We start from the raw sequence: 72,089 nt of genomic DNA on the forward strand, positions 1-72,089 counted from the left end.
TCAGATAATATTGGAAGAAAACGCATTCTTTTATGGTAAGAAACGATATCACTCTCCGCTTACATCGTATCTCACATATAAATCATATACAACTTGTATATATCATACAATCTAAAGAAAGACGATATCTGTCCTCTGTAGCTCAGTGGCAGAGCACTTGCCCGGACAGTGAGAGGTTGGTCGGTATGATTTCCCTCACAGAAGAATGACAATTTTCTTTCCGAACTTCACCTTCAGCTCCGCTTGGTTATACAGGCTTACGTACTTCGCATTCTCTTTGTACACATTTGTGCAATCTTCCAGGAAGTGTCTTCTTTTGATTTGGAAAAGAGAGGGAAGTATTTTTGTGTTGAGACTCCGACTGTGTGCTAAACACTCATTTTATTCCCAAAGGTTTTTCAGTAATTTTATGCTGATCGATGTTTGAAGCGCTGATTCCGAATCTCAAACTGGCTGTGTCTGATCGGCTGTAGTTTTTGAAATGAAGTGATTGTTAAATTTTGATGGTTACACACGAGCAGCATACAAATCGCATTCGAAGTGTACGAAATGTAAAATAATAATAATATATAGGACGATGATGAAGTACGAGTTGATATCAATGAATTAATTCCACTGATCTCATCATGATATGTATATATATATACAGTCGAATCCCGTTATAACGAACTCTAAGAGACTAGAGAAATCACTTCTTTATAACGAAATTTCGTTTTAAAGGAATTTCTGATTTTTACATTGTTTCTGTTTAAAATTATTGGGGTATTAATAGTTTTCGTTAAAACGAGATTTTCCCTATAATGGTATTCGTTAAAGCGGGATTCAACTGTATATTACTGTATGTAATAATATATTTGAATAAAATAGGAAAATAAATAAAAAAAGGAAAAATTCAACGCAAAAAAATAGTGGCTGCAGATTATGTTGAAATGTTGAGAGTATGAATTATCTCAAAGAAAGCAGAGCAAATTCAGCAAAACTAACACATATAGAGTTAATCATTTTTATAAATTATTTATATTGAAAAAAAAAAGAAATTAAAACAAGATTCACATCAGGGGCTCCGGGTCTGGATCCCTGACAACTTTCTTCCAGTGTAAGTCAGTCTCTCCGGAGCCTTTTTTTTTCTTTCTTCTTTATAAACCGAGTGCAACTTTGATCTATCGTCATGGGCAATTTATTACCGAAACCGCCATTATACCCGGCGTTGTCCTTTCTGAACTTGGTGCCTTAAATGTGTATGTTGCTTTTTCTCAATAAAGAAATTTATTTTTTAATCTCAGGGACTTAAACTCTGACAGAGGATTGTGTAAGTTTCGAGTTAGAAATATGCTAAATGTGAACTTAAAGAGATTTCATCAGAGGGCAGCTTTTAAAGTTGAACTTTCAGGACGCTTTCAAAAATGGCTTCCAGGAGAAAATGACTACGGGAAAAGTGTGATTTGACTTGGCAATAAAATTCTGAAAAAACTATAGGTGAAGATGAATGTACCCTACATCCTCTTGGCTGAAAACATTTAAACAAAGTGAATTACTCTTTCAATGATTCGAAAGAAAAGGAAAAAAAAAGATTTCCTAAAATTTATATTTTTAATGCATTTTTTCAGTACCAAAAATACAAACAACATTTTGAAAATCCCAAAAAAAGAATGCTCGGGTCTAAAAGAGGTGAAGATTTGAAATTTTAACGGGAAAAACAATCTGAAATTGTAAGTTCCCAGAGCTTCTATAGCGATGCCGTGGAACGAAATATCAAAATTGTATCGAAAAGATAATATTGGAAACTCCTACTTTTTGAAGGAAAAGCAAGAAAATGATGCATATATTTTACACCGAAATACATCTCAAAAATCTCTTCTTCATGCAAATACCTTGAGAGTTTCGTATTCGTGCAACGGATAATCGATTTATGAATCAATTATCTTCAGCGTGAGACATCACGGAAGGGATCATCGCAACCATTATATCGTCGTTCCCAACGATATAAAGGTCGACATCATGACCGGGACAGACAAGTAATCGTACACGGAAGGTCGTACATGTCCGCGAATTCATTAACACTCGGTAATACTGGCTTTATAAATGGCGCAGGATTATTGTGCAGACTTCGGGGAAAAGGACGTCAACCGAACATAAGAATTATGGCCGTTTTGCAGGATAATAGGATCGTAACTTATCGAGGTAGTGGCAGGAACCGGAAGAACCAGAGAGAGAGGGCGAAGATGTAGTCCCCCGAAATCGTAATTGGAATTCCTGAGAGATCCTATCTCCTACAAGAGAGAGAGATGCCCAAGATCTTTGCCCAGATGATCGTTAGCCAAAAACTCTCCCTTTTATCGCCCGATAGTTGTTTTTTTTACTATTATTATTTTTTTGCTCTCGTTATCTATCATTGCTTGATAAACAGCCAAGTTTTCCGGAAACCCCGATACCACCTTGGACAAATAATTAAATAACACAATTAAATAACAACAGCGAAAGGGCTCTGCTTTTGTTGCTAGTAAACGTTATTTTAGCTCGAGTTCATTATTCATGAAATTCGTCAGATTTCATTATATTCTAGGTCGAAAAAGAGACATAATGAATTTTTATTCATTTTGTTGTTGTTGTTGCTGGTATGGGGATATCCATTGAGAGAAGTGGCAGTTTTATGCGAGGGATACGCTGAATGTTTTTAGATGCTCTTTATTAAATCTGAGTGCATAAAAAACAACTGAAATATCATATTTTTATGAGAATCTAGCGCTTTCGCCTTTGGATAAGAATATTTATGTGAGTAAAGAAAACAATGAAGAAGGAAATAACACATTTTTAGTTGAACCTACTAGAGAATCATGATTTTCTATGATTGCAAGTGGGACTCGGAATCACTGGTGAGTTACAGAACTTTGGTGAACGTTATTGTAGACAATCAGTGTTTCAGATCAAAAATTAGAAATTTCACTGTACGTTTCAATGTAGGTGTTAGAATCTGGAGGATGAGGCATGGGCTAAAATGACACGCTGTAATCCCTACAAATATGCAAGTTTTGAAAAAGACCGCATGAAAATGATTCACGAATTGACTGCTTAAGAGGTGGCTATATGCTTATGTTAAGCGTCGACTGTATTCCAATTAATATGTTTAGATATGGAAATTGAAACACAGCCGACGTTCGTTATAACAACCTTGTAATAATAACGACCGTTCAGTAATAACGACTGTTACGACATGTCTAATTTTTTTATTACCGCCAAGATATTCAATATAACGACCAGTAAATATCATTTTATCAATTACAACGACCGAACTCAACTCAAACCCCGTATTTTTTTTTTTTTTTGGGGGGGGGGGGGTTGCGAAGAAATGAGCGCAAAATTGTCGTTCAGTGTCTTCGACCGAGACATTTGATGCTTGGAGAAGAAAAGACCGAGCGTTGTTATTTCTACTGAAAACCTCGTGGTTGAGTAGCGCCCTCGCTGGAAACAGAGTGAACCATAACAAGGCTCACTGCGCTAGTTCTAGTAGTCTGGATGATGCCCCCTCTGCTTTATTTTTGTATATGATGGCTCACTCTAACTTTGGATGTGGTTCACTTTTTTTTGCAATTTAATTCAATTTCTCAATGAGAGAATATACAGGCAAGTGAACTAATGTTCTCATTCTAAAAATTGTTCGTTCGACATGGTTGTCTACAACGGAGTGCTATACTTTCAGATCTTGGTGGAAATTGAGAAGAAATTGATATCGGAAACAAAAATTGCAGAATGCAATATTCCATAGCACTTTGACTTTTTCGGCAATCCAAGTATTTTACTTTTTTCACCATAATTAAATTTTAAAACAAATTTGAGAAACAATTTGCGGACCGGGAAAAAATTTCGCGTATTGAGAAAATTGAATAAATGAGAAAAATAGTTGATGGAACGACAAAAGAGAGGAGGGAAGAGAGAATTCAATGACTGGCAAAAAATAAATTAAACGAAAAAAATTGTCCCCGAACTGAGACAAAAAACGTAAATGGGAGAATTAATTCGTGGGCCTGTAGGTAATGAATATTTTGTAGAAATTATTCGTCAAGCGACCAAAATGGGGACAGATAATTTGCGGACCACCAAAGAATTAAATAACGTAAGAAATGATCCGCGAACAAGCAAAAAATGTATGTAAGCGAGAGAAAATATAGCTTACCAATAAAGTCAATAAATCAGAAATGCAACGAGAACCGGTAAAAACTTAGTATGAGAAATATTTTGCAACTCATTAAGAAAATGTAAAGGAAAAAAATTATTCGGGCCCGGCGAAAACTAAATCAGTTTGAGAAATAATTTGTGGGCCCTCAAAAGAAGGGGGGGGGGAAGGGGAGATAATTTGCGGACAGCATAAAAAAATTAAATGGGAGGAATAGTTCTCGGACTGAAATACTCAAAAAATATGAGAGATGTAATTTGAGGACCTGTAAAAACTAAATATTGGAGATAATTTCCGAAACAGCAAAAAAAAAAGGAAACGAAAGAAATGATTGCACCTTCCATCAAATTGAAATGTAAATATTGTAATATGTAAATATTGACTGAATGCTCTTCAACTTGGACATGAAATCGTAGAGGTGGATGTAAACAAATAATGAATGAGCAACTCGATGAAATGCAATGAACAAGAAATCCTTATAAAGCCGCGCAAATTAAAAACTGGTCAGAAATCGCTAGAAATTTTAAGTCCTGTGAAACTCTCCGATTTCTACGTATTAGGATACACACACACACACGTGCATCTTTTTCCTTTCCCCACTTTAACGTAATGAATTTCAAGCAAAGAGAGTTCACGGTAATTCATCGACGAGATTGAGAGAGATTTCATCTATCAGTGAATTCTCAGAATGAATCGAAGTAGATTAGCTTTGCCTTTCGGATTCTCAACGATATTTTGGCTATAATCAAATAGTTTCGGAGCTTTATCAGAGTTCGAAATAATTCACTTTATTATCGAGTAAGATATTTCATTCAATGTTTCTCATTAGTTGAATTAAAAGACAGCGGACGAAGTGAATCGTAAGTCAGCAGAAGCCCAATTTCGATGTGTATTCGCAAATAATCGTCATGAAAACGTATCGGAACTCGTTTATCTTCGGTGTATAGATCCATTAAGTCTCAGCCAATCAACAAGCAGCATCCAGCGGTAGATACAAATTACTTTCCTCTGTGAAAGTATTCTAACCTTGGAAGCAATTATTAATGTATTTCAACAGGGTGTAATCACTCAGTTCTCGGGAGATGGACTCATTCTATAATTTTTATTGTATAATTTTAAGAATCACACAATTTACTTTGAGTAAAATTGTAAAAAGAAATAGAAGCTCACGTAATACGATTTTAAAGCACAAAAAAAAAAACTTACATATTAAATTTCGTAGAATATTTTTTAAAAACATTGACGACACATGGACCTGTGAAAGAGTGGGATTTGATCCTTCTATCATTTGTAATAGTTGCTATACACAACGGGGCGTACATTCAAACAATTTGAAATGGACCGATGGTACGGGCTTAATATCAGCTGCGATGAACCATTCCAATTGGAATGTCTATACGTGTGGACATATTGCCCTGATAACCCTCGTCCGCATGGACTCGAATCACAAAGGGTTCAAGTTGGAATCTTATAGGTGGTGATCGGCTAAGTTAGTTTTCTGTAGTTCCCAATTCCGAGGCGCGATTGCGAGCTGATCTGTCCTTTAAAAAGTCTCACTGCAGAGAGCAGAAGGCCTACAACGGTACAAATATTCAATCATCACACTTCAATCACAATTTTAAATATAGATGCGAGCGCGAAAAATTCTCATACGGATCTAGGAATACACTGAGACTGTTAAAAATGCATACTCCAGCACAACTCAAGTAATTGTTTCATCACGACGTGCCTCCGTTTCTTATCTGATTTTGCAGATAAACAAAACATTGAACGTGAAACACTGACGTAGATATTATTTTACACTTGTCCCGACATCTACGTATATAAAATTGATTTTCTGTGTGTGTTCTCTATACAAATCTACACTACTTCTATCGACTTGAACGATAGGCTACCTTAAAATTTCATCATAGCGGAGCAAATGCCCCAAATGGGCAAAAAACTGTCGGGCAACAATGGTTTCTGGGCCTCAACAATCACTTTCCGAACGTTTACTTTGGTTACCGTGTTTCCCTAGCAATGCGTTTCAGACGTATATGTCTTTGCATAGGTTTGTCACTTCTTTAACACTGCCATTATATATGTTAATAGTTTACTCCCAGTAATGAGGCTTTTTGAATAGATGTCATAATCATCATCAGCATCGCTTTGAGGGTCAGGCAAAGAGTGATCCCCCATACAAATCAGTGTTAAAATTGCCTATTTTACTGTAGAAATGCGGAAATTTAGTGAGATTTTCCGCCACATCAATAATTTAAAAAATTGCATTGAATTCTCGATTTTCGAGATATTGAATTCGCTTAGAGATATAGGAAGCCCAGAAATATATATATTTATTCAAATATGATGTAATTAGCCGGACCTACTTTTGAGTTCGATATTCATAACATTGATTTCAACTTTTTATTTATATCTTCTCAAGCATGAAAACTAGTGTCTCCGTATTGTCTTTTGATATTCAACTGCATAAATTCATGTAGTTTTGGATGCTTTTTAAAATTAATTATGGGCCCGTAAAAAGTACATCGAAAACATTCCACAGCTTTAATCAAGCATTTTTGGAAGCTGAAACAGGCAGATGAATAACTTGAAGTTCGGGGGGGGGGGATAATTAGCGCCCCTTAAAAAAGGAAAAAAAAATATTAATTTCTACGTTTCTTTAAATCTAAATTTGTTTCTTTTAAGAGTCGCGCAGGAAGTCGCCATATTGGTTAAGTTAGACACGGTTTGTATGTCCCTCAAAGAAAGAAGGGGAAAATCACGCGATCCAAAAAGCCTCATTGAAGAAAACCCTGGCAGCGCCAGATATTATAGCTAGTTAGCTGAGATTGCCGTGAAAAACACGCGTTTACATAACACATGAGCGGTTTCAATGTTCTGACTCAACAGTGTGTACTGTAATTCAGATATTTCAGTATATTGAATGACTTTTCTGGAAGAAAAAAATATTTCCATTCTTTTCAAACACAAATGACTGAAAATTAATTCGTTCTCATCAATGCATTGATTACAGAACAGAAACATTTTGCATAGAATTATACCAGCATACACCGAAAAAGCTTCGGTGTATTCAATGTACGTTCGAAGACTATTATCGTTTCTGGTAAGGGAAATCATCCATCATCCCGTAATCTAATATTCGCAGCCGATGCTAAAATATATACGGTATGTATATTTATTTATCAAAGAACATGCGGGGCTGAAAGAGTAAGAAGAACGTAAAGATCTTTTTCTCAAAGAAAAAAAAAACATTCTCTCCTTATTCTGAGAAAATCTCTGGAAATGAATAAGAAAAAAAGTAGAAGAGTTGGATTTCGAAACTTGTCCCGTTTCGTATGAGCCTACACACAGAGAGTTGGAACGCGAGAGAGAGCAGCGCAGAGTGGGCGCACAACTAATCCCTTCCAATTCATCAAGGGCCAAACTCCGCTAAGGGAAATCCTCAAGTCCTGTAATTAGCTCCGACTATTTGAGGATAAAGAAGTCTTTTTCGGTAGGGTAGGGCGGCTACTCTAATTTGCTGCTTGTAGGGAAATGCATTAGTGTTCTCCCTTGTAAATGTGTTCAAAGCGTTTCAAGGGGATTCGTGACTGATGAGGTGAAGCCGGGAGCATTTTTCCTTTTTTCTCACAAAAAAAAAGTTACGTCTTTCTCTAACCGAGCTACATGTTGCTCTCGGCCAGTCGTTGAATTGAAATCCCTCCACGTTACACGAAAAGAAGAAGCTTAAAATAAGAAAGTAAAATTCTACTTCGAAGTTGAGCCTGATTATTTCGCCATGACGGCAGAGATTAAACATTCCGTTCATGAACCATACTTGGGAAAAAGTTTGGATGGAGATTATTTTGGAAATTTCTTCGACCATTTTGATTGAAAGTAATCATGCTGAATCTTTATGTTATTAACATATCCCATGCGCGGGAATGAAATATCAGTCCGACCACGCCTGACTGGGATTTAAAACTCGTTCTTCAGCTGCAGAAAGTTGCCGAATAGGAATAAAAAAATTTTGTCACATTTTAAAAAGGGGTTAAAGAAATGTTCAAAAAACAAATGGGATTTGATGTTTTTTCTTCTATTCCCTTTGTATGCTGATAAGAAGGAAAAATATCAAGGAATGCAACAGGGTTGCAATATTGTGTCAATGCTGTGCCTAATAGAATCGATAAACAAATTTTACCGTTACAGCTGAAAATTACCCGCATATAACAATCTTTACAGTCCCTGCACAGTGTTAATATGGATTTTTTTTTCTTCTATGAACATTGTAGTGTTCATGCGCGTCTCTCAGTTAAAACCTTGACGTAACAATATGGTATAAGGCTCCAGAGCACAAGAAGAAGAAAAGCATCAGGAGACCGGAGATTTCAATCACAAAATTGGACATTCGAAAATAAACAGAGAAGGAGAAGAGGGTGTGAAAGTGATCGAGTAGGATCATCGTCTCATGTTTACGTTCTTACTCAGATCTAATCTAAGATCTTAAAAGCACTATCCAGAAAAAAGGAGACTTCATTCATTCCTTATCATTCTAAAATTAGTCATATTCATTCGCATATATCCCGGTTGAATTTTTTTTTTTACTTTCGAATTCCAACGGGTGGTATTTTTTGTACAAATGCCGTCTTCATTTTGAATATAAGAAAAGTTAAATAATGTAGTTATGTCGAGATACTACATTTTTATTTTCTCATGTTATCTTTGACTGGTGTGAGGTGATCAGAGAATAGACGTTGTTTTCATCGAAATTAATAAATAAGTGTAGAGTAAATAATCATTCAGTGTGTTTTTTAATAAATTGAAAAATACAAATATGACTCGTTATAAAATAAAAATATTTAAAAGATTAAAATAGTAATAAAAGTAAAATCAAACCATCATATAATTTGTACTATACAACATGCACTCTCCATTGAAGTTACCTATATACAACCAATAAATACCGTAACATCAATGTGAAAAAAAACAAAAAAAAATTTACACAATATTTAACAATGCATTCACGTGAACTAGAAATAAAATGAATTTTAAAAAAAACATAATGAGTAAAGTCGGAGTGTTTACTCATTGATGATGAAATAATCTACAATAACTTTTTAATCATTGTACGAGTATGAACATCTTTTAAGAAGTATGGATGATATTGAAAGTCATTTTGATAAATATTTTAGAAATTGAGACTGTTATTATTATTTATGCGAGACTTTACGCAGCAAGGTCATCTGCTCAGAATGCACAGAATAAAAACACGACAAAAACAGGCTGGGGCACAAGCTAGGACGAGATGAAATCAGCAAACAGCTTGAAATAATAGCCAAAATAGCATGCAACAAATAACATTCAATATTCATACGGACAGGACATACCGCGCTTCACATCTCAGGAAAGAAATGACAGAATGACATGTAATAATAGACAGAACAGCACGCAACCTTAACAAAACAGCTTGAAATCATTGACAAAACATCATGCCACAAATAACAAAATACCATGAAACAAATGACAAAGCAGTACAAACAGAAGATTTCTATAACATTAAACTTAATTTACTTGCTATAAGTTCCAAATTTTTTCAGTGCATGGTGTTGTTTTTTTTTTAATGCATTTTTCAATAAACAGCAAAAAAAAACTCTCTAGCTCAGTGTAGATTAAATATCTTATTAACACGATAAAATTTCTTCTATAATGATACTGTTATCACCAGTAAATCTTCCTGTTGGAGACCGCAGCAATATATTAATATATCTCGCGTGATTTAAAATACGACTTTTCGAAAGAGGAAGCCCTTTGTCAATCAGAAAAAGATCCATTTTTCGATACCGTCTTCCAAGTTGAAGTCGATTGTAAGGAAGCAACTTCGTTAACATGGGCGAAATCACTATTTGTTTGCTTTGGATCATCAATATTTTTTTAATGTGGATTTCGCTAAGCCAACATTTTAGACCAGGGAATCTCCACCTTTTGCATTCAACGTGCATTTTATCCGTATAAGTTTTGTGTAGTTACGGTACGCGTATACGGCAACAGCACGCGAATATTTCACAAACTGTCCGGTTTCGGACATGCTGTGTAGTTTGGCTGATATGCTGAAAATCATCCCTTTTTCACCGATATAGAAATACAAATACAAGCACAAAGGTCACAACAAGCAAATTCCCTAAGCTGGTGGCTGAAACAATATGCCCATAAAAATATGTGGATGTCAAATATTACTAAATCTAATTGTGCGTAATGGCTCATAAATTTCCACATTCACTTTATATTAGAACCAAGCCCGCTCGGAATATAAAATTCACTAATGGAAATTGGAATTTTACATGTCATAAAGATTTTGGGAGATGCGAAGAAGAAAGAAAATTTTTTGTGCGACAAAAACGCATGTAAAATCGAAGTTCGTGTTCCGAAATATTTTTGCAAAATAACAAGATTTGAATTTCATGAAATATACAGGGTGAAAAAATATTACTTAACTTTCTATCTCTTTCGAAAAATAATGTGCATGAGAATCTTGAGAAAATTCCACCCTATATACAAAACTATTTTCCCTTATGTATCCAAAAAATTGAAAATCTCTTCATGGATCAGAGAAGATAGTATCCGCGCTTGTTTAATGTCCATAATGGAATTCAACTTCGCGCGTAATGTTTCATGCCTAACTGAATATTTTGGAGTCTATTTATGTAATAAAACAGAACTTTTTCTTAATCATGGCGTATGGGAAATCATTTTCTGCGGATTTCGCTTCAAAAAGAAAATTACAAATAAAATAATCTGAATTTTAATAATGAAAAAGGGGAAAAAGAAAGATGCAAAGGAAAATGAGAAAAATTCGGGAATGTAAAGTGAATGTTTTATTCATAGACTTTTGATCGGGCCAATATTTAGCGGAACATCCGAGTAGAAATTGTTGATGCGCATTTCCGAATATTGACTACATCTTTGAACGTATGGGTTTTTTTCTTTCGCCTCCATACATCTACCCATTGAAAGAAAAAAAAAACCATCGATATTTCTTTTAATAAAATATTTTTCATTCAATAAGATATAAAATGCTTCTGTTATTATTTTTCTTTTCGTATAACGTCGAATCCCTGTGCATTGTTTGTCTCTGTGAAACGAAAATAAATATTGATTCCATTTTTTTCTCTCTCAGAATAATGAAAATTTCACGGTTGATCTCATGCATTGTATTATTCATACGATTTGTCTTGTACTGGAATATTTTCAGAATTATTTGATAAATCAACAGCTTCGAATCTCTGTGTAACTTTGTCGGTTATTCTATTTAATCTTCAATAAATAAATAAGTTTTGTTTTAACCAGAAATGCGCTGGTTTCTATGCTTTTTTGCTGTATAAAATTGATTTGTTATCTGTCTGCCAATGATTTTGTTCTTGGAAAAATCCACACTTTTCAACCAATTTCCAAAAAAAAAACTGCATTCGGAGTGAAGAGCCTTTGAAACGAATAAAACCTCTATACTATTGAATTCTATAATTAGAAAGAAATATTAGAAAAATACATCAGTGTATATATCGGCATTAGGTAATTAAGCTGCGATAATGGATCCTACGAATAAATAGTACTCGGACAAGTACAGGAATATACAGTCTCATAAATTCTCAAATAGCGAAACATACAGTAGAGGAATTAGAGGAATATAGAGTGTCTCATAAATTCTTAAATTCTCAAATAGAGTTTAAAAGTTCATGAATATTGAAGGAATAAATAAATTTGAATGTGGTTTGCAAAAATTTATTCTCGTGCAGGAGGATGATTTTTCGGTATAGAAAAAAATAGTTCAAATTTTTGTTGATAGAAGCCATAGGATACCAGTCTGGCAGAAGCGATTAGACATGACCATTTCTTCGATCTCTTCTGTGTACGAAACGTTTGTAAAACTTCATTCAGGTATTCATGGTTGAGGTGAAACAACTATCACCAATAATGAAAACTATGTAACCGCCAGTGACTCGAAAATACAGAAATGGGCTGATAATCGCACACCCTGAATTTTATGACTTTGATTTGTATATTTCCAGCGATTTGCTTTTTTTGCACAGCCATCTATCGAAAAAATTTAAACTACGTTTTTCTGTTCCAAATGAAATATCCTTCATGAAATAAATTTTTTTTGGATTCAAACTTAGTTTTTCCTCTAAATTTTATAAATGTTTGAACTATTTGTAAATTTATGGGTCGCCATATAATATTAAATTAGAAATATAGATATAGGCCTAGCTCTTTCAAACTTTTTTTTCCTCCTTCAAATATTAGCATTTTATGTCATATTTTATACCAACGTAACATTGCGTTATTTTATGATAATGGATAATTTGATTATTGATCATTTTTGTCATCACTGTCAATTTTCTGCACGTGACGGCTAATTATACCGGGACCTACCATTCAATGCCGATTCCGAACGGCTGATTTTTTTTTATACTCATCGAGAGGATCGTACGCTAACCCCTCGAAGGGGGAACTCCCTTCGGTAGCAATTTTTTCTGCGGTCATGTCGCCGTTTCTGTTGAACCCCTGTATCAGGAAAGTTATCCGACAAGGACGAATTGGGTATCGAACGCGTATTGCCAATTGTATTCTAGCACAATTGGCACATTCAAAAAAGAGTACGATAAACATATTGGGATAAATCGAGATGCTATCACTACTTGATAAAAAAACCATTTCTTTTAGGGCAGTATATTATATTTTATCATAATTATTGTTTTTTTTATTGCATTAATCAGGTTGCTGTATTTTTGATATAGTTTAGATAAATATCCAACATCTATACTTTCTTTTATGGGCATCTTTTTCCAACCACCTCGTTGGGTAATTTTGTCCGTGGTAGCCTTTGTATTCGTATTTTGATGCTACACTAATTCCAATAAATATGAACAATCACTCGATTGCTTTTCAGAAGAACACATATGAAAAAAGGGAATTTACAGAGCTGTTAGATCGCCGGGTTGGATATGCCAACATGAAGAAATAGTTTGCCCCAGGTGGATTCATATCCAGACGTGGTTTGGCTCATTGGTTCCAATGATGTGGCTTGCGGCTCACCCAGTGTGAAGATGATTACTTTCAGCTTATCTAGAAGAGAAGAGGAAATGAAAAAAGTAAGGAAAATTTAACTTTTTTCCGTCGAAATTTTTTTTTGCTATTTTACCACCCTGCCGAATTTTTAAATTTTACTATCTTAATTACAAATTGCAATATAGATTTAATATTTCAAAGAAATATGCTTGATATTAAAAGAACTTATGTATGTAATAATATAAATAAATATACCTCTTCTTTCCTCCTTGTGTATGCACACACGAACGATAATAAGCAAATTCCTATGGTGGTGGATTGCGGATCCACGATTTCTATTTTACCCAAAAAGATTGCTTCGAAACTTAATCATGAAGAAGTAAACCGCGTACAGTTGAATGTCAATCAAACCAATGCTACGATTCCATTGAGTGAAAAAAAACTATTGCATATAATTATCACACAAGTGTCATTAACAAACCTGCGAATTTTTTACATTGATAATGATTTGCCTTATGGAATACAACAACAGAAAGAATTTCAAATTATTATTGATTGTCCAACCATGAAATTATACCAGAATGAAAATGAACTTTTCACACAAAAACCTGAGCGCAATCCAATGTCTTTACACCTTACCGAAGTGGCATGTCATTCTCCTAATGTTGTAAATTTATTACATAATTACACACACATATTTTTTCAAAGGGTAAATGTGATGTTGGTTGTGTGATGATGGAACCCCAGCGAGTGTTTCTTACCTTTGAACTTCCGATCTTACTCAGACCTTACAGAGAATCTAGTGTTGATGAGCAAGAGATTAATTCACAAATTGAGGAACTGCTTAAACACAGTATCATAAAGGAATGCTGTAGTCCATACGCAATACGCAGTCCCAGTTTGCTCAGCACATAAACGTGGTGAGGGCAAGACACGCCGCTGTGATAAAAAGCATATGGAAGCGTTTCTCCATATATCGTAACATGTATCAATATATCTCGCAACGCACACGCACTTGATCAAATCTTATACAAATGAATCCTTAACCGTAACAGCCATTAATAGCCGTCGTCTTATATATATATATATATATATATATTATATTGTATATGTAAGTAATGTAAGTAAATTATGTTTTTCTTTTCTTCTCAATAAACGATTATTATATTGTTAATATGAATAAGATTATTTGTGAATCATTTGTTTATAGCCTCAACCACAAGATTGATTATGCAGAGACAGAAACTCTGCTTGCGGTGAGAACAGCCCATAGAAACCAGGAGGTCATTGATCTGAAGCGAAGACGCAGTGAACCAGTTAAAACCTCAGATGTGAGTGAAGTTTTAAATTATGAATTTCTCTGTTACCGTGAAACATACAATTTTTAAAAAAAATCCTTAACCGGTAACATGCCATTGAATTCAGAGCTAGTTTTTTTGTTCTGAGTTTTTTCAACATTTAGTTGAGATACACCTTTCGTTAAACTGTCCAATATATATGTTTTTGTTCTCCCTCGTTCTTTCATTGAAATGTATTTTTCCCTCCCTAATGAAAGTATCCTCCAAAAGTGGTAGCCTGTGATTTTTGAGGAAATAGGAAAGAATAGATTACATTCCAGTTAGATTACTTGCATAAAAAAGTTCAAGCGATTCGATAACAAAGGTATTGTAGTGATGTATATAAAGATTGGGGATGTCGATGATTGAATGTCCATTATTAAAGAAAATAGAATCAGACTAATCATATTTAGAATCAGACACATGATACATGTGAAGCTTGGTCTCAATATTGCACGGGACATTTCCGCAAAATTCCAAAGAATTGAACAAAAGATAGACTGGTGCTTACTCGTAATCGTATTCGTATTCCCTCCAATGTTCGTATTCACTTTGGAATTCTGCCATAAGTTTACTAAAGAAAAATGAAGTATTTTTCAGACCAAATGGCATACGTAGTGGCCTGTTCGTACCGAAACTGGTAACAAATGTGGCAGCTCTTTGAGCCTTTGAACTGATTGTAATCTGCCAGGTGTAATCTGTTTCCATTGCTTCAATGATTTTCAAATTGGGCATTCGTTGATTTTCGATTTTTAAAAAACAACTTCTTGTCGTTGAGAAATCTCATACTGTCTAGCTCTGACGGCCTTACCATTTATCAATGTGATATCACATTTGACCAGATGAGTCATCCCTGACTTGTAAGAAAATATCTTGTGTCGTGTGGGCACGTATTTAATTCATACATGCATAATAAAGAACACGACAGCGTCCAGTCCTTCATCCGGGAAATGACTTGGATTGATTCGTCACAGAGAGCAACATGTCTACAACGTACATTAAATCATAACACTTTACTGATAGTTAGAGAAATTGATATGGCAGCACTATACATGAAAGCTTGACACATAAATTTCACGTTACGTTCACAACACGTACATGCACATTCAGGCATGCACTGATTAATTAGAAATTCCGTGGAGGAAAGTGCACATGCACGGTTAAGTATTAGTAGTAATAGGATCCCGAGGCTATGATCTTTGGTGGGTCTCCTCTATTATGCATTTATAGTGTGAAAAACAAAAAAAATATGAGACTCGTCTTGGGCCCTTCGGTTGGAGCTATGTCAGTCTCAAACCCATATGTGGGAGGTCATGTGGGACCTCAGTTGCATAGGGGATTCCACAATAAGATCTGGCTCTGTGATTTATGACAACAAATATGCATATTCCTCTTTCATTTGCCCTCGATGAATGACGCTTTTGAGGCGGCAGTGGGGACCCTTTTTTGGATAAATGTTCAAAAATGCGTTTGAGTTACGTAGAACAGTCTCATTATGATCAAGGGTTCAGCGAGAAATTTTACTTTGGAAATCCTTGCACTGGACGTATATGTAATATCTTTCAACATTTATCAAAATTACGAATTACACTAGGGTATCATGCATAATCACAAATAAAAGCGATACATTTCAAATATGTATCGAATTTTCCAACGATTCTTGGGTATCTATGCATATTCGCCGGTGAGAGTGATAAATTGATCAAACTTACCAAGACGCTTGTTAATTATACATAGTAATGTGTGAAGCCTAACTTGAAGTATGTTTCTGTGTATCGCCTGTTATTTGTAGTGCCATCTGCCGTCAGTGTTTTTAGAGCCGTTGAAGTATTACGTAGGCAAATTTTTAGCCATTTTTGACCCCCTCCCCCCCCCCTTGTCAGCAAAATTTCGTCATCAGCTCTGTCCGTTTTCATAAAGGGTGGTTGATGACGTAAGCATTATTCAACCCCCCCCCTTGTCATCAAAAGTCAGCAAATCGGAAACCACCCGCCCCCCATCGATGATGACGTAATACTTGAACGACCTCTTACTTGTGAGAGAAGGGTAATGATTGAATAATTGTATCGTTGTAGGCCTGTTGATCTCTGCCCCCCCCCCTCACTCCCTCAACTGGAAGATTGGCTTGCATTCGCGACTCAAGTTAGAAGCCTCAGAGTCACGGTCATTACGGAACAAAATTCAAAAATAAATCATTTTAAAACTACATTAAAAAAGTATTTATATTCATTTGAACGCATAACTGCTGCAGTTTTTTTTTTTTCTTTTTTGATTTTTCAATCGCATCTATGAATTTTTTTTTGTTTTTTAAAATTCATTTTGATTTTGAAAATAAAAGACAATAAATAATGTTTTTGAATCTGAATACATTTTTATCCGCCCATAGTTTATGTCATCTTAGAATTCCATGACAAATCCCGGAACAACGGTTAACGTCGAGCGAAATAAATTCATGAAAAGATAAAGTCCATTCAAAAATGCCTGATTTTACTTTAAACTCTTCTTGAAAGACCTGTCAGAAAAATTCTTTTAACCATTGCGCGTAAAAAAAGAGAAAATAGTGGAGAGAGCAAGTGGAAATTTACGGCTCTGGATCTGACTTCTTTTCAGAAGAAAAGATAAGTGCCGCAATTTTTCTGGTAGAAAACGAACAATAGCAACGGGTGAAGGGAAAGAATCTGAGATTTTAGCTCAAGGATCACGAGTTTTGGTCTCTCTTCTTATTTCAATTTTTTTTTTGTGTGTATATATATAAAGACTAGTTTTCTAGAGAAAGAGACACATTCACGTTTCATTTGAACGATTCCAGGTCCAAATATCTGGAAAAATAAATAAATAAAACAGGAGGAAAGAGACAAAGATCCGTTTTTCAAACAATTTCCTCTTGCACTGCGAAGAAGAAAGTTTTCCTTAAACAGGATGCAAATATCCGATATCTAGTGTTTGTGTCTTTAACAACATAAAAAAAAAAATGCCACGATTTTGTGCGATTACTGTCGTTAAAGTTTGTGAAGATACCGGAAATATTTATATCGAGAGCACTTTTGCAACATTGAATAGCATTGATTTTCAGGAAAATAAAAAGACGCTTCAACGAATCATATTTTTCCTTCAAGTCTCTGTATAAAATGTTCGAATAAAATTGCTTTGAAGATAAAATTTTCTGTGATTTCTATAAGTGAAAAATGACATTGTTGCGATTGAGACCTATATGCTTGGTCATGATAAATGTGAAAGGTGACATCACTTTGGTTGAAATGATTGATGCAAAGTTACGGCTTTTGACATTTCATATCAATGAATTCTTATGATTGATGGTATTACCGATGAATTATATTCGTACTGCCCTAAAACAAAATAATCGACAAATCATTGCTCCTCAAAATTTTCAATATACTCGTATGTGATTATATAAAGAAAAGTGATTATACGAAGAGCGTATCCAAAAATTAAATATATTTACAATGACATTAAGTCGTATAAGAAAAGTGAGTCACAAACATTTTCCTTAACACAGCCGGGTATACAGCCGCACACCTGCGAAATATAGCCTGGTGGTCAAGGGTGGATAAATTATGCAATTCTATGTAATCGGTCAATATCTTACATTTCGATAGAACGATTGGACCTCAAAAGGGCAGATAGCATTTGCTCTAAGGCCAAAGGGAACTTCGCTGCTATCTACAGGGTTTCCTCATAAATTCATTAATAGTTTAAAAGTTCATAAAAAATGGAAAGAATTGATGTATTTGAATGCAGATTGCGTTTGAAACTGGTGAGAGAATTTTAATTAAAATGATAATTTTAAGTAAAATTTATGTTTTTTTTGTTTTCGGGAAATTATATGGTCAAATATTTTAATTTTAAGGTCGTACTTTCATGTTTTTTAGGTCATAGATACCTCGTACTTCCATATTTTTGATATTTTTAGGTGATAATCATCAGAGCTCTAGTTATATCATCGTATTCAATTATTAATACTAGTAACAGAATCTGAGGCCAAAACAAACGTTATAAAGTTCCTTGTAAAAAATAAAAATAAAGAAGAAACTGCGAAAATTAAGAAAAGATAAGAAAATAGTATGGTCAGTTTGAATGACCGGAATGATTAGTTTGAATGACCAGAATGATTAGTTTGAATGACCAGAATGATTAGTTTGAATGACCAGAATGATTAGTTTGAATGACCAGAATGATTAGTTTGAATGACCAGAATGATTAGTTTGAATTACTTCCAATCCGATTCTAAACAAAAAACAACAATCTGGAACTCTAATCATAAACTGCACACACTCGTTTCGTTTAAATAATAGTTTGTCTCAATTAGCTATTTAATCCAAGTCTTGACACTAATTAAATCCGTACTAGATACTATGTACATAGCAGAGATTTTTCATTTCAAGCAAGCTTTGGCTTGTGGAATTTCTGTTGTAACATGCAGCTTTGAAATTCAGCATAATTTAATCAGACTGAATACACTAGGAAAAATACTTCATAATACTTTCCCAGAAGGCTGCCGCTTGTTGTAATTATTTCAAAATAATACCGACATCAGTGATGTGAACTGGTTTCTGAGAGCCGTGGGAAATTAATGGTATAAATACAAAGATACGAATGAAATATAGTTCTCTTTTCTTTTGTTCGCGGTCGTTGTCTTTTCCCTTGGCGACTCACATTTTTCCAGTTTGTAGTGATTTCTTTGCTTATACTCCACGAGTATTTTATTTGCGCCGAAACATACATATTAAATAATCATGTATTTAAGAAATGTTTTATATTTATTATTTAGGTTTATCTCCATGAAACTCATGGATAGGCAAGCGTAGCTTGTATATGGTAATGTATTTCCCCTTATTACATTATGCATCATATTTATGATACTCTATGAAAACTAGTTTCAAAAATTTTTTTAAATCAAACGAGAATGAGTACAGTAATAATGTTTGTTCCATTCAGTGTTTCGTTCAGAGCGGAACCTCCACCTGCAATTATAAATTTTTGCTAGAGTTCATACAAATATATCAAGTAGAAAAACTCTGCAAGTTTCTTTTTACTATATCCTGAACTACCGACATCTAGTTTTTTGGTATTTTTAAAGTTTTATAAGAAACTTTCTAGAAATTCTATAGTGTAATACGGGCTTAAATCTACATTCTGATTGATTTTCTGATGAAACTAAGATTCGTGTATTTCATAAAAATGTATTCTAATATTCTGCATATTTTCGTTCGGAATGAACCCCTGGTTCATTGGTGCATTAGCTGGGGTAGTTTTGTTGTCACCAACTATTAAATTTCAGTATAACAACAACAGTTATACAAAATACATGGACTGGAGCCAAAAGAAGATGAATTTCGGAAAGAAAATTCACATTCCTCTCCGGGGAAAATCGAACCACTAACCTCTCACAGTCCGGGCGACTGCTCTATCATAAAGACGGAGGACAGACATATTCTTCTCTAAAATTATGATACAATTATGTACCTGGAACGAGCAGGGATTACATTTATGTTATTTAAATTGCCCGTTGTGCCATCGGATATTAACTATGCACGATGGATATACTTCGATATTATCAATCATGTCTACAAAATAACCACAGTAAGACAAAAATGATCGAATAACAATCGCATTAAAAAATAGAGGCGCAGCCTATATATATTTTATATTACAAACTACTCAAGTGAATTATAATTACACGATTTCAGATTAGTCATAAGTTCATTATATTCAGTTCATTCTTGTGTGAGTGCAGTTGTTGTTCACAATCCCCTAAAGTACGCGTATTAAAAACTGTAATGAAATTCTTTGAAGTAAATACGGTAGAATTAATTTTTCTAAGTATCGTAAACACAGCGACTTCGCATAAAATTAATTTATTCTCACGAGAACAAAAGTTTCTTTTTGAAAAGAATTAATTTATCTCCCTTCATATCGTTAAAGGTAAATCGTGCTTATTTAACATTAGCAGACACATATCGCTTCGTTAATCAGTTATAAATCGAGACGAATGTAAAACAAGAGGCTTGATCTAATTACGAACTTGAATGGAAGGAGCCGTATAAATGTCGGATTAATCATCGGAAGCACCTGGATCTCAGATCGGTTCGGTGATTAAAATTACACTGCGGAATAAATGATTATTTTACATTTCGCAGAGCAGTTTCTTGCTCAATGGATTGTGCGGTTTCTATCTATATACATATCTTAAAATAAAGACTAATTCCGTATTATATCTAATAATTTCAAATACCAAACGGTGTTGTTTCAGCGAGGAATCAAATGTGATTCCTGTATAAAAGCAATCAATGAAGAACTTCACAATAATACTGTATATATAATAATGCTGTTGCAAAAAAAAGTTCTATAGCTTATTTTTTTTAGGCCTGCTGGAAGCACTTTTCAGTCCCCTGAGGCTACAAAGTGCTTGTTTCTAATATGTGTCCATGTACACTGAAGAGCCAAAAAAACTGGTTACCTCCCTAATATAGTGAAGGGCCCCGCGAGCACGCAGAAGTGCCGCACCACGACGTGGCATGGCCTTGACTAATGTCTGAAGTAGTGCTGGAGGTAATTGACACCATGAATCCTGCAGGGCTGACCATAAATCCGTAGGAGTAAGAGGCGGTGGAGATCTCTTCTGAACAGCACGTTGCAAGGCATCCCAGATATGTTCAATAATGTGCATGTCTGGGGATTTTGGTGGCGAGCGGAAGTGTCTGAAGTCAGAAAAGTGTTCCTGGAGCCACTTTGTAGCAATTATGGACGTGTGGGGTGTCGCATTGTCCTGCTGAAATTGTCCAAGTCCGTAGGAATGCGCAATGGACATAAATGGCTGCAGGTGATCAGACAGGATGCTTACGTACCTGTCACCTGTCAGAATCGTATCTAGACACGTATCAGGGGTCCCATATCACGCCAACTGCACACGCCACATGCCATCACAGAGCCTCCACCAGCTTGAACAGTCCCCTGTTGACATGTAGGGTCCATGAATTCATGAGGTTGTCTCCATACCTGTACACGTCCATCAGCTCGAAGAAATTGGAACCGAGACTCGTCAGACCAGGCAACGTGTTTCCAGTCCTCAACAGTCCAATGTCGGTGTTGTCGGGCCCAGGCGAGGCGTAAAGGTTTGTGTCGTGCAGTCATCAAGGGTACACGAGTGGGCCTTCGGCTCCGAAAGCCCATATCGATGATGTTTCTTTGAATGGTTCGCACGCTGACACTTGTTGGTGGCCCAGCATTGAAATCTGACGCAATTTGCACGTCTGTCACGTTTAACGATTCTTGTCAGTCGTCGTTGGTCCCGTTCTTGCATGATCTTTTTCCGACCGCAGCGATGTCGTAGATTTAATTTTTTACCGGATTCCCGATATTCACGGTACACTCGTGAAATTGTCGTACGTGAAAATCCAAATTTCATCGCTACCTCGCAGATGCTATGTCCCATCTCTGGTGCGCCGACTATAACACCACGTTCAAACTCACTTAAATCTCCATAACCTGCCATTGTAGCAGCAGTAACCGATCTAACAACTATACCAGACACTTGTTGTGTTATATAGGGGTTTCCGACCGCAGCGCCGTACTCTGATTGGTTCCATATCTCTTTATTTGCATACGCATGCTCTTACCAGTTTTTTTGGCTCTTTAGTTTATGTTTTGTGTATTATATGTTTGTTTGTGTGAAACACATGTCTGAATTTGTGTATTACATGTTTGTATTTGTGAAGTAAATAAAAAAATGATATTCTTCATATACATATCCTCAAAGTAGAATTAAATAATATTTGTCTGTTTTTCGACACATAACTAATTATTTGATGACTAAATCTTATATCTCGCATAGCAGGGAATATTTCATTCTGTCATACGTATGCTCGTCCATGCCTTTTGTGTGAATAACTAAATATTTATTTTTTCTTCTGCTTGTCCAAACACACATTTATGTTTTTTGATGTCAATATTATGCATTTCATCGCCATACATTGCCACCCACCGCATCTAAACCACACATGCACAAGAGCCTCATTCCACTGAGGAATTTCTAACGAATTGGTGCATGTTGGAACATAAGGGTAGTGAACCTGACGTGAAGTAAGTTTCCATATAATGCATGTTATGTGAATTGTCACCATCTGCTATCAGTTTTTCTATCTGTGAATGAAAAGTGGTGCTGGAATAATTGTGTCGTTATAGAGGCCTGCTGCTCTCTGTGGCGAGACTTTTTAACTGAGAGATCGTCCGGCATTTGCACCTCGGAAATAGAAAACACAGAAAAACAACTTCAGCCGACCACCACTGTAGCGAGCATACACAGCCACTGCCTATCATGGGCGCATACAGGGAAAACTGATGGAGACGATTGTCTCCTTCGTTCAGTGAAAAATTGTATTGTTGGCATATGCGGAAAGTTGGAGCTTGACATTCGCCCTCCCCTCTTTGCGTTCGTTATAGACATAGACTTAAGATATAAAGATTAAGATATAGTATTATTACTCTGTGGTTATAGACACCCTCGGTGTTCCACCCCCTGCCCTCCGTACGAGAAATCTGTATCCGCTTATACTGCCGATATACAGGGTGACCCATGAAGACCGCCGAACTCCCAGATTCCTTCGCTTGGAAAACATAAAATATGCCAAAGAACTGTACCCGTACGACCCATAGTTTCGAGAAAAATGCGAAAGAAAAGTATGACGTCATAGCCGGTGCAGGGGAGGGGGGGGGGTGAAATTATTGCAAACATGAATATCAGAATTTGCATATTTACATAGGAAGATGTTCATTAACAGTTGGCTACATGTCGCCTCTTGCCCTTCTTGGCGATATCTATAAGGAACCTTTTTTTATTTTCCCCCTCCAGTTTCTCATTTCTGTAAAAAGTAGTCGATCTCTCTTCTTTTCTTCTTCGTATGTGCTGTACCAACACCATTTATAGCAGAAGGCCAGCGCGAGAAGCTCGTGACGTCACTGAAGAAGTTATTTCACCTGCAGCCTTTGCATATACTGGCTTCTAGTCGCAAGTTATTAAACCTATTTGCTCACCAATAAGGTGTTAAGCGAGATGACTCGCTCGGATGGATACATATATATATTATTTCACGATAAGATTCTCATTTCTTTTTCTTTTCGTATCCTGTGTATATAATATGGCAAGTGTAAGATAACAGATGAGATGGCTGGGGGGGGGGGGGCACTCAATTACTTTTAAACCATACCTCCATCCTAATATGTGCACATTCATCTTAACTAAACCCCGAAACTTCTCCAACATTTGTTAATCGCGACTGTACCCAATTGTCCGGGGGATATGTTGTAAAAAATTTTGTGTTTTTTTTTTTTTTTTTTTGACACTAAATAAAGTGTTCCAGACTCTGCCACGAAGCTGGGCTGGAAGAGATCTCGGCAACGGGATAAGTCCAGTGGCAAAGTTCTGGCGTTCATTCATTCAGCCATTGCATATAGCAGGCCGACGCATGCGTTTCTACAGTATATGGACCAAATGATACCATTCCAACGGACGCATTTCTATATCGTGTAGGCAGTTTTATGTGCATTCTTGTCCTATAGCAGTTGCCACTTTTGTAACAGGCCATTTTTCAGCACCTGTTTGATGTGACTGCGTGGTAGCAAGAGTTGTTCTTCCGTTGTGAGATTAAGAGCCTCTTTGGCCAATCTGTCCGTAGTTTCATTCCCCGCTATTCCTGCTTTCCGGATACACCCATTTTTCAAAAACGCTTCGATATCTCTACGAGATGGGAAGCGGGGTGTGTCCGGTCTTGAAAGGCCAAAGTGTATCCAATGACTATACGTGAAATAACTTCTTCCGTGACGTCATGAGCTTCGCGCGGAGGCCTTCTTCTATAGATTGTGTTGGCTGTACGGTATGTTGTTCGAATGACGTCACTGAAACGCTATAGGGTTGCGGGATTGTTGAAGTCATTCTCGGCCTCTATTGACATTCAAAATATTTATATTTACGTTTTTCTTTTACTAGTGATCCACGATAACATATTCTGCCGGATTTTTCTACACTTTTGTGCACATTTAAATGAGTAATATAAGTGGTAATATTTTTTTCAAAACTTTTTGAAGACGCTACCGTGGGACCCTTTCTTTGTGAGTTGAAGTTTCTCATCATCCAGCATGATAAAAGTTTATAACCATTTTTTATGGTTATTAACCATTACAATGGTTGTAGCCATATTATTTTTATAAAGTTGAGTTTCCACGAATAAACGAAAGTTTCTACTTTCACTTTGATTCTTATCGGGGAAAGTCGAAACAACATGATAAGAAATACATAGCGTATTTCGATGTATAAAAATTGGAAATATTTGCGTGTAAATGTTCTTTACATGCAAAATTGGAATCCTTTCCTAAATATTCAACTGAATATTTAAGAAAGAAGAACATTTCTGTAAATAGTCCCGTTCCGAGATCTGACCTTCTCTGTATGAAACATGCCCGAAATTGTTCAGCCTGGCTTTTTTTTTACTAAATGACAAAGATATTTATATGTCTACTGCACCCGTATACATACTCTCCTCGTATACCATCCGCAAGAACTCTCCGGCGTCTTATGAGGAAACTCGCATTCGCTGAGAATAACAAAGAAGTCACGTTGGCAGGGGTCCAGAAACATTGAAGACGTTTTCCAAGATGAGCGATAACAGCTGTCGTCCGAGCGAAGAACAATGTTATATCCGATATAAGTGGCATTTATTACCTCGCGGACTCTCCCACACACGTATTCTTATATCAATGCGTGTATCTGCATAAGGAGGAATGAAAGAAATTTCCTATTTCTGCACTTGGCATATTTTCTACCTCATCAACATCGTAACCCCTTTCCACTCTACAAATTAATCTACAAAACAATTAGATATTTTTTTTTAATGTTACTTTAAATTTAGCTTACTTTCTAAGATAAGTCTGAAAAATATAAAAATAAGTCTTTGGAAAGAAATACATTTTGTTTAATTGACAAAACATTACATGAGTACCATTCCCAAAAGTCAGAATTACAGAAAATCTCAGAGTTTTCAAGAAAAAATTAATATATTAAATATTATGAAAGCACATAATGTTCTTGCAAAATTAAGTGTTAATTTCTCTTCATAATTAGAAAACTATTAGTCTATGAAGTTATTTCGGAATCGGCAGTAATGTTAAATTTGATGTAGTGCATAATTTAATATATACAATGTGCGTAAAAAGATCGTTGAAACTTTGAAGAAGAAAATGATAATAAAAAATTATGTTCTCTGGTTTGGACGAATATAATCTAAGAATTGTCTCATCTGGTTTTTTTTTGTGTTTTTTTACCAACCCTTAAACCTCTCCCATCGCCTCTAGATGATGGCTTAATGGCCTGTTCAATCATCGAGAGTTACTGTAATTGTAATATATTTCTCGAGATGCAATTCTCAAAATGATGGTTAGATGGTGTGCGCGTATATATGCGTGCGTTCTATATTTGTTTCCTTGCTCTATTTCCTTCTCACAAGTTTCACTGAATTGTATGCACTCACTTTCCCACGTTTTTCGATTCTATACGATATATAATCTGAGTGTCATCTATATTTTTCTTATTAGAAATATAAATAAATTCTCAATTGTTACAGAAAAAAAAAAGAAAGCTTTCCTCTTGTGCCAAGGGAAAAACATACTCCCATCAGTTAAAGAATCAATAAGATAAAATAGTTGCGAAAGAATCACCGATAAATGACACTGGCATGCTATGTATATCTACAGTATAACAGTGTCAACTCGGCCACCTGTATGTCCCAGATACCTCCCTAAATTGGACGGTTTTAAATTTAACCAGCGCATAGAATGTCCACAATACTCTCTATATCTTTGACAACTTTCTATCTTGTATATTTGACACCCTCTAGGTTCTTATTTTGGACACATGTAGATCATTGCGTGCTGATTATCTGCTAAAATATTGAATACTTTACAGGAAGTGTTGTTGTGTGGAAAGGTCCTCACCTCATCCACCACACCTGTCTCACGCAGATCGAAAAAAAGGTTTATTGAAGCAGCTTCGTCGTTAACCTGCAAAACAGAGTAACCGTCAGATGGTTATGGTGTTTTTCTATTGGCTCCGCGCGATAATGTGCACGCACTCTTACAAGTGCGCAACCTTTGTATTTCTAAACCTTTTTTTTTTTTCTGCATTTCAAAATTTTATCCGGTTTTCAATAGTGATCTGCCAGTGAAGTATCATTTTAGACTTCCTGCAAATGTGTATGGGAATTTAAACTTATCACTATGGGCTGATTATGATAATATTGCGGGGTCTGTTATTGACGATTTTCTGCTCTGAAATATTGAAATATATAAAACCAGAAATCCAAAACTCGTTTGGGTGTCGGGGTCTCCCACCTTGTTAAAACGACCGTGGTAACTTATCAAATGCATAGCGTTACCGGTGAAAGTAGGAATTTTGTATTTCACAAGTCTCAGGTCTGCGGGTCCTCAATCAAATCGCCTTTCGATATTTTTAGCCATTTTCCAAAAATGTTTAGCGGGTCAGTCAAGATGAAATGCTACGAGGACCACATTTAGACCGAGGAGCATGCGTTCAAGACCCCTGGTATATGCTATAACATATACATCCGACGAAGCGAACGCATAGGCATATAAAAGAACGAGTGTTCGGTCAAAATTTCAACATGTCCTGGCACGTCGCGCAATAAATTTGTCCAGCTCTGTTTCCAACATGCTGCATTCAAAACATAATATATAAGCACTATAAGAAACATATTGCCACGGGAACCGAACATTAGTTTAAACCGTAATTTTAATGGTTTACGCTAATGAAAACAGAATAGACATTGTATTAGCTGATATCCATCACAATTTATTTAATAAGTGGGTATGACTCACATAAAAATTAGAAAGTATTCTATAAATTACTGAGAAATTGATTTCTGAAACGATGGAAAAGAAAAAAATATCCAAAATAAAAACCAAAATCTATATGTGTTAAATAGAAAGTAGTATCCAAAGTAACAGCAGATGGCGATGAAAAACAAAATATACTTTTTTTCTCACTGAGTGAATATCGAAACCGAAAAAAACTACCTCGAAACAGAATCCTAATCCTAAATTCTAAATATGTCATAGTGGAAGTGGAAATGGAATCGCAATGGTAATGAAATTAACTAATCACTTGCCTGATGGGTTTTTAATTCTTTTCTGCACTGAAAATGTTAGGGTTTTTTTTTTCATTTCATTCACATGTATATGACTAAGAATAACAGACAATTACAAAAAGTCATACTTGATTTTTTTATTTTAAAAATTTCATTCACTCATATATATTACCTGTTTCTTTTAAATTACAGTAAAAACTATTTTTCTCTCTCAAAAGCTGTCATTTTAATTTTTGCATGGAATATAAATAATCAAGTTCATACATAGATTATGCATATATGTAATTAGATTACAAAATTATGTATCCAGATGTCATTATTACTGTTACATGAAGAATAAAATTTTTGCAGATTTGATTATATTTTTATGTTAGCGCCTTCTAGGGGAAAAGATTACGATACCCAAATTTCAACATTCATCGCCTCAAAGATATTAACAATTATAAATATGAAAGGAAGCATTATGTGTGTAAAGCCAAAGAACTATTAACATCTCATTATCAAACGAAGTTTTAGTGAGTAATAAGCAATGGGGAAGAGACTGATGGAACCGTGAGTGCCATTGTTGGAAGAAGGTTGTTTTCTAAGAATATGTTGGGAATTAATATATGATTAATGTTTAGCATAAAATATCTTAATTTATGAGCATTTATTCAAGAAAAAAGTGTGCTGATTAACTATGTGAATGGTTTTTTGAAGTTAACAATGATGTAAGATGTTTTGGTTTTTTTAGAGCTAATACAAGTGATTGTAATTTATTTTTTATTGTATGTAAATTGATGACAAATGCACATGAAATATGTTTCATATTCGAAAACGAATGATTTATTGCATGCAAAGAAAAATACGTTTTGTAAATGTTAGCAATTATTTGAATAATGAATACTTGTGTACATATAAGTTTCTTCTTTATATTCTTCTGGGAATAACAGGGTGATTCTAAATTTATGGGGCAAACTTTAAGAGGTAATATGAGACACCTAAACAAGCATTGTTGATCATAGAATGTGCCGTCGAATAGGAATAGCGAAGGCTGTAGTGGGTGTACGTGAAGAGTTCACAAAACAGCACTTCACCGAAAGAAAATATTATTTTTCTGACGAATTTCCTGCAACAAGTGCAACCTGCAATCATTCGACGGTTCCGGGTATTGTAATGTGGTAGGCCCTCTCATGGGGCAACCTGGGTACGCAAATTCTGCTGCAAGTCATTATACCTCTTGATCATTGTTTGCCGCAGCATGATCTTGATGGTCCTTGAACTAATAAAAAACAAATTTCAATCCAATCCGATAGGACACATCTCACCAAATCCGTCGAAAAACATGATATATTTTTTAGTGAAGTACAGTCTCTGAAAACACCCTCTATCGCCTTTGCTACTGCGATTCGACAGCACATTCTATGGCCAAAAAAGCTTGTTCAGTAGTTTTCTATCACCCCTTGAAGTTTGTTCCATGAATTTAGAATTACCCTATAGAAAAGTATGTGGATAAAATTGAGAAAAAATGTTTCATAAATAATTGAATTAAGGATGATCCGCAATTGCCAAGTAAGAACAAAGAAAATTTCACGACTATGCGAGAAGTGACAAGAGTTTGACACATGGAAAACAAATCATTGATGATAACAGAAGGGGAATAAACATATAATACAAGCAGTACTGAACATTGCCTAATGTCAATCCTCAAGAGAAATAAAAAATAATAAAAAAAAATTCTTCTAAATAGAAATTAGTAGAAAATCGCCTTTTCTAAATTTCATTTTTTAAACTGTTACATTCCCATTTGATTAAACATAAGGATCATGGCCCCAATGCTTATTTCTAGAGATCATTCTGATCCCAATGATGAAAGACATGTGGAAATTCTAGAGGCCAGGCACTCTAATAGAACAGTCGAAGGTAGCGATTCTAACGAGAACATCGAATCGGTTTCGAACTCATAAAAACTTCGGCATCACTGGAATTACTTTGAATTTATTGTTAAAAAATTATTCGCTTTCTATAGAATATAAATGTCGACCTTTATGCCATCTATGTTTCGCTATAAGACATTAGAGAAATATTTGAATATTTCATATCCTTAATAATTAATTCAGGGGAAAAGACTGTATATAAAACAGTGTATATAAAATTCGTGTATATAAAATTCGTGTATATAAAACAGAAGAATTTCAATGAAGGTTTTTTTTTTCAAATTAGTTCTTTTCATACCACGCATAGACAACTTTGTTTCATCTTGCAATAATAATTCAGGGGTGCATTTTGAAAACGATATTTGATTCGGATCAAATTCGGAGGATATAAATGACAAAGTACCACGTGCCTCCGGAAAGAAGGTAACGCGAACATTTACCTTAGATATAGGTAATGATTTATTCATGCACATATTGATATTCAGATTTTTTAGAAATTCTTTCCGAAAGTTTGAGTATATTTGCGTGAATTAATGCTTCCGAGAATCCACATGCCTTTCATCAAAATATCACTTTGATTTTCTTTTGCTTTGGATAGAACAAATATTACGCGAAACATTCCCTAGCAATATATGTGTTGCATGTTTCATGACTCATTATATTAAATTTTCATGATTCATCGTAAATTTCTGAAATTTCAATTCGTTACTACGAACTGAACAAAAATTCTGTGAAAATATATTTCATCTCAATATGTTCAGCTACTCCCATCTAACCCTGCAGCGCGTGTTAAATACGGTTCACGGAAAATCTTTGCCCTCGAGGACTCACGTGGTGTGCAACACATCCCCAATATCTTAGTGATAATATAGAAGTAAAGGGAAACGAATTTGCTTTAATTTAAAAAGCGCAAACTTAATCTTATCAAGAGTATTTTTTCCCCTTTTAAATTGTGTTTTTGACATTTTTTTTTTAACTTGATCCCTCACATTTAAAGCATTACAGCTTTAGTGTCATGGTCGTTGAAAATTACTTCACTATTTACTTTGTCGTTGCCTCAGACCATTTTTTCCAATTATTGCCAGATAAAATGGCATTTCATCGCCGCATTTCCTCTTCAATGAGACTAATTACTACTTTACCGTATACGAACATCGTGCACATTCTTCTGTTAAATGTCTAACGAATTGTGTGCATGAAGGAACGTTTTGCGTGTGTGTTATATGTGTGGCCTAACGCATTTATGCTGCCAGGGTTATTCTTCTTTAGTGTTACGTTGATGCGGTTATCGGTCTTCAATAAGAGAGAATTGGCAGGTGCCTGGCTTTGTCGTATTGTGCAAAAACTGTGATAAAGGTCTGTCTTCTTTATGTGGGAGACTTTTCCTAATAGGAGACCGGCCTGTATTCGCGCTTCAAATTAAAAACAAAAAACGTAGAAACTGAACTTCAGCCAACCACTGTCATGCCGTCGACGAAGTTCGAACTTTCATGGAAGCCAATAAGTTGTTCTGAGCTAATATTTTGAGGAATTCCTAGATGATTAGCCAAAACATGTATCAGTTTGCTAAGCACTAATTTCGTTTATCATAAAACAAATTTACGACAAAAAACTACTGTTTTCAAAGTCACCCTGAAGATAACGACCTGAAGATAACGCTGAGTTCACACTCAGCTACTGAAGTACTGAACAATCCCATGTGCTTGGATTGAGAAGACGAGTCCGTTTTAACACTAATGGGGTTTGTTGAACAATACGTGCATCCAGGTTAGACACGTATTTATATTTGTAAGAAAGCATTTAAAAGCGTAAGAGCGCACATCATTCCGTTAGCGTGAGTATCACTCTACATCAAGAACGTCACAACGATTTTTGTGTTATTTTTTCTTCCGAGGCAAATATGATTTTATCACCCGAACCACTTTAAAACTCAATAATTCTATGACGGTGATTTTTCTTCTGGATCGGCAACGTGGAGACATGGCTGAGAAGCTCAACACACCAAACCAGGTCGTGCTAAAATATTCCAGAACAAGCTCAACCAAGCATTGAGGGGTCAACTGAAGCCCGCAATACAAAGTCCATTATTCGGCACCTGGGACAGTTGAGACATACCTGGAAAGTTCAACAGATCGCTGAGGACTCAACTGGGAGCCCGCAACACAGTCTTTTTTGTTGGTTACTCCGAAATATGACTGAAACGTATACAGCCGTACCAAATGAGATATCTGTTCACGTGGCGGTGATATTTGAGAGCTCATTTGTAAATATTTTGCTATTTGTATTTTGCTCCTTTCTCGTTTTCTCAATGTGTTTTATTGTTCTGTGTGCATATATGTAATTTATACATGCATTATAAAGCACCCGACACCGTCCAGCCTCTTTGAAAGGCCAATGGCTAAAATTGGCGATGGTCGATAGAGCCTACCCGGAGTACGGTATGAAGTGAAATGAGGGGTGTTATTTTTTTGTCCCCTTCTAAAATTTTCCACCCCATAAGTTTTGCTGAACGGGGCAGTTGACCACCCCTTCCTTGCGCCTATCTAGTTGTCCCACATGCATCGGTCATCAGCCGAGTCAAATAAGCAGCCTATATTTGAAGTCATGCTATCAAATTTCCGAAAGGAGCGTATAATGAAAATTCATTTTCGTCTATGTTTTCAAACGAGACTTTTCCCCATGTTTCGAGTTGAATGTGCTATTCCTCGCAGGAAATGTTAAGGATACAAATAGGGATGGGGTTTCTCGTAATCGTTGGAAGACACCATCTCCATCTCTCTCTATCTCTTTCTCTGTCTAATATCCTGCATCTGTTGGAATCTGTTCTTCTCTCTAATGAAACGCTTTTCGACTAGAGATAGAACCACTAAACTACTCTTAAAACCTCTCATTCTACAGGCTAGTGATTCGAGGTACTCGACGGTATTTCCCAACCTCCATCCTTTTCTCTCTCCAACAGAACTTTCGATTTTATAATGTCATCATTAAATGAGGAACGGCTCAGCCGATAGTTTCAATGGCTTCCAATCAAGGGGAACCCGATTTGAAGATTTCTCCAAACTCCGCGACTAATTAGAAATGGCAATTGGAAAAGGCTTACATTTATATACGCGTATTTATAACCACTTCCCAATAAGCCTCGTAGTTCCTAGAATTAGTGTTTTCTCCAAGTTTATTTATTGACGCTAATTCTGATTAGAGATTTCAAGGACTTTTGAATCACCCACAAAAATGCTAGTCAAATGGAACTTCGCCACACATTTCATGCATAGAAATAGCTCCTCTTTGACGAAAGTAAATATATACTTCAAGGAAAAAATGGTTTTCCTATAGAAAATATTGGATAAGTCTATCACTGTTTTCTCCGATAACAAAATACATTTTCTGGCTTTCATTTTGTATCTATGTCCAAAAGTATATTTATCCATGTCATAATCTAATACTGATATATCCTAATATACTGCTGTTTTGATTCCTTTTCTACTATGAATATTAGGCTGTGATTAAACAAATTATATAAATTTGCCATTTATAAAATTTCAAACTTATGAACGATTTAAATTTAAATGCGGTCACGAGTTACTAGATCGTTTTTTATTGTTGTTCCTGTACCTAGAAGTTACTCGTATGATAAAAGTTCGCATCTCGAAACAATCTTTCCTAATCAGAACTGTGCGATTGACCAGCGAACACGTCCGCTAATGGGAAGTACACGAGAGCACTCAAGGGTGTGATTTTTGCATCTCCTTTGCAAGTAAATATATATCTTGAAAACCAACAGGAATATTTTATTAATATATATATTAATAAAAACTTAAAATGGGGGAAATTATAAAAGGAAGTAGCTGCATTGGTTTGATATGAAAACTAACATCAGTCCTCCTCATAGAGATAGACTTTGAAGTCTGGGGGGGGGGGGGCACGATGAAGATGATGTCAATACATGTATACATTAGATCAGTCGACTTCACCTTTGACGCTAGGAGGACAATCCCCCCCCCGTCCGTCCCCCTATGTCCACCCATGATCCTTCTTTTTGTTGTAGTGCAGACTTTTATTATTTAGGATCTGATTAGCTGAAGGGCTAGAGCCTTTATGATATGAGAGAAGAGAGAGCTTTATTTTCTTGACTTAATCTGGAAGTTCTTTCGTTGATAACAATAGCAACCTTGCATTTATTGCAGCGATGGAGAGGAATGAAAAAACATTGTAACAGGCCACCTATACGAAATTTGGGCAGTAGAATATCGTACGCGCATTTCATCTACAACATACACGGCATCTTCGGAAAATCTTTTCCAGAAAATGGATTCGGAGATCATACCTACGTAGGGGCATAGACTTTGTTGAAGGGGTGCACAGAAAAATTACGCGTGTCCTTGTTGGCACATGGGGCTTGCGTTATGTAGAGGGATTTTACATTGGAAGAATGTAAGGTTTTGTGGGGGGGGGGGATACGATCACACACACGCAAAGTGTTAAAAATTTTCAATGGAATGGATTGGATGGACCATGAATTATCAATACGCTGTCAATCGAGTGCTTTGACAACCAGTATCGATTGGTAGGGGACAATTTAGGTTGTGGTGTATGTGTGTGTGTGTTGCAGGGAATTTTTCTGTAATAGGAATTATTCTGTAATAGAGTTGTTAATAAATGGAATAGCTTACTCCCGGGGATAGTAAATTCTAACAAAATTGGCATGCTTAAAAAGAAAAACGATAAGCGTGTTGGAGTAAATCGACAAACTAACTATTCTTGGAATAAGACAACCATTGATATATTTTATGGGCGTTGTATTATATTTTATCATGATAAATGCATTTTTAATTGGAGGTTGCTGTATTTTGAAAATATATGGCACATCCATATTTATTATGGACATCTTTTTCTCAGCCACCTTCCATACTAGTATAACTAGGTTTAGTTACATTCATCACCAAGTATTATATTGGTATCGAAAAGTTGCAAAAAGAGACCCATAAACAAACACTGAGGAATTAACATGTGTAACAAATTTAAATAAATATAATTAAATTAAGCAGCAGTTTGGACATTTTGCCTGTTTTTGTATTTGTTTGCCTTATATTTGTATTACTATTATTGGTGCTGTAAACTTGGGAGATGACACTCTATTGAATATTCACAAATATGCTACTCGATATATGAATGAATTTAATGTATTTTCTGAATTTTGTAAAAATTATTTTATTTTAGTTAAACACGTCCATTAATGATTTATCAATCAAAGGTGATTTCTTTCATAAACAAATAGAATTAATTCTCTCCGCACTCTCATCTACCCAAAACTGAACATAAGCAATATTTAGCCACTCACCAGTTGCCATCAGACCGATGGTCGTCATTGTTTTGGCCTCTTCTCACTAAACGCCCGGTGCGCTTATTTCTCTCCATCTGACCCATCTGACTCGAAATGCTGCCAAACCGACTCGATAGTGCAATGCACACATTAAGCGCCTTTGTGCGCTTTAATTAAAATTAAAAGATCATTGTGACACAGAATAGCGGTCTCCTAACCCCGCAAGCGCTCTCCATAATAATATCAATGGCACATGTTTTCTTTTTTGGCCCGAATGTGTGAGTTCTCTCTCTTTCTCTCTCACTAGACAATCGAGGGAGTCAATTTTTTATCTTTTCCTCTTAGTTCATGCGAACAACCAATTTGATTGGTCGGACGAATCACGAAAAAATATTTACATTTATCTGGCTCTTCTGCGAGTCATTCAAACTGGTAAAAACTAGATCTGAAGTGGTAGTTACTCACTCATAAGGTGTTAACGTAGGTGTCTTTCTGATGCCAGAGGTACTTTGAAAAACAAGCCATGTTATGGATGGAGCGGCTTTATATCATGATTATGCTTTGCTTTCAAATCTTGGCGTTAATGTTGTTGATGGATCCCAGCAAGTTATATCCGAAATAAATAAAATGAATGCGCCGCGAGGTTTCTCAGCGTGGGAAAAATGTGGGAACATGTTAACTTCGACTCCAATACTTTAAAGGAGGGAATTTGCGTACATCATGGCACATATACGTACAATTTAAATAATATATAAAAAAGGAAGAATAGTTCTCTTTTTCTTTTTTAGAGTCGGGGCGAAGGAGACGCTGTCACATGCACAAAATCGAAACAAAAGACTTTTCTCGAAAAAAAGATGTGGCATTTTGCAGAGGGTTTGGTTATTTCTACCGTGTTCCGTAGAATGTGGACCAGTGAAAATTAAACTGAAGAGCCAAAAAAACTGGTAAAACCTGCCTAATATCGTGTAGGGCCCCCGCTAGCATGCAGAAGTGCCGCAACACGACGTGGCATGGACTCGACTAATGTCTGAAATAGTGCTGGAGGTAATTGACACCATGAATCCTGCAGGGCTGTCCATAAATCCGTAGGAGTAAGGGGGTGGAGATCTCTTCTGAACAGCACGTTGCAAGGCATCCCAGATATGTTCAATAATGTTCATGTCTGGGGATTTTGGTGGCCAGCGGAAGTGTCTAAAGTCAGAAGAGTGTTCCTGGATCCACTTTGTAGCAATTCTGGACGTGTGGGGTGTCGCATTGTCCTGCTTAAATTGTCCAAGTCCGTCGGAATGCGCAATGGTCATGAATGGGTGCAGGTGATCAGACAGGATGCTTACGTACCTGTCACCTGTCAGAGTCGTATCTAGACGTATCAGGGGTCCCATATCACGCCAACTGCACACGACCTATACCATCACAGAGCCTCCACCAGCTTGAACAGTCCACTGTTGACATGTAGGGTCCATGGATTCATGAGGTTGTCTCCATATCCGTACACGTCCATCAGCTCCTCGTCAGACCAAGCAACGTGTTTCCAGTCCTCAACAGTCCAGTGTCGGTGTTGTCGGGCCCAGGCGACGCGTAAAGCTTTGTGTCGTGCAGTCATCAAGGGTACACGAGTGGGCCTTCGGCTCCGAAAACCCATATCGATGATGTTTCGTTGAATGGTTCGCACGCTGACACTTGTTGATGGCCCAGCATTGAAATCTGGCGCAATTTGCACGTCTGTCACGTTTAATGATTCTTGTCAATCGTCGTTGGTCCCGTTCTTGCATGATCTTTTTCCGGCCGCAGCATTTGTTGTAGATTTCATTTTTTACCGGATTTCCGATATTCACGGTACACTCGTGAAATGGTCGTACGTGAAAATCCAAATTTCATCGCTACCTCAGAAATGCTATGTCCCATCTCTTATATCACCATCTATAACACCACGTTCAAACTCACTTAAGTCTCGATAACCTGCCATTGTAGCAGCAGTAACCGATCTAACAACTATGCCAGACACTTGTTGTGTTATATAGGCGTTGTCGACCGCAGCGCCGTACGATTGGTTCAATATCTCTTTATTTGCATACACATGCCTTTACCAGTTTTTTTGGCTCTTCAGTTTACAAAACCGTGGAAAAAGGTAAATAAAAATGTTAATATCGCATTCGAATATTCTAAGGGATTTCTTCTGTTTTAGGATCTTTTTATAAAGCTATCATAGCCTCATTTCTGTTGAAGAAATTCGTCAAGATCATATTAGCATTTATATTACACGTGTTTAATAGTCACACAAATGCTTACTTTTGTATAGGTATCTGTAAAATAATTATGACAAAAAATTGTTCTATAGAATTAGAACTGAATTAGATTTTACACAGATCAGTGCTTACATAATTCTTCGGTTTTGAGAAGATTTGAGAAGAATGCGCCATAAAAAAAGGAAGTCTAAGCATCTGCAGTTAATTAACCCTGTCCTAAATAATGCCGACGCAAATACCTTCCGGAGCATGGCTGGTGAAATCTCAACGAGGGAGTGGATTTCCGCTTGTTTAAAACTTACAATCGATTGTATTTATCGATTGGAAGCGGCCCTTTTGTAGAGCGTGGATCAATCACGTTCACTTTCTCTGGCCTCTGACCAGATTGGCAAGACAATTGGGTTTGGCGGAGAGAGATCGGTTTCACTTCATCAAACATACGTGCCTTTAAGAGAGACCTTCCTGCTTCTACTTTTTTTTTTGTCTTACCTTTTTTCTAAGAACATAGATCTTCTTTTATTTTTCTTCAGAAACACACACACTTTGTACTTTCACAACTGTTTGTTTCCCCCCTTCTCTTTTTAAATTCTCAGAGTGAGTAGAGAATGGAATAAAAAAAATATATATATACAAGTTCCAATGAAGCTCTGTTTTCAGGTCACGTATTGGAATTGGAGGCAAGTTTACTGCTACGAAACTCTCAAAGAGAGCCGAAAGTAGGATTCGATCGTTGACCAGAAACGAGCATATCAAATGCAAAGTAAATACTTGGATGTTTATATTAGAGTATACGAGAGTATATTTCTTTTATTTCATTTTTTTTCCTTCAAGTACCACATACATATTTGTAAGCTATGGCCTGTGATGCACATGATACTAAGTAGCACAAAAGCATGCAACTTTCGAGCACGTGCAACCAATGAGATTATTGATAACATCCATACAGATGTTACCGATAATCTCATTCGTTGCATATGTTCGAAAAGTGGTATGATTTCGTGCTACTTTGTAGCATGTGTATCACACGCCTATCTCTTCGTAGCGTTATCCAAAGAGCTCTCGACTGGTGCAGTGGTAAGATTATCGTCTACCACCATAAAGGCTGCCGTCAGGACCTCGGGTTCGATCCCGGAGCGGAACGTAGGGGATAATGAAATCTTTCCGTTTCGAACCTGAGGTGATCAGCGATAGATAGCTCCTTTATATCCAACGCAACTTGATCGGCAGTGAACTGCTGCTCACTCTATAGCGTAGTGAACTGCTGCATACTCTAAAGCGTAGTGAACTGCCGCATACTCTATAGCGTAGTGAACTGCTGCATACTCTATATGTTTCTGAAAAGTTGGTGTGTGGTTTTAGTAGTTATATACAAAGAATGAAAAACAAAAATATTATTCGTTACGCCGGCTTGATAAATCTCAGATTGAATTTAGTGATATCTGTCAGAAAATGGTTATATATATATATATATATATATATATATATATATATATATATACTAGTGCGTCAATGTTATGTGAGATAAAAATGTTTTTCATACCATATAACAAGAATATAACGGAAATGTCAGTAGACGTTACAGTACAGGTCGCCCCCGAGTTACAACGCCGAATGAAGACCGGTATTTGGCAGTAACTGCCAAAAGAAGCAGACGGAGCACAGCATCCGACCTGTCTCGTCAGCTATCTGCAGTCACGGCTACCACAGTTTCAAGGCAAACCGTGTACAGACGTTTGGGAGATATTGGTCTGTATGCTCGCAGGCCTGTCAGATGTGTTCCGCTTACGGCAACTCACTGCCGGCAGCGATTAGCCTGGAGTAGAGAACATGCAATGTGGACATCGTCACAGTGGGCTTGTGTAAGGTTTTCCGACGAGTCCAGGTTTAGCTTGCATTCTGATTCACGCTGGACTTTCATATGGAGAACGTCAGGTACCCGTTACCACCAAGCATTGAACGACACCGTTACTGTGGTGCAGCATTGCTCGTTTGGGGTGGAATTATACTGGGTTACAGAACAGATCTGCATATTCAAACCGGAACCATAAAGCCCAAATTTATCGGGACATCATTCTGGAACAACATGTACGTTTATTTACGGGTGCCATGGGCGCAGAATTTGTGTTTATGGATGACAACGCCCGTCCTCACCGACTGTATTTCATCGCATGGGAGACATACAATGTACCATCATACCAACCATGTAATAGTAAGTTTTTGTAAAGGAGATATTGTTTACAATTGCTCCAGGGAGCAAAAATCGTAGTTTTTATGAATGACATCACACATACACCATCGTTTTTGTTCTTTATCTTTTGTTTAATAAATGGGCTTTATGAATAAGTAACGTTTGTTTTATTTCTGAACCTTTATTTGCCGGAGCTGGCATTATCCTTAATTTATGGATATGAGTGTAGTATTTAAAATCTGAAAAATTGGAAAATGTGTTTTTGGAAAATATGCGTGGACCGACCCCCTTAAGCTTTGTAAATGTATTTTATTTCAAGGTTTTTTTTTTCCTTTCTTATTACATAGCTTATTGCTGAAACATGCCAACGAAACTTCAAATATCCGCAATATGTAGCTAATTTTGACTCCGTAAATAGCTCTAACTTATATCGAAGCAAAGCATTGAATCCTTAAAACAATTGGAGCTATTTGAATCAAATAAAGCGGAAATTATATCAGCAAAAGGAAGAGAGTATGATGTGGCGCTTCGTATCACATTTCTGACCTGACAATTATTGTATCCAGGAATTTAGGTTTGTGAGTCCATGAGTTGCTGTATTTTGAATTTTATACGCGTAGAAAAGAAAAATCTATACTGATTGCATATTCAGTGTATGCAAATTATTCGGTAGAATCCAAGATTTATTCGATATGATCGCATCGTGTGTGTGACCTAAATCATCCAAATTAAAATTAATTAATTAAAACTAATAAAATTAATTTCATTTTATTATGGTTAGTTAAAAGTATCTTTAATGATACAAATACATTCAACAAGAATGGGCCTGACAACCCCCGGGACAAGCCAGGGCCGTCTTAAGAGCATCATGGGCCCCCGGCCCAAGTGGTTTTTCTGAGGCCTTGCCTGGTAAATGCTAGAAAATTGCAAGCAAATCTCATTTTTGTGAGGTCCCTCTTCTCTTGGGGGGGGGGGGGGAGGCGTGCCCGGGTGGGCCCATGCGTCAAGACGGCACTGGGACAAGTATACATTTCTTATTGGAGGTTTTATTCAAGGGCAAAAATCACGTGAAAAATGAAAATATTTTCTTAAATAAATGGACTGAAATAATTTTTTTTGTATTAGTACTTCTATGACATGCACCTCGTACACATTCCTCTGCGGAATTTCTAATAAATCGATACGTGCTGTGTGTGTGTATGTACATATACATATATGTTACAGTAAATGTTATAATTTAGTTATTATACATAATAACCGGTTATTACGCATACTTGCCAATCGTCTTGGTTTGTTTGATAAATGCATGTCGTTTACCGGCGATTATGCAGAATAACCAAGTGTCGTTGGTAAATGCGACAAATGCTTGAAATTTATCAATTTTTTTTCATCTGTGATTATGCATAATACCCGTAGTGTAGTTGGTAAATTTCATGAATATTAAAAAAAAAACCTAATGAGTCTACTATGTGTGATGGGTATAGTCGGACGCCGATATAATGATAACAAATTTTACGATCGTACCCCAATATAGTGGTACAATAGAAGTATGAATTATCATACATATTGTATCATATAGTAAGATTTATCATGTTTACCAACGACGAGAGTTGTGAGTATTATGCATAGTCACCAGTAAAAGTGATAATAGTTTTAGTATTTATTAAATTTACCAACGACGCTTGTGGGCAGTATGCAAAAGTGCTGGTAAAAGTGATAAATTAGGGAAATTTATCCAACTTACCAAAATGCTTAGCGATTATGTATAATAACTACATTTATCACATTTACAATAACATACCCAAGTAGCACAAAAACATAGATGTATATCGTAAAAATCCAGTTTCTTCATCGGGCCACGATATCGTTCGGGCTAAAAAAAATCATCGTCAGAGATGAATAGATCCACATCGTTTAGGAATGCGATTGTTCAAAAGTTCTCAAACGCCCAAGCTCCAGTGTGGTGGTGTCCCGTTATGCTGGACAATGAAGTCATCCGAATCAGTTTCTAACTGTAGGAAGAGCCAGTCTTGACAAACACTGATGTGGAGACTGAATGAAGAGCGTTAGCGCTACCTGTCGGCAACTGCGTGAAATTCGAGATTTCCCTCTTTCTACCTATATATTATTCGATCAAAACGGATTAAAAGCTGAATAGTTATGATTTTTTTTTAACTCCGATGATTCTTTTTGAAACACCCTGTATATCAGATCTATATCGTGAAAACCTGACAAAGCTATATATCAGATTCACGATATGATATTATAATCACGATAAAATATGCGAGTTCCGGGATGTAGATTTAAGTGAGATCCAGGATATAGATCTATGTCTCCTAAGATAGATCTATATCAGGTCTATATCATAAATCTGATACAGATCTTTAACGGGTTCCCGATATAGATCTGTGTATTTCGAACTATATAAAAATAATTTATTGTTCCAAGTTGTTGTAATTCAAACAAAGTTATTCACATGGAATCAAATAAATATTGGACTGAGAAATTAAAGACTTGATCAATTAAGATCAAAAATAATTTGCATCATATAGGACGGGATCGTTCTATATCGTAATTATGACATCTGATATTCCTCTGATATACCAATATATAACGATATGGTAGAAATATTGTACTATACCGTTGTGCTACTGGATATATAAATGACCCCTAACGAATTTATGTTATCACAGCTGTGCTTGTGTGTGTGTTTCGTATTCTTACTAATATTTCCATCTGAGTATCCATATTTTGAAGTAAAGATGGTAAATGCTTGAATTTACATGTTGTGGATATAATCATGTATGGGTATAATAGTATTGTACTATAATACATAATACACAACGAGTATTACTTATCCAGTTAACAGCGAATGATTACTTATCCATTATAATGATCTCGATCAGATTTCCTACGGAACCACTCCGGGTTATTTTCAGCGAGCGCTATTTATTCATTGAATCGTGAAAATTTATGAGGGCTCTGCAGATTTTTTCGTAGAACTTATGACTGACTGAACGAGTTCTCATCTTCCAAGTTCCAACATTTCAATGAGAACGAATAACCTGGATTTTGAGATCAATCAGCTTCCTGAGCACAATTACTGGGGAGAATCCGAGATTCGAGAAGCTCCAATCCGCGTATGCAAGTATCTCTTTCGTTGCAGATTCTGCATCTGATAAGATGAGAGAAGAGAAAACATAGTCATGATTAGAAATTGGATGTGTGTGTATATAAATACTGCGTATCCGCAGTTGTAATGAGCACGGGCTGCAGGTGGTTCCAGGGCAACCAATCCGTCCAGATTGGCGGTAATGAAAACAAACAAGAATGACCTGTAATCAAGGAAGTGCTGTTTACAAAGTTCGGGGACGAGTTCGTTCGTAAGATGGGATTTTTCCGTTTCCTCTTTCGTTTCAAGAGGCAGACTGATTCGGAATACGCAAACACACATAGGAAAGGATGAATACATTAAATGAAAGGCGTATTAATAGCGTCCATGATACAATATATGATACAGTACATGAACTCGAATATTAATGCAGTAATTTGTATGGATATTGTGTGTGTGTGTGAGTAAAAGTAATTCAAAAGTAATTTCACTCCCCTCCGAAGGAGCGAAATTACTTTTGAATTAAGGGTGATCTTGTAAAGGTTTTGTTTCCCTGGTTATGAAGTGATTTTGTGAAAAGAGGAGTATTTTTGTTTTATGAAAAGCAGAGGGAATACCTGTATTTAAAAACACCTGAAATTTGAACAACGATTTTTACTCCTCTTCAACGAAACTTGAATCAATGCGAAATTTGAGTAAAATTGAATTTTTTGATTCATGAATCACGTATCTAGATGCGTATTGGCGAACACTGCTTAAGGGGTACCTACCTTTTAGCACCGTAAAAAACCTTCTTGTGTAAAAATATAAACACAAATACAAATGCAAGGCCACAACAGGCAAAATGCCCAACGAGGCGACTGAGAAAAAGATGCTCATAACAATCATGGATGTCATGTACATATCACATATACTAAAGTGAGTGCTTACTGTAAGAGCTTACACTGTTCGGCATTGCCACGTGAGTCCCCCCCCCCCCCATTCCCTCATGTTAAGTGGTCTCTTGTCCTAACGCACATATCTATTGCCATAAGCCATTGTGTCAGACCTTACCGTGGAACCCCTATTCAACTGAAGTCCCCGCATTTCCCTTACCGGGGGGTTGGAGTTGGCAGAGATCTAGTCCGGTACCCAGGATCATCCTCATCATTTTGTTTTTCACGCTATATGACCATAATAGAGAGGGCTAATTTAGAATCTTACCCGGAGCCCACCGAAGATCTCAGCTTATGGGACCTACGACAAGATGGGGAGAAGGCACGGGTCTCCGTGCCATGCCCGATTGAACTCATGATTGGGATTCAAGAGATTGGAGTCCTGTCATCCTATTGGACGCATGTTCACGAATCAAGAGCTTTTATCATAAGGGGTCATTAAAGTATTACGTCAGCATCGGGGAGGGGTTTCGGATTTGCTGACTTTTGATGACAGGGGGGGGGGGTTGAAAGTTGCTTACGGTAGGACATAGGCTCCCAACCTTTTTTGTCCCGGAAATTTTTTTCTCTCCCATCGCCCCCCAACGCAATCTAACCCATAGGATCCTATGTTATACCCGTAGCTTCTACCGCCCACCCTGGAACATTCCATCACCCCCCTAGGGGGCGTTAATGCCCACGTTGGGAATCGCTGCTCTATGATATGGGCGGCATGATGAGCACATAAATTTTCGAGGGGAAAATAAACATTTTATTCCCACAAAAAATGTGCCCTTAACTTTGCTTTTTTTTTTCTTGAATTGGGTATGACCTTTTATTTCACCTGCACTGACCTGATTCTCTGCGCATTTTCAAATGACATGTTACCTTATACAAAATAGGGAAACTTATTTCTGTCCATCAAAAAATCCCCACGTTATGTGCACGAAAGTTTATCATTCTTTTTCATTCCCAGACTCCAAACGTCCATATTTTCTAAACTTATTAACCATGGAAAATGATGGCATTCTTAGTTAATTCTTTTATAACCAACACACGGGTAAAACTAAAATTTTATGACACAAAATATCCCTTTTAAAAATAACTATACAGTACGGGATGTATTATATTGGGAAACATCATTAATCTGGAACTTGTTCTGCCACCTATCAAATAAAACACACAACATTTAATGATCCTTCAAAATGAAATTCATAAAGAATACAATACGCTTCAAAACCAATATAATGTGATAGTAATATATATTTTTTGAGCAATAAATATTAAATACATTTTTAAATTTATGAATATATTTAATTCAAAATTTTAACAGTTAATTATTTTGAAAGTAAATTATTATCAGTAATTTCCAAAACTTTCCTTAGGTAGAGATATCGATCAGTCAATGGCAAAATGGTTGCTTAAAAACAACCACCGGTAATTTTTTTTTTAATTATATATATAACCCATTATATATAAAATATTCTCACTAATACCAAACAATATCAATTTACTGTTAACAGTTTTCAGGGGTTAACACTAGAACCGCGGCACTTACGGTATACCTAGAACCGCGGACTTGGTCAAATTGACCCAAACTTCGAAAAAACAGTGTTTCATAGCGAAAACACAGGATATTTATTTTTTGTTTCTGGGTTTCTCCCTACTCTTAATCAATGTTGTTTGCGTATTCATAATGGAAAATTATATTTGTTTATGAATATAAAATGGGCTAAAATAATGATGTAATTCAGTGAAAATAAGATTTGATATACATTATTTACTCTATTCAGTCCAAAAAGATTTTTTAGTAATCCCATAATATGACAAAGATGTAAAATAAGCACGTCAAATTGAGCATGAAAAAGTCTATAATATGATTCTGCCAAATGAGTATTGATTTCTTACTGATAGTGGAATTTATAATGAGCAGTTGAGAAATTTTTTTTTCAATATTCTTGCACATTTGCACAACCCATGCAAAAATTAACAGTTTTGTTTTCACATTTTTATGTTACCTGACATATAAGACTCGTTTATTTTTATTTATTACTATTGTTATTATTATTATTATTTTGATCGCTCACGGACAGATACATGATCAAGAGCTCACGAACGTTTCCTTTTGCGCAAGGGCAACACGTATGATGAACGCAGCTCTTCAATAAGATTGCAGAGGAACTGCTTTCAAAAAATAGTTCTGGCCTTCTGTACTGCTCTATACAAAATACAGGAATTTTTTTATAGTGAGATCCAGGATGTTGTAGAAAACGTCTATGATGCCGAATATTTTCTGGGCATTTCGTCGCTACAACTACGATCATTTCACTTTGTTGAATTGTAGTGTGAAATAGTTTCTGTGTGTGTGTGTATGAGGAAGCTTTTTGGGGCTAACTACTTCCAATATCGACTGCCAGATGAAGCGTGCTGAGTAATGAAAAACTTATATCGTTCTTTCCTTGATAAATTGTCATTGTGGCATCATTGTTCCATACAACTGTAGTTTCACGCTCTTCATGCTCTTCAAGTGCTTCTCGTTCATGCTCTTCGATTTCGTCTCATCGTTTCTACTAAGCTCGTATTTTTTGGCTTTTACCATTTGAGCCAGCTTCAGTGTAGTGACAAAAAACAGTGTCGGTTGATGCATTTCTGCCCTTGTTCTCAAATGGCTTGATCAGTTGCATCACTATGTGCTCTGATAGAGAGAGATTCGTTGGACGCTGATACTTCCCAAGGTTATGAAATCCGTGCAAAAACATATTTGGTGCAAACTAGATGTTTACTCTTTTTCTGTGGCATCGTTTGCCTACAGAAATTTCAAATACACGTTTTTTCTAGAGTTAAGCTTTTACTCTCCCAAAATCCTCATTGAGTCCCGTCAGAATTCCAGGTATTCAAGTTTACAAGGGGAAAAAATATTTAGCTCTACTTGTGCCATTACCCCATTGAAAAAAAGATAATCTGCTCTGACAATGAATTGGCCTTGACCTTCAAAGACCTTTATTCTTCACTGTTTTCATTTACACATATATTTAGAAAGGGTAACCACTTCCAAGAAAATTCTGCACCCCTTTTTTCCAATAGAATAGTACGTTGGGTGAAAATTACCTAAACTGCGGTTCTAGGTATAAGTGTTTATACCTCTGAAACACGAAATGAGAAGATGATAAAATGTCGTGAATTAATATTCACATGATATCATGAAAAGTCACGAATTTTTTTTAACATCTGCGTATAAGTTTTTGAGAAAAATGAAAACGAATATTGATTTGGGTCAAATTGACCCACTCCGCGGTTCTAGTGTTAAAACATCTTCTACCCCATCAGATTACACTTACATTCAAAATAAATCTCGTCGATTGCAAATATTCTCAATATCTACAATATTAAACAAATCAGTTTCACAGTGACCCACTTTGCCAGAAATTACAAAAATTACCAATGTTTTACAACATAAGTTTACAGCATATTTTGTAATATATTTCCATTTAGACAAAAATGATATGTGTATATACATGAAAACTCCAACAATGTCACCAAAACCATTCAATGTGATTTCTAAATATTTGACAAACATATTTAAAAAATAAATAATTATAAAATAGAAAGGTAGAATAGAAGGTTACAAATGGTCATTTGAATTTACAGACCATTAATACACTCCTCATAGTCCCATCAGAATCATATTATGTAACTTTTGAACTACTGACACTTATATTAGATTAAAAAATCTATGATAATTAAGTCACATAACAAATGGTTATATAATTTACAAAGCGTTTATATGAAGTATCCTAAATCCTAAATATGACATAGTGGCCTGTGGGTTCCGACTGAAATTGGCAAACAGTGCATACCCCTGAGTCATTTCTTAGCCATCCTGGACTAGTAGTGCGATTTTCGCCATGGTTGTATATGTTTTATTTTTAAATTACTTAGAGTTTAATATTACCCATATTGGGTCATTAATCTAGGGGGAAAAGAAAGCTTAAGTAGGCTGGAGGGGAAATAGAAAGCAGAAAGTGTCACTCAACAGGGCAGTGACAGAATGCCACTTCATCAGCCTGTTAGAACGTCATTAAGTTATAATTAATGCTATTCTTTTAACACTAATCATTCATCATAATGTATATATTACCTACTCTCATTTTTATATTTAGCGTCAACTATATATCATATTAATAAATGCGATTATATGTTATTAAAAGCAGTTAATTATGATTATTTGATTAAATATATATTATCTACAAAATTTGATATTTGCAGTTGGTCTAATTATTTACACTATATACATTATTCATTATACATTATACATTATATACATTTTTCACAATCCCGGTACCTCCGGTCTTTTCATAACCAGAAAGTTTTTGGGTCTGGAGAAAGCTGATATCTGATCTTTTGGGTAAGTGGATATTTCCCTAAGATGTTGGTATTCTGACTCTTCAAGAGTTTGGAAGAGATTATTAGCCAGCTTTTGAGCAAAGGCGTGTATGGTGGGCATTCCTATTTCGTTTCTTATACTTCTATTCCTGATGAACCAATTGGCTCCCAGCATAGCTCTTATTGTTTTGTTTTGATATTGTTCTAATTTAACCATGTATTGAAAATCGTCTTCGCCGTCGTTGGGAACGGACGTGCTATTATCGCGCTCCGCTCACCGACACGCCAGTGCGCCATTTTGTGTCTTTCTTTGTGTTTTTCTTCGTTCTCGTGAGTTTTACTTAGCGTGTTGTTTATTTTTGGGTCATATTCTGCGGTGATTTTCTTTTTTTTTAGCGCACGTTGGATTGTGAGATAAGTGGTTTTTTTTTTTTTTTTTTATATTGCTCTCATTTTTTTTTAAATTTTCGTTTTGTATTTTCGATCGACTTATATTTATTTTTCTCGTTCGCATTTCATTTTCGTTGTTTTTTCGCCAGGTTCGCTCGCTTCTTTGATATAAGTTCGTAGGTTTTGGACGTTAGTGTTAGCAAACAGTGTATACTTTTTCCCGGGTACTCTCAATAACGTTGTTTTCCTTCCATTTGGGCCTATTGTTGTAGTGTTAGTGTTTTGAGATAGTTAGCTAATTCTAATAAGTATAAATTGTACTTCGTAGCTTAATACTTTTTTTAGAGGGTGTTGTATTCTTTATATACATATTTATTTTATTCTTCGTGATTTAGTGCTGAGCATTCTACTTTACGTAATTTTTTCGTATAATCTCTTACGTATATTTTGCATAGTAATGTATTTTACATTATTTTAATTTCCAGTTAACGTTTCTCATTTTCGTATTGTTAAGTATTATTATTATTATCTAGCTTTAGCAATAGTGTTAGTATGCCTCGACCTCGACTAGTGTTGTGTAGAGCTTGCGACGGGAGGTTTCCCTGGTCTAGGGGTATAGTAGCTGATAGTTTCAATTGTAAAGGGTGCTTGGATAGAAAAAGGCTGGAACACGAGGTCGAAGCTTTACGGGAAAAAGTTAGGGTGCTAGAGGGTCCGGTTATAACGGACCCTCTGGTCGTCGAGCCACCTGTTGATGAAGAAGCAATCTCCACGAACAACGACATTTTAGAGGGCGAATGGGTGGTCGTGGATGAGGTAGAGGGGGATAGTGATAGGGGTTTAATCATCGGCGATTCTATGGTTAGGGAACTTGGGAACCGAGTGTGTAGGGATTTTCGGGGTTTCGAGCGCTGTTGTCTTCCTGGGGGGAAGATTGGCAACGTTCGAGACGTTTTTCATCGCCGAAAGTTGCCCTTGCGGGTGATTCTGTGGGTGGGAACAAATCAGGTAGGAGCGAATATTAGTGAGTCTCTGTCAGAATACCGGGATTTACTATTATCCGCTAGGGAGGGGGGTTCAGATGTGGCAGTGATTCCAGTGCTGCCAAGGGGTAGTAGGGGATATAGGAGTAGGATCCACCAATTCAATATAGGCCTGAAGGACATTTGCTCCTCACTTGGGGTCACGTTCTTGGAGCTTCCCGCATTTACCGATAGGTGGCTTCGTTCGGATGGGATCCATCTAAATAAGAGAGGGGTCTGGGAGGTTTACGATAGTCTTAGGTCAGGTTTTTTACTCCCAGACCACGTAGTCGGGAATGCGGGTTAGTTAATGATAATCACAACAGTACTGACGGGGAATTACCCACCTCTGACTTGGACGGCTTCTCGATTGACAACAAACCACCGGGCAAATTAAAATGTGTGTTAATAAATGCCAGGAGCTTGGGTAACAAGAAAGATTTTTTAGAAACTATGATAGTTGTGGAGGACTTGGATCTTATAGCCATTACAGAATCTTGGGCAAGCGATGGGGATGAATCTTTCTTACACATCTCCGGATACGATACTTTTTTGAGAAATAGATCTGATAGGAAAGGGGGTGGAGTGTTGATATACGTGAAATCATGTTTGAAGGCTAGAGAGTGTAACGTGCAGAGAAGTGATATTGAAACCATATGGGTTGAACTTGAGAACAAAAGACGTCATAAGCTTATTGTTGGAGTTTGATACAATCCACCGAATAGGGATCAAAATTATATCGCCAAAATGCATGATGAAATTTCCTACATGTGTAAGCGAAAGAGGGTTCTCATACTAGGGGATTTCAATTACCCGGGTATTGATTGGGAGAACCTTTCATCTGGAAATCAGTATGAAAGAGACTTTCTTAAGTTGGTGCTCGAAAATTTTTTGTATCAGCATGTATCAGAAGCCACTAGGGGTACTGCTATTTTGGATTTAGTTCTTACTAGTTCTGAGGATCTAGTTGAACATGTTTCGGTGGGGGAAGAGTTTTCTTCCAGTGATCATCGTATCGTCAGATTTCTCTGTAACTTTTCCTCGGGTAAGGTTGATAACAAAAGACTGGTTCCTTGTTTTCGGAGAACTAACTTTGATGTTTTGCGAAGAAGGTTAGCGGAAGTTTTCAAAGACCGGTTGGAATCAGTAGGGGTGGTAAGTCAATGGGAAGAATTTAGTACGAAGCTGTCCTCTGTTTTGCACGACGTCATACCCTTTGTTCGAAAAAAGCGTGTTTGTACATCACACCCTCTATGGTTCACGGATAGCGTGCGGAACCTTTATCTTGAAAAGAAAAGAGCATTCAGAGAGTATAAAAGTGGACGAGGTGACCTATCATTGTTTACTGATAAAAGAAGACTGTTGAAGAAAGCGATAAGGGATAGTAAAAAGCAAGTTGAATCTAGGTTGGCAGATAACATTGGCTCTGACCCAAAATCATTTTTTCGATACGTCAATAATGGATGTAAGGGGACAGTTGGCCCCCTCTCGATAGGAGGCTCAAAAGTAGAGAGCAATGTAGGCATGTGTAGTGCTTTCAATGACTTTTTCGCGTCGGTTTTTAATGGAGATAATGATATTCGATATACGGGTGTTGCATGGGGTAATAAAACGCTCAACGATATTCAAGTGGAAGACGTGGAGGTCCTAAATCTTCTAAGAAATGTATGTGCAAGCAAAGCACCAGGACCAGATGATATCTATCCCAGGGTTCTCAGGGAAGGTGCTAATGAATTGTTGGGGCCAGTCGCACAGATATACAGGAGTAGTGTTGCTGAGGGCATCGTCCCGAGAGATTGGAAACTGGCTAACGTTGTTCCGATATTTAAGAAGGGTAGTAGAGAAGTGGTGTCTAATTATCGTCCAGTGAGTTTGACGAGCTCCCTCTCGAAAATTTTGGAAATTATCATCAAAAGGCAGTTTGTGAAGTGGATAGACGAGAATAATGTATTGTCGGATAATCAGCATGGGTTCAGGAAGGGGAAGTCATGTGTAACTAACCTCCTTTGCTTCTATGATTACGTGACTAAGGCTTTGGGTAAGAGCAAAAATGTCGACGTTGTTTACCTTGATTTCCAGAAGGCATTCGATCGGGTCCAACATGGCAAACTCTTGAAGCGTTTACACGAGATTGGAATAGGGGGCAACTTGCTGAATTGGATAGAATCGTGGTTAAGAGATAGGTCGCAACGAGTTATGGTGAACGGGGAATTCTCTGGTTGGACAGACGTCACAAGTGGAGTTCCTCAGGGAAGTGTCCTTGGCCCCATACTTTTTTCACTTTTTATCGATAAACTCGATCAGGGTATCGATGGAATTACTAGCAAATTCGCGGATGATGTGAAGCTAATGGGGGTAATCGGGAATGAAAGCGATAGGGAGTTGCTCCAGACCAACTTAAACAAGATTGCAGCATGGGCAAATGAATGGAGCATGACGTTTAGCGTAGATAAGTGCATGGTCGCTCATTTTGGTTCGAACAACCCACGGTTCTCTTACGAGTTGAATGGTGTCACTATCCCGGATGCAACTAGAGTCACCGATTTGGGAATTCTCATTGACGAGCGACTTAAGTTTTCTGAACATTGTTCAGCGGTTGTCAAAAAATCGAATAGAATGCTTGGTCTCATTTTCAAAAAGGTCTCTTCGCGTTCTCCTAAAGTCATTCTTCCTCTTTTTCGAGGCTTAGTTCGTCCTGGACTGGAGTATGCTGTAAGGTTTTGGAGACCATACCTACAGAGGGACATAGACTTGGTTGAAGGGGTGCAGAGAAGAGCTACGCGTGTCCTTATTGGCACACAGGGCTTGAGTTATGAAGAAAGACTTCATTTTTTGAATATGTTTACATTGGATGAACGCAGGTGTCGAGGAGATATGATCGAAGTGTTCAAAATTTTCAATGGGATGGATAGGATGGACCATGAACTTTTAGTACACCGCCAATCGACTGCTTTTACAAGGGGACACCAGTATCGATTGGTGAGGGACAATGCAAGGTTATGGTGTCGCAGGGAATTTTTCTCCAATAGGGTTGTTAATAAATGGAATAGCTTACCCCCGGAGGTAGTAAATTGTAACACAATTGACACGTTTAAAAAGAAATACGATAAACATGTTGGGGTAAATCGAGAAGCTATCCATTCTTAGAATAAGACAACCATAAGTATTCTTTATGGGCATTGTATAATATTTTTTCATGTGTATATAGTGTTTGTAATTTGTGTTAATTGCATTTTTAATTGGGTTGCTGTATTTTTGAAACATATGACAACCATATTTTTATGGGCATCTTTTTATCAGCCACCTCGTTGGGCATTTTGCCTGTTGTGGCGTTGTATTTGTATTTGTATTTGTATTTGATTGCTCGAGTAGAGCCACACTGGTGCAGCGTATAAAAGTATGGATCTGATAGCCATTTTGTATACATTTAATTTGTTCTTGATATTCAATGTTGATCTGCTTGCAAGTATGCGTTTTACAGTGTGTTTTGCTACGTCTGCTCTTTGTATTACATAATTGCGTTGTTGCACAAATGTCAATCGTTTGTCAATTATTATTCCCAGGTATTTAGTACTTATAACAGGTTCAATGAATTTCCCCCCAAGCACTATTCCGGCATCTGGGGGTAGATCTAGTTTTCCTGTGATCCACATAAATACTGTCTTGTCTGCATTAAGTTTAACTCTGCTGTTTTCGCACCATGTTTCGACTTGATCAATTAATTCTTGTAAATTACTTAATGCCTTCTGTGGTTTTCTATCTGTACAAATTATCATCGAATCGTCTGCGTACAGCGCAGTAATACCCTTTATTGCCACTGGAAAATCATTCATGTGATAATTGTGGAGGCAATGTCCTATAACACTGCCTTGCACTATAGATGATCTAATTCGTCTAGTTGTAGATATTGTGTCATTGATTTTTACATAAAAAGTTCTTGCTGCGAGATAATGACGTACAATTTTAATTATGCTAAAGGGTAGGGCCATTCTAATCATTTTATAGAGCAACCCCTCATGCCACACTTTGTCAAATGACTTACTTAAATCCAACAGTGCAACTGCAGCTGTATCATGATAAATTCTAGCTTCTTGGAGTGTTTCTATAACTCTTAATAATTGTGTGGTTGTAGAATGACCGTCTCTAAATCCATGTTGTTCGGGCCCAATTGTTGGATGAGACTTTTCGTAAGTGTTGATACGTGTTACCACAACTCTCTCGAATAACTTTCCAAAATTACTAAGCAATGAGATGGGTCTCCAATTGCTTGGAAAGTGCAAATCTTGACCAGCTTTTGGTATAATTTTAACAATTGCTGTTTTCCAGTTAGATGGGAAATATTTGAGCTCCAGCAATCTATTAAAAATTTTGACAATATATTCTAAAATATTATTGGGCAAATTCTTCAGTGCCATATTTGAAATTAGGTCATGCCCAGATGCTTTCCGAATTTTCAAATGTTTTATTATTGTTTTTAATTCATTGATATCTGTTGGAGTGAGAGCTGTTTGTGTTTCATGTGGAGGATTATCAAAATATTCATTAATAGTTCTAAGCACTCTCTCGACCTGAACATTTGAAGTATTAGTGTTTGGTGAGAATTGCAGTTCAAAGGTATCTGCAAATACTTCTACCTTATCTTCATCTGTATATACCAGTCCATGCGGGCCATGTATAGATGTAAGTATTTGGCTACGGGGTTTTTGTGCTCTATAAATTTTATAGAACGACCCATCCTCACAATTAGCATCTTCTAGGAACCTTAGAAATCGTTCACTTGTAAATTCCCTGATTTCTCGACGTGTATTGTTTCGTAATGTTGTATATCTGAGCCTATGTGTAGCATCTCTGGTTCTTTGCCACCTTCTTCTAGCTCTATTCTTTTCTCTTATCATTTCCCTCAGATATCTGGGGAGTGCTAATGGGTTGTTTTCGTTTGACGTTTCCCGAGTGGAATTATTAACAGTGTCCTGCAATTTTTGTGTTAATGAGTTTATTTCATTTTCTATATCTATGGTACACTCATTAGCATTATCTGGTGTTTCAATTCCTGTAAGCACTTGCCTATATAGTGGCCAGTTTGTAATTTTTTTGATTTTTCGTTGCATGGGAATTTTGAAATCAACATCAATAATAATATAAAGTAAGTATGACGCTGTTACTACTGATATTATTTTATTATATTTAAACATTAGCTGTTAAAATTTTTGCAGCAAAATTGTTAGTTCAATCTTTATTATTGCTTAAAAATATCTACTAATACCATATTATATTGTTTTTCATGCGCACATTATTCTTTATTAATTCTATTTTGAAGAACCAATAACAGTTGTGTTTTTTATTTGATAGGTGAAACAAGGGGTTTCAGTTAAGTGATGTTTCTCAATATAATACATACTGTAGTGTATAGTTATTTTCTAAAAGGCATATTTTGACTGATAAAATTTTCTTTTTACCCGTTTACTGAAAAAAAGGTATTTTTTTATTATTCAGCCGCACTGTGAGAGCAACATTTCTCCCGAAATTCCCGCAGCCTAAGGATTAAATAATACGTAATTTTAGAGATTTGGAAATTTAATGGTTCTTTTCCCGTCTCTTTTTCTGTCAGATTTTGTCAAATTACAAACGTCTTTTCTCACTGACAATGAGTGAAGAAGAATTAATTACAAAAAATGTGTTTCTTCCCAATAAAATATTAAATTTTTTCATCCGAAAACAAAGTAAATACAAAATTCGAGCCTAAATTATCACTTATCCACGTGAGTTATTCAAAACAAATTTATGTAGTGCTCAATTCATATCTTATGTAAATTTGAATGATTCGAATCCTGCATTTATGATATTGGTCTTTCTATAAGTCCTAAATTATTAAAATTTCAAGGCGGACTTTTCACTTTACAAATTCATTTTTCGTTTGTTTTTGATTATTTTTTTGTCTCGGCTTTGGGTTTTCACGGTGAAATTATGTGAAGTAGTTTGAATAAATCTTCCATTTCAAAAATTAATTAATTTCATTTCTGTTTCATTACGATGAAATATTTTTTTATTTTCGAAAACGAACGTGACTTAAATTAAGTTCCTGCCAATTCCCGTCAGAACAAAAACACACATGTTTTTGATAGTACATATAAAAAATATACAGCTTTTGTCCAAAAAAAAAATGCATTATCAAGTCACACATGTTAACTTGTCGCAATGTTTTCTCCATAATCTTCTGTACTGAATTTAAAATTAATTCAAATTAAAAAAAAAATCCAATTTCCTTAATTGGTACTTTTTTCTTTTTTTTTAAAAATTCCCACAACTTCGAATGCTTAAAAATGTGTTTAATATTTAAAAATAAATCTAATTAGTTTTTTTTGTCATTTTCTTCAGTTTTTTGTTCATTAAAGTCAGGGTAGGATATAACAGCCACAAGAAAAGTTCATGAAGATTGCTTTTTAAATCCTTCCTTTTTTTTTTCTGAAAGTTTTCAATTTCAATCTTTCGCAAATAAATGACACAGATTTAAACACAATTTTTTTGCAATTTCTCTTTAAGCAACAAAAAAAAAAACAACACATCACGGATATTAATCTTTTAAAATGAAATAAGATAGACGTAAACATGGTTGGTAGCAATTAAGGATGTGTGTGTAAAGGACAATTTTTTTTCACTATTTTCTTTTTAATAATATGAATGGTTTTTTTTTTCATCATGTTGTTTAAGGGGGTTGTTTGACGCAAACTTTCCAAAAAAACCACATTTTAAAGTTTACAATTTTTAAATACAACGAAATTCTTTACGTCTAATTGTGTTCAAGTTTTTCTTTTACGTGTATTAAATTATTTAAAATATTTTAATACAAACTGCTGGCAGGCTTTCCACTAATTTTTTTTTCCACTAAAGTTTTTTATCAGATAAGGAAGGTTTTTCAAACAGCAATCATTCAAATGTCTTGAACGTTTGTGTGTCTCTCAACACTATGGTGTTACACACATTAACACGAGGATTTTTTATTAAAATTATTTAAAAAAAAAAATCATGGCACAAAATATAGGTAAATTTTGGTGATTTTTGAAAAAAATTGCACGTTGTTAAAGTTAAAATTCGAGAAAAAAACTAACAATTGAATACCTAAAAGATCGTGGTAAAGTATGTAATACCATAGTGTTGAGAGACACAAAGTTTTGGGCCATGTGAATGACTGTGTTGGCAAAAACGTACCTTACCTAACAAAAAAACTTTTGAATAAAAAGCATTTTAGTGAGTAACATTAGCATGTGTATAATGCCAGCCAGCAGTTTATATTAAAACTAGGGAGCCCCCATACTGCCTTTGGCGGCCACCCCTCCCCGCTCCCCCCAACTTCCCTTCACAACATATCTTGTTTATTTCGTCCCACTTCGTCAACGTGCTATGGAAAGGGACGTGTGAAAGCACCAGCTTACTGAAGAAGTGAATTTTGCAATAATAAAGCAACAAAAAACAAATGTGATTCATCAAGTACCCCCAGAAAACTTGCCCATGGGGTCCCCAGACTTCAATTCGCTGAATTTTAGTGGGACCCCTGACAGGATTTATCTCAGGCTACCGATGTGTTGCGAATTTTACAATGTTAAACAAAAAAAAAATCAATGAGATTCATCAAGGGACACCCAAAATGAAACCTGTCAACATTTCCATGGGGCCCCGACCTGGAGTCTTGTCGGACATCTCCCCGGTGAGGGGCTACGAAAATTTTAAATTTTCATCAATTTTACATCGAAAGAAATCCAGGGCCCCAATCCAGTAGTGGGGACCCAATACTCAGATTTTTAGTGGGGAATCCAGACTGGATTTATCTCGGCCTTTCGCTGTTGCAAATTTTACAATGTTAAACAAAAAAAAAAAAGAATCAGATTCATCCAGGGCCCCCAAAATGAAACCTTTAAACATGGGGCCCCGACTTGGAAGCTTGTCGGTCATTCCCCGCTGCGAGTGCCGTGAATAATTTTCACTTGTATTCGCTTTACTAACGAATAAAAATCAGGGCCCCAACCAATTACCCAGGACACCAATTCGCATAATTTTAGTGGGGCCCCAGACTGGCTTTATCTCAGGCTTCCGCTGCTGCAAATTCTACAAGTTTCTCGGTCATCCCCCACTGCGAGTGCCGTGAATAATTTTCACTTGTATTCGCTTTACCAACGATTAAAATCCAGGGCATCCAACCAATTACCCGGGACACTAATTCGCGTACTTTTAGTGGGGCCCTAAACTGGCTTTATCTCGGGCTTCCGCTGTTGCAAATTCTACAACAGATAAGAATGAGATTCATCCAGGGCCCCAAAAATGAAACCTGTAAACACGGGGCCCCCGACTTGGAAGCTTGTCGGTCATCCCCCTCTGCGAGTGCCATGAAAAATTTTCACTTGTATTCGTTTTATCAACGAATAAAATCCAGGGCCCACAACCAATTACCCGGGACACCAATTCGCATACTTTTAGTGGGGCCCCAGACTGGCTTTATCTCGGGCTTCCGCTGTTGCAAATTCTACAACAGAAAATAATGAGATTCATCCAGGGCCCCTAAAATTAAACCGGTAAACGTAGGGCCCTGTCTTGGAAGCTTGTCGGTCATCCCCAGCTGCGAGTGCTATGAAAAAAATTCATTTGTATTCATTTTACCTACGAATTAAATCCAGGGCCCCGACCAATTAATTACCCGGGACCTCCAATTTGCATACTTTTATTGGGCCCCTCAGATTGGTTTTATTTCAGGCTACAGATGTTGCAAATTTTATAATGTGAAATAACAGAAAAGAATGAGATTCATCCAGGGCCCCCAAAATGGAACGGGCCCCTGACTCGGAAGCTTGTCCGACATCCCCCCTGTGAGTGCCACGGCAAATGCTCATTAGTATTTATTTTACCAACGAATAAAATCCAGGGTAAAAAATCCAGGGAATAAAATCCATCCTCAATTACTCGGGACCGAATTCGCAAATTTTATGGCCCCCCCCCCCCCCCAGACTGGATATATCTTGAGCTTCCGCTATCGCAAAATTTTTCAATGTTAAAGCAGCAAGAAAACAACGAGATCCATCAAGGGCCCGTGGAAATGAAACCTTTTAACTTAACCATGAAGGTACACGTGCAATCCCCCGGGTACCCCACCCTGTGTGTTGGGAGCACTGCTGTTATTTGTATATTATACATCTACATACCTCTCGGTATGACCCCCACAAGGTGATTTTTCCCACTATAAATTAACCACAGAGGGTCCCCTGAAAAGCTGGTTTGGGGCTCGCCATCTAAATTCCAGCCAGGGCCTGCTGAAGGATGTGGGTACCTCTCGGTACATGCACATAGCATGGTCCCGATGGGTCAAATTGGTCCCGATATATGCTAGAGTTAAATGAAAACTCAACCCAAAATCGTAACCGACTTCCGTAACACAAAAACGTCACCCATTTCCGTAACATAAAATCGTCACTAATTTCGGTAGCTTAGAAACAGGCCCTTTACCAGTTTGTGATTTTATATTATAGGAAAAAATCTGTATTATTTTATATTATAATAATAATAATGTTTATTTATTTAAAAATTGTATTTAAAAATCTGTAAAGAAAACTTACACAATTAGACGCAGAAAAATACATATTATTGAAAAATTGGAAAATATGATTTTTGGAAAATTTGCGTGCACCAACACCCTTAAGGGGTTCTCTACCTTTTCATGCGTTGAAAAATTTTCATATGTCGAAATATTATTAATAATATCATTTATCCATTGATCTATTTCAAAGTCTCACTACATGTATTTGATCGTGAATTTTTTTTTTTTCGTATGGCAGTATACAATTTTTTATATCTTCAATACCTAATGTATTAAAAACTTTTAAATCAATACAGTAAAAACAGTGTTTGCGCGCATGATTAAGTTGCATGAAATGGATGTAATTATTGAATAAAAAATTATTCAAAATAATGGAAACTGTTCAGTTCATAAAATGAGGAAAAAGATTGAGATTTTTATGCTCTCAATCATATGTAAAATTAATTTTAAATTCAAAATATATATATATTTTTTTAAAACCAACATATATATTTACGAATGAATCTCAATTTGCTTTTTTGTCGTTTTATGAAATCAACAGTTTCCTTTATTTCGAATAAATTTTTATTCAATTTCATTGATGTTGTGGAATTATAACATGCACGCTTATTCACTAAGCTGTTTTTAGTGCGTGTTTTTTTTGAAAATTTGTGAAAAATTGCGTAGTGAAGATATGTAAAATTTTGTATTGGCATAGGATGGCATACACAATCAAAATCAAATATGTGTGTGGCAAAAGTTTTAAACAAATCAAAGCATAAATAATATTATTAATAATAGTTCTACATAAGAAAGTTTTTAATATGTTATAAGGTAGAAGACCCTTCGTTTTTTGCACATTTTGCGGTAAAGGTGATAAATACAGCTATTATCCATGATCGCCGATCATTTAGGTAGTTTTGATAAACTTCACAAAATTTATCACCTTCACTTACGATTATGCATAATACCCAAGTGTCGAAGGTATCAAAACCTGATAAATCGTACTAAATTCGTCATACTTACCGGATATTATGCATAACCGTGATCCCGTATTGGTCAATATAATAAATACGTCTCATTACAGTGATGCAATTTATTACTTAGTTGACCGTAGTTGTGAGATAGTCTGAATCTTATATAATGAACTTCGATTTAACAATTTTATTTCGAACATCCCCCAAACTATGTTCCATTTGACGAATTCTGAAAGTGGACCTCGAGATAACGAGCTATTTAACAAAGTGAATGATCGTACCCTGATACGAGGGTCTTTATAATGATTTCTCATTTAACAAATTTTTCTATCGTGTCCCGATACAATGAACTCTTATTTAACAAATGATTTAGTACAACGGTTTTGTACAAGGATTTGTGCGTACAAAATCCAAATATAACAAACTCCTATTCTACGAATTCTATAATCGGACCCAGACATAACGAATACCAAATCGATCCACAATCGGATTGCGATACAATGAAATCCCATTTAATAAATTTTACGGCTGTGCCCCGATACAATGGACTCTCATTTAACAGATTTCACGATAGCATCCCAATATTTCGTATCATTTCATTAAATCATCATTATGCATATAATCTTCTTAGCATTTATCAAATTATTCACTAAGGATACTTTGGTATTATGTATACTCACCAGTGATAATTTTTTTATTATTGAACAACTTTGCCAACGACGCTTGGTTATGTCGATGTATAATCGAAATTAACGTGACAAATATATCGAGACGATCGGCAATTATGCATAACAACCAGTTATGCATAATAGTTGATTAATCACTTATATAGTCAACTGAACATATGTAAAATCATCATCATCAACCATTTTCTATCCACTGAAGAAGGTCTCCTCTAAATTTTCCATTCTGCTCTGTCTGATGATTTAGCCATCCAGTTGCCTCCAGCCACTTTCCTGATCCCGTCGATTCATCTTGTGCGGGGACGCTTAACACCATGGGGGTACCAATCTAGAATACTTGTGGTCCATCTGTTGTCCTGTCTTCTTGCAATATGTCCAGCCCATTTCCATTTCAAACGTTTTTATTTCTTTCCATGATATCATATACTTTTGTGTGGTTTCTTATCCAAGTGATTCATTTTCTATCTCTTCTTGTGATGCCTAACATACATCTTACCATGCTCCTTTGTGTTGCCTGTAGCCTTTGTGTTGCCTGTAGCCTTTGTATTGTCTTGCTTGTGATTGTCCATGTTTCAGCGCCATAAGTCAGGGCTATGAGCACACACTGCGGTGCCAGATATGGCCCAGGCTCTGTCCCGTGGGATATAAGCACATGACCTTGAGGGGTTGGGCCCTCCGATGTATATATATATATACATAGGAAGGCCCAATCCCTCAAGGTAATATATATATATATATATATATATATTTTTTTTTTTTTTTTTTTTCTTATTTCACAATAAGATTCTCATTTCTTTTTCTTTTCGTATCCTGTGTATATAATATGGCAAGTGTAAGATAACAGATGAGATGGCTGGGGGGGGGGGGCTCAATTGCTTTTAAAACATACCTCCATCCTAATATATGTGTACATTCATCTTAACTAAACCCCGAAACTTCTCCAACTCCTAATCCCATCTCGTCTGTAATCACCACAAAATCTGTTAATCGCGACAGTACCCAATTGTCCGGGGAAAATATGTTGTAAAAGTTTGTGTTTTTTTTTTCTTTTTTTGACGCAAAATAAAGTGTTCCAGACTCTGCCACGAAGCTGGGCTGGAAGAGATCTCAGTAACGGGATAAGTCCAGTGGCAAAGTTCTGGCGTTCATTCATTCATGAGGGGTTGGGCCACGCTGGCGAGAATGCACACACTGGTTTACACACTTTTTTTTAAGGTAAAAATGGCACGTGACTATTCAGAATTACACGGTTTTTTGCCAAAAGTGCTCCATCCGATCCTGATCCTTCTGTTTATTTCACTGATGATTCCGTTGTCTATGGTGATATCTTGTCCCAGGTATACATAGCTTTCTATTTCTTCTATCTCTGTGTTGTTAAGCAAGATCGTCTTCTTCAAAGAAAAACCATTGAACATAACTTTAGTCTTTTGCAGACTCATCTTGAAACCCACCTGAATATAATATACTGTGAAATACATAATCAACGGGCTGTTGTCTTTACTTGTTAACTAGGAGAAGACCCTTCAATTACTTCATTATGAGGATTTGAAGGAATCGACTAGGAGTAGAGGCTTAATGTCCAATCCGCACCTTCTCGTGGTGCAGCCCGTGGTGTAGTCATGTTTAACACGTGGGGAACGGACGCGGATGGGCTTCCCGAAACTCGCACTTGCCAGCGTGGAGGACTGTGGCCAAAAACGCTCTAAAAATAAAAACAAAAATAGAGGATACCTTCATGCAGTAGTGGATTCAAAATGGTTGATGATGATATAATCAACTGAATAGGGGAAAAACGCAATATCCACTCAGTGTACGAAGATATATTTCTTTGATTATGGAGTTTATGATTTTTATTCGTCCTAAAGTCACAATATCGAACTTAAATATATATCTGGCTCCATCCGATTGATTTACCCTCAATTATCAAACGATCATTTTTCCACTTTTCAAACGAAGAGTGAAACGCAATATGCTGCTACTATCTGCTCAACCAGCCAGTAGTGTTCGACTCTTTTTTAAAAAATAAATAATTAAGCTGAAATCTTTTTGTTACTAAATACTGCTCCGAAATATCCGAAGCAAGTAAAGAAACCCGATATTTTCCGATAATTCCAACTAAAGTCAGATAATACTTCAGCTTAATACAAAATCTGGAAATTATTTTCTTTCAACGAAAAGCTTCATTTATTGGAAATTGGCGTTCGAACACTTCTTAGTCAATTGTAGAGACATTAATGTAATTGGAAATTTGAATCCGACTTCTTTCTCAAGAGGGATCAGTTTTCAATAATTTCATTAATATCTAGTATTTTTCTGATTCCCACTACTCCCTGTTGCACCGGGATACTTTAGAAGCATTTTGAATATTAAAACAGACAATGAATAAATACAGTCAAGCCTCCGTATAACGATATCCTGCGGACAAAGAAAAAAATATCGTTGTAGAGGGATTGTCGTTACATCTAGAGACATTCATTCAAACCGAGCATAACTTCGGTCTATCACCACGGGCAATTTACTACCGATTGAGTTGTGTCGAAAATGTGTATATAGGTATCTAACAGTCTGAGTGCGCATCTAGTGCCATTTTTTTTTTTTTTGAATTTGCAATGTTGACATCTATTGTTGAAGTGTAATGATTGAATATCTGTGCCGTTGTATATCGAGAGACAGAATTATTCTTACGTGTGATCAGATTTATGCTGTTGTTGTCATCTTTGCTGCATCAGTATTGGCAATGATCTTAGAAAGTGCGTCTTTATGTGTTTATTCGCCGCAAAAAATAGTAGTTGATTAGTTTCACTAATATAATATAGTATATAATATATCCAAACAAGAAATACCGTTGTAGAGGAATGTGTCGATATATCGAGTATCATTGTATCGAGATTTCACTATATATTATTGCATTTCTGAAACATATAAGGTAGATTTTTTTTCAATGATTCTTTCAAATTAAATATTAAATTTGATTGTATGGTTTAGCGACAAGGAAAATTGCGGCCCGACCCAGATCTCAAAATAATAGTATAGAAATTTTCAATTCTAGTGTTTAAAAAAATCATTCAAGGGGATGATCACTGTATTGCGTATGAAAAATATAGTTGTGACAATTTAAATTGAAATTGATTTAAAAACTTTTGCATATGCAGAAAAACGGAACAAATATGTAATAAATATGCATAAAGTATGCTTACTGAATTAATTTTTTCACAATTGTAAAGGATAACACATTGTTTCATTTGCAATGAAACCGTGGCAATCATTAAAAATTATACAACACATTCCACGTCTTCATATCAATAAGCATAACATTTCAATTACCGTGTTCAAATAAATCGGGCCCACCATTTTTTTTTTTTGTTTTTTTGCCCGCTTCTAAAAAGGCTTGTCCATAACTGCTGTTGATGATAATTTTAAAAGTAGTCTCACATAAGAATCCATTTAACCTAAACTCTCTTCAATTCCTTTCGCAAATTGGCCAAGAGTTTTGGGTTGAATCTGAATTTTAGAAATGATTCGAGCTTTGATAAAACGGTTTACCTGTATTTAATGCTGTTTTCCTCCAAATTTCCTTCGTTCTTTCAATTCGAATATCTCAGTGCACTTAGAAACGACGAATTTTCAAGTGGAACCGGGAGTGACTAGGAAACAACTTTGTAACTAGGTTCTTCAGCACAAGGTGTCCGCACAATTTTTATTTCATTTTAATAATTATGCATCCTCTTGCAATATGAATTAAGTATCTGAGTTCTACAGGTTATTTTGATATTTTTTCTAATTAGAAATATGTGATACAATATGTGATAAAAAACATGAATACAAATTGAAAAAACAGATTAAAACTCAAAAACATGTAAGGCTTTTATAATTAAATTTAAAAGAATAAAAATACATGGCTAGCGTGCTTGCCCGGATGGCAAGAGGACTGGGTTCGATTCCCGGCGGAGACTAGTATATTGTTCTTTCCAAGTTCAACCTCGACGTAATATCCAGAAAAAAATCCTTCAAACCTGTGACATTCCTTTTCATTTCTTATAAATCTCTAAAAACAATTGTATATGAATATAATAATCAGTATCTATTATTCCCAATGCGATTTTAATGCACGTTTATTCATTCTTCCACACGCGAATTGACTACGTTATTCAAAATGTCACTGGCAGAAGTGAAATTAAATTTGAAAAAAGAAATCATTATAAAAAAAGTATATGCGTGTCAAATGTCTCACAAAACTAGAATTTTTCATAGCCTGCTGAAAAATGCGACTATAATAATTGTATACGGGATGATTTCTCTTTCAAACACGAATTTTAAGGAATGTAGATGCTTTCTAAAACCCTCCAAACTTTTGTTTTATTCTAAAATTCTAGCTATTTAAAAAAAGTATATTAAAAAAATAAACATTCTTCAGCCATCCAATTATCTTAGTTATTAGAATTCTTGTGTATCCTCATCCAGCTCAGCAGCTAAGAAAAGTTTCCGAAGAAAATACCTTCCATCTCAAAGGAGGGGATTCGTTTTTCTTCATATAATATCCCGGGAGTATTTCCAACTTTGTAGGATTAACAAGCAGTGCCGCATAAAATACTTTTTATTTGCCAATAAATTTTTACGTGGCTTTTAATGGCTGGTAGTGAATATTTGATGGAGAAGAAAAGAAAAGAAAGTGAAATCGGAGAAACTGGAAAAGTATAGGGAAGTGTGTGGGGCAAAGCTTATATAAAAGAAAAGAGAAAGTATATACTTTTTACTTGATATTGAAAGAGGCCTTTCTGCGTGTGTGAAATGAATGTGGCTCACGTCCTCTCTTTGCTCGGCTTCTCGTAAAAGCGATAAACCCGTTCGTAAAATTCCAGAAATTCTCAGATCATCGAGTAACATGATATATGCTATTTCTCCGTCAAATATCTTAACAAGTATAAGAGAAGAAAAAAAATTCACATAGTGTCCACTGTATTTTGTTATGAATTATTATATAGTATTATAATATTCATTAAAAAATAGTGAGTACTTATCATTTAATATGAAGTTGGTGTAACGTCTTATTCAAAAAAATTACGCTAATATGGTACTTGTTCATACTCAATTAGCCCATACATAATTGGAAAGAAAAAGAAGCAAAAGCTCTCATTCATTTATTCTATAATGAATTGAAAAACAATGGTAACAGTATATATTCAATAAAACCAAATGATTTGAAAAAAGTTCATGTTTTAAAGTGTATAATGAATTAACTGCAATGTATCTGTTACGGCTAAAGCCCGAAGTGCGGCAAACTCGTGAACGGGGCCGGGAATTCCTGGCCGAAGCTCCATGTGCTAAATCCATTTCTGTTCATCGCCAGCGTGTGATGCATGGCTATGTATAGTAGCTGTATTTGATTGACATGTTCCATGCGACGGGGAAAAAAAGAGATAAATTTAAGAGAATATAAACTATAATAACAATAATACAGAAATATAGTTTTTCTGTCAAATTTTGAAAGAAGAAAAATGATTCCCGCATCGTGACTGCAGTTAAATCGGTTGCCATAGCAAACGTGGATATAATTATCAAGAAAAATAACTCCAAATTCTTGGTGTGAAACTGAATCATGTCGTTTGTTATCGGATTTTGGCCAGGGATCTTGGGCCGCTTTGCGAACTGCCTGGCCGAACCTTTCTGAAATTCGGACATAGCCAGGCCAGTTTACAAAATTGTAAAATTCGCGAACCAGATAATTTCGGGCTTTGACAGAAACATATCTAATGCAGTGAAGCCCAGGTCGATAAGATACTCCCCTAAATACCCCACCGGCGCCTTAGTAGTGGTCGACTGAAGTTGGTTTTCTGAGGTTTCCAACTTCAAGGCGCGAATGCGAGCCGATTTCCCCGTTGTAAAGTCTCGCCACAGAGAGTAACAGGCTTACGACGTAACAAATATTCAATCATTACACTTCACTCGCAATTTGAAGTATAGATAACAGCACTGCAATATCAAACACAACACTAGCTACACGCTCGGACAGGAGTGTTAGGTGCACTCACTTTGTGCCAGACTCGCCCTGCCACGAAGCTAAGCTGGAAGGGATCTCGGCAACGGGATAAGTCCGGTGGCAGAGCCCCTGGCGTTCATTCAGTCCCCTAAATAGTGCACATAAGGTTGTAATAAATCTCATACTTTTCGGAGAGTTATGGTGTGTTCCAGGCTTCTTTAAAGCAGAAATTTCGTCCACTAAATGATTCTTCAATGAAAATTTTTACAAGCGAGGACCTCCTTGGATAACCGTTATCCACTAACGCTTGCTGGAGACGCAGAATGATCAACCTCATCGTTGTTACGTCGAGCAAGCGACGTGTCGTTGTTGATGGGATGTGGCGGCTTCTGATTCATGATTCATTGATAGGGATGATAATAAATGGAATAGCTTACTTCCGCGACTCGTGAATTCCCTAACACCATTAACACGTTCACAAAAAAGTATGAAAAACATAGTGGGATAAATTGAGAAGCTGTTCATACTAGATAAGACAACAATAATTTTTTTTGTATGGATCGTGCATTATATAGTGTTAATTATTAGGTTTTTTATATATGGCTTTCTTTGATATTGATGTTTTTGTGATATGTGCTTTTATATTGGGTTGCTCTATGCTGGTTATATTTGACATCCATATTTTTCATAGCATAATTCTTTCAGCCACGTCATTGAGAAATATGTCGGGGTTGTGCCCTTTGTGTTTGTATTTGTTTATTTTTACTTTGAACGAATTTTATCAAAAATTGCGTAATTGAAAAAAATATGTAAACTTAATTTTCTATCCATTATCCTCAGAGAATATTTTAAAAAAATGTGTTTCTCTTAATACGGAATGTACACTTCTACGTACTATCTGCAGCTTTTTTTTTTACATAATGGAAATAAAATACTCTTAAAATTTATCCGCAATTAAATAATATTTCAAAGACAACGAATTTTCAGATGACGTATATGGTCGACGTCCACGGATAGCTTTTTTAAACTGTAGGCCTAACCAACAGCCGCTTCCATTCATTCTAATTTTTTATTACTATAAACACGCAGGTGCTGGTTATACATCGCCAAGCGCATTATATTCAAGAACATATTCACATCTCAATAGGCAAAGCCCAATTACAAATATAGAAAATCGCAACGAAATCTGATACAAAATAATTTAACGCAAAAATATAAAACCATTACATCAAAATTACGTTATACAACAGAATGAAATTACTAGTCTTGTATTTCATTACACTATAATTTGAAAATGCATATTGGATAGGAAAAAAACACTTTTCCCCAATTAATTTACCTAAAACATCGCTTAAAGCTAGCCATTTCACTTAATGCATTTCAATGGTATCAATGTGAATTGTTTGAAAAAAATCATGTCAAAATAAACTAGAATATTTTTAATGAAAAATAGTTTGAGAGAAATTTCCTGATATTTTGTTAACAGAAGTTATTTATCGCCACTAATGTTACGATTATATTAATGAAGAATAGCGTTGCGATAGATTCGTACGCATCATAAATTCCATTTATACGATTCTTAAAATAACAAACGATATATCTTTAGAAACATGGGTATTTCTATTTCTCGGTTTCAGATAGTAAACTGAAAATATCTGGATTTGAATATTTCACATCAAAGGTATTCCTTACAATAAGATAGAGGTAGCAATTTCCTGTGCGAAATATACATATGCGACTGAGTATAAAAGCGAAACATTCCATATTCCGAATAATTTCTTCGAAGAAAGATCTTACAGGATGAGATCTAACATTTCTGCATATACATGTTTTCAACAGAATACGAATACATGGGAAATCAAGACGGAAACAAATATCAAAATATGCTGTTTGTTTTCATTTTATTTTGGAATCCTGTTTACACTCGTGCGAATGAAATTCTGCATTTCAGCATGAAAAATATTTAAAGTAAAAACTTGAGTATGTGAGAAGAAAAAAAAAACGAAAATTTCCGGCATGAAATAGAAGAAATTACAGCGTTATGGTATTTCATCATCCAACACGTACATGACAAAATATGAAGAAAAAAATGGACCATATCGATGGTTTCCACGGAAATATAAGACTTAGGGAATGTAAACCAAATAATATATTTGGAGACTTTATTCGCTTTATCTTTCGGAATGATGTATCTGAATGAATAAGTTATCATGAAAGATAACCATCCTCGTACTTATTTAGAGAATGTGCTGATAATTGATTATGGCGTTTAAGATTACTTATAACGATACATCATTCTCTTGTTTCCTTACATTGGTACTGAAAAATGAATACGTTGAGAACACAAGTACACACAGAAAAACTAGAGATAAAAAATAATGAAGCTTTCAATAGCGTGAAAAACTCCCACGTTTCATCATTTCATGAAAAGAAATATTTTCTAAATGGGTTGACGATTCATTTTCCCTGGATATTTTTTTCCTACTTCATACATTCCTCTTTCTTTTTTCTAGTTTGATTGATGACCATACTACTTTGCGAACTATGAGATAGACCGTAATGCATATGCGTTACACTACATGAAATACTAAATCCATCATTATTTGAGAGAATAGAGACATCTATCGCAGTTGCAGGCCTTGTAAACAATGATTTGAAGTGAGATTAAAATGAAAACAAGGAAATTACATCCTACTCGTGTGATCATACGAAATATGGAATTAATGTCAAAAACGACGTGAAGATGTTGGTAATTCTTAAAAACACTACATAAATATAAATAATTTTATACCCTACAAATTATATGGAAGCCTGATGCATTTCTAAATTGTCAAGAAGTATTCTGCGATCCCGAAAGAATGTAATTTTATTCACTTGTAATTTTTACGGAGGAATGAAATGATTTCAGCTATACAGGGTGTCCTGTAAGTGCTAATGCGGCCAGTCTCATCAACATTCTGTCGTAGAGGTATCATCCCAATTAAAAAAAAATGCTCAAAAGGCGTTCAAAAATTACCGTGTACCAGTTTTCGGAGTTAAAATACAGCGTGTCAAAAAATAAAAAAATCAAAATTTTTATATCGTCGATTTGTCCTGTAACTAACTTCTAATTAGAAAAATTTCTTGCCCTGCCTCTCCTTAGGGCGAATAAAACAAAACCAAGTTTCCAAGTGCAATGTGCGTTGAGATATTCGAGTGCAAAAAACGGAGAAAAGTTGGGAAAATACAGCATAAATGAGGGAAAGGAACGTTGTCCGTTAGTTTTTGCTGGTCTTTCATAACTTTTCTCTCATTTTTTTGAATTGTAATATCTTAGCGAATATTGCATTTAGAAGCATAGAACTTTTTCTGTTTGCTTCAGGATAGACAGGACAACAGGTTTCTGATATGAAGTCAGCAGACAAGGGGACCAAATTAAAAATAAAAGAATAAAAAATTGATATATTTTTTTTATATACACTGTATTTTAACTCAAAGCTGGTACAGGGTAATTTTTTCTCGCCTTTTGAGAATTTTTTTTAAACTGGAATAATGCCTATATTACGGTCGGTTAATGAGATAAAGGGCAAATTAGCACTTACAGGACACACTGCATATACAATACTTTAAAAGTGAAAAAATTGGCCATTCAGGCTCTCTATATGAAGCTGTGCTCCATCCACAAAAATACAGGGTAGTAAGGGAAGTCCTTTTGCCACATTTTACTGGCGTAAAAATTCTGCGATTGATTGTAAAACTGTAGAAAATATTCACGAACACACAAAAATGTATATATTTCTAGAAACTTTCTCATCTTCCTTAACATTTTTCCCCATCTTCTTTTTTTTCTTTTATAGCTAACAAATTGGGAAATTTGCCTGTGTTGTAGCTTCAGATATACATATAATTAATGACGGATAACATATCGATTGCTGTAGCATGAATGTAGCATTTTATTTTGAATGTTTCAATCATGGTAGCATTCCTGACAACTGAGTGCAAGATATTATACTTATATTTTAAATATATACTTTATACATTTATACACGTTCTTGCTGAGAATAAAACTCCCAGTGACGTCACAGGCCCGAGTTGTCCCTGATTAATCGATACTTGTTCCACAATTTAACAGCGCTTCATCGGTAGCACTAACTTCTTTTGAACTGTTTTGTCTGTAGTGTTGATAAGTGTATGGTAGCTTATTTTAGTTCGAACGACCCACGTTTCACGAGTTAAATGTCACGAGTTAAATCCTGGACGCAACTAGGGTCACCGATTTTGGATTTATTATTTCTGAGCGGCTTAGTTTCTCTGAACATTGATCAGCGGTGGTCAAAAAATTGAATACAATGTCCGGTTTAATTTTTGAAAAGGCCTCTTCACGTTCTCCTAAAGTCACTTTTCCGCTTTTCCGAAGCTTAGTTTGTCCTGGACTGGAGTTGCCCGTGAGATATGTACACCATACCTACAGAAGGACATGCACTTGGTTTAGGGGGTTGCAGAGAATAGCCATGCGTCGGCACACAAATCCTGAGCTATGGAAAAAACTCGATTTCTTGAACATGCTTACATTAGAGGAACGCAGGTGTCTGGGGGATATAATCCAACGGGATGGATAGGATAGACCATTAATACACCGTCAACGAACTGCTTCGACAATGGGGCATGAGTATCGTTTAGTAAGGGACAATTCTTTCAGCAACCTGGTTGGATAATTTGCCTGCTGTGGCGTTTGTATTTGTTTTTTTGCACTGCATTTTATTTCTTACAGAATTGTTTTCTTCCACATCATAGTACTGGAGTAAACATTTACAATTTTTTTCCAGTCACGAACCCCATTATTACTCATCATCGGAAATATGGTCTCTAACTGGTAAATCCGATATGTGTTCAATCCAAGGCTGAAAAGGGAGAAAAACTAAAAAAAATTTATGTGCCCAACTTGTAATAACACAGGCTCGAATGAATATTTCCTGTGCTAACGTCGGGAATGTTATTAATAAAAATATGTGTTTGGTAAAAATTTGTGTCGTGCATGTCAGACAATAGATATCTGCAACCCTGGCTAAAGCGTAAATCAATCCTTGAATGTGGTGATTGATTTTTTGTGTCGATTAATAAATAAATGGTGGGTGCGAAATCGGACGCAACCTAGAACGCTGTTGGTTGCTTACATTAGCAATGGTGTGCCCGCATTACTGTGCAATGCTACCTACCCGTCAAAGGGTAGACATGCCTAAAGTTCTAGATCATAGAGTTAGGCTACACAAATTGAGAGTTTCGTGTAGGATATTATCTCATTCATCTCCGGATTACACATAGCCGACGCTTACTTCGTCGCAAGCACAAAAAACAAACCAACTCGTTTCAACTCTTCGCTGCTTCATTCATGACGGCTTAATATCCACGGACTTTCTTCCGTAAACTGACTCGTACATGTGAAAACAGCTACGGTATAAATTTACAGTATATTACTTTTAAGTTTCTGTCGTATTCTCTATTCCTCCGAATACTAACCAAACTTAGCGGCATATGAGCTTCCAGCAAGGAAGGAGTAAAGTAAATTCTAAAGGAAGTACATGTCCAGAAGCAAACCACGCGATATCTGAAAACCATCAACTTATGGCCGGGAGAAAGAATTCGCAATCATCTGAAAAGACATACTGTGAAAATGGAAATCCTATTCTACTCTACAAATATT

General features: G+C 36.0%; 1 long non-coding RNA gene across 1 annotated transcript; it reads right to left on the reverse strand.

The window, feature by feature from the left end:
- Positions 1-13,037: 13,037 nt before the first annotated feature.
- On the reverse strand, positions 13,038-35,082 carry LOC149067456 (uncharacterized). The gene is made up of 2 exons (XR_016195348.1): positions 34,977-35,082; positions 13,038-13,270 (listed from the first exon to the last, which is right to left on the reverse strand). It is a non-coding gene; the product is annotated as an uncharacterized LOC149067456 (long non-coding RNA).
- Between the last annotated feature and the right edge of the window lie 37,007 nt (positions 35,083-72,089).

Source organism: Pholcus phalangioides, unplaced genomic scaffold (assembly GCF_987345545.1).
Source record: "Pholcus phalangioides strain wild (caught in Gottingen) unplaced genomic scaffold, Ppha-v1.0 ptg000030l_1, whole genome shotgun sequence".
Lineage (NCBI taxonomy): Eukaryota > Metazoa > Arthropoda > Arachnida > Araneae > Pholcidae > Pholcus > Pholcus phalangioides.